Below are 72,089 nucleotides of genomic sequence, written 5' to 3'. Positions count from 1 at the left end.
TTCTATTGTTCCACAAACATCCCTGTTGCCTGGGAATGAGTGGACGCATTTATTTGTGAACCTTATTTGGGTATTTTCCCAGTGCTTTACAAAATTTAATATATAAATCTTCTTGTCTGGATTATTCTATGCCAAAAGGAGGCTGGGTGCTCTTAGGAGCCTACAACTGACATAACAGAGAAGGTGGGCCTCAAGTTGAAGCCTCATACTTTCCATGACAACATCCTCCCTCTTACCAGCTGAAAAAATGGCTTGCAGTTTGATAGTTACGAACGTCGACAATAAATTCAGAGTGTAATTACAGTCTCGGTATGTGGAAAAAACAAAGAACATAAAAGAACATATATATATATATATATATATATATATATATATATATATATATATATATAAAAAACAAGATCATAACATTTCAACTAAAGGGGCTTTTGAAAATTATTATTAGAATTGATTATGATGTGTTATGGCAGTTTGTTATTAAAGAAATATAAAAAATCACTCATTTTTTATTTGATATTTACTACTAAGACATAGGGATATTTTTTAAACAGCTGTTTTTAACAGAAACTCCAGATAATATTTAATGTATAACTATAAACTTCACTGATCACCTCAACCAACCAGGTTATGTGTAGAGTAGTCATTTTATCACTGGTAGATGACCTCAAAAGCTAACAGATATTTAAAAATGCAATTTAAACCCCTTTTATTTAAAATACTGTAGCATAGAGTATCTGCCACCCAAAGCCTTTATGGAGAATGAAGACATAACCTGATCTACTCCATACAACATATAATGCTTAATAAAAGATTGTTAAGAATTACTGTCTGAAGCAGCTCGGAAATCATGATCCAAAAGGTATTTAATGAAGGACAGGGTCAATTGTCTACAAGTATTAACCCCTGTGAAGGATAGTAATGCTATTATTTACTAAACAAATGATTTTGTGGTTTTAGGCTATTCTTCATTCTTATTTGTGTTGTTGTTTGTAATAGGTATCCCTCCTTGCCTTTGGTTTATGTTTTCTAAAAAAAAAAAAAAAATCGATATTAAAAAGTTACCCCACACTGTCTGTCTTGCATTATAAAGTATGATGTTTCCTGCGGCTTTAAGCATATCTGGTTTTGTCCGAGCAGGTCATTAGTCAACTGTCATATTGAGAAGGATGTTACAATCTCTGTCTATAGTTATCCTACAATCCATTTCTGTTAATATGATCCAGATACCAGCAGGCTTGTGACCCTTGGATGTAACCCTTTCCAGAACTTTGCTTTACTGATATGCCACAGTCTGATTCTTTTTAAAGTATTTTTGTAAGTATTTTTTTTCTTATTAATTAAAATGTCTTGCTGATATGTTCTTTAAAGCCTGTCGTCTTTTGTGACTGATTTACAACTGATTAAAAGAAAAAAAGCTATTAAAAAAATATGTAAGCAAGCGTACAACAACCACACACGAAATACACAATTTGAAATAACTGGGGTACCACTCACAGATTACGACACCAATTCACACAATCCACTCACTTGTGGTCTTTTTTTTGTAACCTTTTTTTTATGTTAGATTTTAAATTGTGGTTACATAGGTATCCGGGCTTGTCTTAAAGTCAGCAAACCAAATGAAACCGAGCTCAGCTTTTTTGCACAGTGGTTAAGATGCTTGCTTGCAGTGTGTGGTCGCTGGTTCACACCCAGCTCCACCCTGTTCCACCAACAACACATGAATTCATTGCTAACAGCCCTTTATATATTAGCATCAATTATTTCATTATTTTTATTGTAGAATGTATGGTTTTACTGTGGAATATTGTGTTGTTTTTATTATCTATTTCAACCCTTTCCAAATTATGAAGAGCAGAGAAAAAGATTCCAACAGTGATTTGCATATAGTTTTGCCACAAGAACAGAATGCATATACATTTATTTAAAACTATATAAAGAAACTATATATATATATCTATATATATATATATATATATATATATATATATATATATATATATATATATTATATTATCATAGACCATGGTTTCAGATATGCACATTCACACAACTTGTCTCCTATTAAATGTTTGCCAGGTGGACTTGATGTTTTCAACATTGTTAGTATTGTTAAGTCCTTTGCCCTTGATCATGTGGAAAATGGGCTGAAGTAGTGTTTATGGTTACCAACTTCACAAAGCCTCCCAGAACCTAACTCCGCAGCAGTTCACACCAGTTCTTAGATTTCAGGTTGCGATTGTATTGCTGCATTATGGATTCACATGATTCATTGGTTCTTCAGCAGCTTACCATTTTTATCTCAATTTGTATTAAATCATTTCCCTTTTTGTGTTCCCCATATATTCCAAATACCGAATGGGACAGCCCTTAATTATTCATACTCTGGATATTATAACTAAGTGTTACAAGGTCACCCCTCCCTGTTATTCATTATTAAGAAGATTATATGATGTACGCATGCCCTACTTTCGGCAGGTTTTACCCATGTCAGTAAATGTGTGCTGCCTCCAAACAGCTGCTGCATCATGATATTTTTTACTTCTCTGTATTCTGGAGGAATTAGAAAACTAAATATTGCCCTAGGTCTCTGTACTATGTATACAAAATGCTAGGTAATATAGATATCAATGTCCTCTTATCTTGAATGTACTTTGTTGTTGGCTGGTGTTGGGTATTCATTTTAGGATGTTTGCACAAAGAAAATGGTTAATCAGCACATTCCAGGATAGTCAGGTAAGCGTTATCTCTTGAGCAAGTTCCACTCCAGTTGAGTGAATAAACACATTTACAAGCAATGCAGAAAACAAGCAGACCAAGTTCATGATCAAAGATTAACAGCATTAATCAGATAGTATAAAGTTTCTGTGAATGACTAATTTTCCTGTAGGTTGTACACTTTCCCGTCAATACTAACAGCTTTCATACATCAGGCAGGAGGCTTTGACTGAAAGGTTAACTAAACTTTTGTGTAATAATGAAAGGTGACTTGGAGACATCATCCTGCAACTTTGGCTCACTCGCTCACAGGCATTGTATCTGTCAGCCAAATTAGTTCTTCTTAAAAATAAATTGACTTGCACTTAACAACCAATTATTTTTATTGCTCACATTCTGCAACAGTGTGCCCTTTTCTGTCAAGCCACAGGCAGGACACATTATAGCTTAGCTATACTGGATTACTTGTCATTGTTTACTTTGAACTACAGTACAGTACACACACATTGTGAAAGTGGATTGACCATCTGATGATTCTGGGTTCCATTACCTTATCCCTGTCTCAGCCCCATCTAATTGCTCCTCAATACCTTTAAACACTCAACTGTAAGATCTTCAGCAATAGTAAAGCAATGGTTGCATGCTGAGCCAACTTGAAGCCAGTTAGTACACATCAGTTTGGCAATCCATGGGTAAATAATAGGATAAAAAGGCTGCACACCTCATACAGTATTATGATACATTATAAACTCATTAAGTACCTTGATATTAGTGCATACATCCTGTCGTTAAAAAATGCATGCCCGCTTTCCTTATTGTGCCCAATTTGACAACATGTAAAAGTGCATGGCAGTGTAATCTGTAGCTCCCTGAGGATTTCCGGGCAGGTTCCCTGCAGGGATGGTCTTTCTCTCTTATCTCTGTCACTGAGCTTGTTTATTTTAACCCTTTCTGCATGTTATCACGTGGCTCACTGATATACTTTCCAGAGAGAGGGATGATAAGTGAAACTGTTTGAAGTGATGTCTTTTTTTTTTTTTTAATTGTAAGCATCTGAACTGGCAGATGCTCCTGGTGGCATCAACTGAAGTGGCAGACCCTCTGACAAACCAAACAGAGAAGAAAACACTGCCAGGTGAGGGAATGCATTAACATATCAGGATTTCTTTCAATTCCTTTACCATTGTCCAATAAGAAATGTGAACTAGACATGGAATCAGTGTTACAAAATACCTACAGTAAATAATACTTCAGTATGTATTTGAATACAGATTATGTTAGTCAATTTGCCTTCTTATTGGCTGGTTTTACAGACTACCTTGGATTACCTTACCCATGTAATTTGGTGATGATAATCTGCGATTCTTACACTTAAATGTATTCAATTATAAATACCACTACCTATAAAACTACTGTACATAGTTTAATACTCAATGCTATCCAACCCCCATTTACATTTTTTCAGGATGACTGGAGTTATCAGGAATAAATGGTTTTGGCCAACAAGTGTTTTTTTTTTTTTTTTTTTTTTTTTAAATATAAATATAAATAAACTTGTTAAGTAAAATAGACTCTGAAAAAATAAGAATCATACCAATCAAAATGGTCTTTTGGTAAAACATATGCTGTTGATATAGGCTGTATGGATTGGGGTCAACTGTAAAAAGAAACACACTGTCTGTGTTGTCAACTGGAAGAAGTGATTTATGTAACAAAGACATTAAAAAAAAAAAAACAGCCAATGCATAGTGCTAAATTGTATTGCGTGTTTTGTTGCTTCATAGAAAAAAGTAATTTTACATTAAGTATTGATACAATAGCATACTGGTAAGTACTGCAATGGTCTCCAGACACAGTGATTATGCCCATCCATTTATATCTGCTGCTTTGTTTAACAATTGCATAGTCAAGTGTGTGAAGTCATGGTGCAAGATAGATTAGCCTTTTCTGTGGATGTGGATGTAATAGAAAATCCCAAGACAGTAGCCAAAGAAGGGCAAGGCTATTGACCCAGACACCCAAGAAGATTCACTTTCCTTCCCCAAGATGTGGTTCAGTGTAAATTAAATCACATTTGCGAAAATAACAAAAAACCTGAACATAATGTTGGCACTACAGTGATTCTCTATTATGGAGTAATTATAGAACAAGAAGAGCTACAATTGAGCTACTGGTAAAATGGTAGCGCTTTCATGTTTTAACATAGCATTTTACTAGTGTTTTTAACCAACTATTGTGTTATATTTTTTTCCCAAACCCATTGTATGGTTGCCATTACTGGTATTGATGTGATTTAGATATCAGTCTAAAAAGTTTTAAAAGGGGTAAATGGGGAAAGAGTCTAATACCGCTATTCTACTGTATAACCGAGCCACCCCGGGGCCTTACTGAGCCCTCACGGTGCGGTCAAGCAGAGTCTAGGTTGTTTTTCCACTGCAGAGCCGAGCCGTGCTACTGACGTCACATGCAAAGAAAGACAGTTGTTATTAATTATTGTTATTAATTAACTCAGTTTGCCAAAATATGAGCAAACAATTGGTGCTCAAAAATAAATAGACCAATGGTACAGCTGTATCTTTATCGTTATATTTTGTAAATATATTTCTTTAAAATCCACAAATGTTACTGATAATATTGACTTAATAAAACTCAATTATTTCTGTTGCAGGGGGAAAAAGAAGGTTTTAAAAATATGATTTGCCAAAGATATCCCATTTTTTAGGATAGCTGACTGTTTTTTCTAGTTGTTTCTAGTTTGGGTGCTTAAAAAAAGAAGCTGCGCGAACGCAACGAGAGCTGTAGTTGTACGTATGGTACAGCTGTGTTTTGTTTTACTATATTTTTGTAAATAAGCTTGTCATTTTTTTTATTTTACAATTTTTTTGCAATTATCTTCTTGAACACTTCTATCTGCCCACAGAGAAACTAGAGTTTATGCTTCCTCAGCGTCCCAAGGCTGTACTTTTCTCTCATTATACTCGCTGCCCGGCATTTTGTTTGTTGTTTGTCTTTGTGGAGTGCACTGACTGATGCAACGTAATGATGAAAATCCTTAACCCCACCCCTGGCTTGGCGCGGTTTGCAGCCAGATTCACAAATGTCTTGTGAGGCTGGAGAACCACCCATACCCTTACCATACCAAGCCCTCACAGGTTGGATGTGCCAGTGAAGAAAGAGTATTAGGTTTCCTAGATTTGTAGTGCCAATATTTCATTAAGCACAGGGCCTATGAAATGACCTGTTCCTGACTTGACTGCAAGTTTTTTTGTTGCTCTGATGGAAATAGCAGGTGATAAAAGACAGCGGTAACATGATCTTAAAAATGTAAACCTGCTGTTGGATCATTACTCCGAGACCACTGCAAAAACAGGAACAAAATAAAAGGTTTAAACAAAAAAAGAACCATGTGTAGGATGGGCATCAGACTTTACAACCACATTTCTAAACCATACAAAAAATCACAGCACACACACACTCCCCCCCCCCCCCCCCCCCCCCTTCTAGTTTGCATTCCAACTGAGCTCTCAATCACTTAACTGAACCCTTAATTGAACTAATAATTTGCTTAATTAGCCCTTTTTAATTGTTATCAGTTCTTAAAATGTTGCAGAGTTCTTTACTTATAAAATGTTATAGATAATTTGAAATCTGCAACTGTTTAAGAGATGAAAACAAGTAAAAAGGTCTAATTAAGAAAAATATCAGTTGAATTAAGGGTCTAGTTAAGTAATTGAGACCTCAGTTGGAATGGAAACCAGCAGACACAGGGGGTTCCCAGGATTGAGTTTGAGAAGTCCTGCTTTATATAACAATGTGAAGGTATGCAGAAAACTGCCATTTTACTTTGCAAACAATGGGATAGCCACCATGGTCCATTGATATTTCAATACCTCATGCATACTTTCAGGTCATTTCAAAGTCACAGCTGGTAGCCTAGCATTAAAATAATCACATTTACTATACTCTTCATCTGCAATAGTTTTTCTGTATTTGCAACCTCTTTGGTATTTTAAAATAAGAGAAAGGTCATTTTTAAACAGAGTTTAAGCATACATTTAAAGTCACGAAAGATCCCAACTCTGGCACATTTGTCTCTTAAAATAAAAAATCTAAATTATATCCGTAATGCGTCTGGGTCATGGTACAACAGACAGGTAACCAGTTTTTCGTATGATTGAGTCAAAAGCTTATTAGGGTTAAAGAGCTATATTAGAAGGATAAGGTTTTTATCAGACCTTCAAACTCAAACTTCAGACACACAGTATATATTTCATGCTGCTAGTACAACAATAGAAATAATGTTTACATAATGCCATGCAAAATCCTCTGGTATAAAGACGAATCTACACAGTTTTGTTAGATATTATAATTGTATATTCCATGTTACAGTTTTGTCACAGCTTAGCTGTTTGAAATATACTTTATATTTCAATTTGAATAAAAATAAGACATAAGGTGGCTGATTTTATACCACATTTTACAAATACTGCATTTCCATTTCTATGTCAAGATTTTCTGCAATACTTCATACTGGTAAGTGAGATGTATGCTAATATATTCAGATCTTTTGGTGTCTGTACAGAAGTAGCATAGAAAATGTATTTTACTATATTGCAAATTCACATATCCTGATTAGTACTAATCTTTGACTACTTTACCTGTAAAATAACATTAGGTAATCCAAGATTATGGCTATTAGGATAAATAAAAGATCATCAGGGTGTTGACTATGAGATTTTCTGACCCCCAAAGATAAATATGGTTTCCTAGATAAATAATATATATGACCCTACTTTTATCAATTATATTAATATATTATCTTTTTATTTAAAGTTTAGTTATTTGTCAAGTTAAAACATACATGCAAAGTGTACCTCCAGGGTTTTACCGTCACACACAATAAATCTTCAGACAAGTTTTAAAAATACGTGTTAAAGGAAACACCCATGCATTATGGTTCCCTGTTGCTTCCTGCTGAATTTTGATATTATAAACATTCTCATTGGATTCGTCTTGCCCTGAGTCTTTAGAACATGTTTTCAATAGGAAATCACTGATGTCTTAATGTAATTTAAAGGTTAATAGGTCTTTTACTTTGCCTTGAGGGGTATTGAATTCATTCCCACCACACAGGGTTATTATACTACTGTAGTCTAAACAGGGATTGATGCAGTGGAATTTGTACTTTATTAAGTTTGAAAAATCTGAAATATCCTCAAAGTCCTTCTACCATTTTCTTGTATGGCAGCTACATACTTGAAGGTTTAAAGATAAACTACTGTGATTATCAAACATGTAAAGCCACTTAAATACATTCCGTATTTATTTACAACTCCCATTCCTTGGCAATTAAAATCTGCCCTGGTTTTAATGTATTTACAATGACCCAATCCAATTTATTTGCTTTGTATATTGGTTTTACGATTTAGCACAGAAATTAAGTATATTTTTGGATGGGGTAAAGAAATTCCAAGTTTTCTTGACTATTCATTCTGCAAAGAAAATTGAATAAGTTTTATTATTAAAAGCAATAGGAAATGGTATTGTTATTGTGTGCAAGTTCTTATACCACCCAAAACCAAAACAAAGTTTAAACAAATTAGATTAAGATGAAAATCAGTAACCTACCAGAAAAAAAAATAAAAATAAAGAAACAGTATGTTTGTGGCACATTTTAAAAAGAATAAACAGCTAGCAAGTGAAACCCATATAAATGAGTAGCATAATATACTTGCCTTAGGTTAATTACTGGAACGACTATGATAGTATTTAATTGTATTACCAATTCCCATGACCTTTTATATATTGAAGAAACCTACAGTAATTGTTTTATCTTTCTTGTGGCAAATATCTATGTATTTCTTTAGTGCTCCATCATTAGTCATCCTAGCCCAAGAAACCCCATCTGTTTTATTAGCAGATATCAATATTTATTTAAGTGACCAAGTTACCCTTACAAGTGATCCAATACCTGCATATGTTCCCCTGTTGTTTAATGACCAATTTGAGGACAGAAATGTATCAAATTAACTTTCTGGTGTTTTATTCTTGTCAAAATGATGTCTGCATCTTAACAGTTAACCTAGGAAATACCGGAAAATATCTATCTTGCAGCCTACAGCTGTAAGTAATTGCTGAAAATATTTACAAATGAATCTTGGGTGTGCATAGTACTCATGTGTACTCATGCCCCAGGTTTTCCAATTACAGACTTGTGTAACATATGGAAAGAGGAGATCCTGGTTAAAAATTATGTCAGACACTTGGCAAAATGACTAAACAAGCGTGAATCCATTATGACATTTACAAGATATGTAGTTACTATAGCAAATTTACATGTTTGTTAATTTCTTTACAGCAAAACCACCTTAACATTTTCTGCAACATGTTTGGCTGGTGTGCCAGCAATGTAATTGGTAACCAAACTCCAGTCTGGTGTGTGGCCTGTTTAACTTTGTAGCCCATTATAATTTACATGGTTTCTTGTTTGTGTTTTACATTTTAAAAATTCCACATTATTATTTGTTGAATAGCCTAAATAAACTAAATATTTCAGTTACATGAACATGCCACCCAAAAGGTCAGTTTTTCACTATAATCACTATATATCCGATTGTGAAGTGCTCTATGTTTTGAGACAGTTCCAGTACAAGCATAGTTGATACCATATGTTGTGTTTTGAAACACAGTCTTTGACACCCTCTGGGGATGTTTCAGCAGGCTCATGAATGAAATAGTCATGACCCTTGACCTTTCAGAACTTCCTGTGTTGGTAATGTCAGTGGCTGCAGGATGTGGGATAGTGCCATTGAAATGTCTGGGTCACAATTTGACCTGGTGTTTAAAACACATCCAATACTAAACTAAAGACTAAATTCAGTGGTAAAATAATGAGAATGAGAATATTGATCATTTCAATTATTGCTTTCCGGCACAGACACATATATAAGACCTTTTTCGAGTGAATGTTAGGGGAATATAAACAACATACTCTCTAATATTAGCATAGACTTCACACTCAATATTAATAATTTAAACAGCAAAAAACAATATAAAATCATAATAATCAGTAACCGGCATAGAAATGATGGCAAACAGGGTAGCAAGGGTATCAGACAAGAGCAACAATGCCATGATTAAAGCAAAATTAATTCACAGTACCACAAATATTTAACAGCGAAAGTTAGTAGGATATGACCAAATATTTTGAGGGGGTGTAACAAACACAGATGTAAATTTAAATGGGAAAAATAATCTTCTTTAAAGCTTGTGGCTGCAGTTACTGCCTTGCTACAGTCTCTTGTGGATTAGGGGATAAAGAAAGTATTTGGAATTGAGCTTACTAGGATATACCACGATAGCAAAAGACAGTTTGAAAAATGAGAAAAGCAAGAACGTACATTACACTGATAAATCTACCTCACTCTTTTTAGTTGTCCAAATAACAAGTTTGTGTTTTTTCTTAAAATTACAGTTTTTAACCTCAATAAATATGATTTGAATGCCTTAATATTCAACGGCAAGGCATTTCCTGTGATTACAAAGCATTAGGGATATTTAAGGCAGTCTGTAGCCTTAATGATGTCTTCAAGCGGGCAAACTGCAAATAGAAACCTTATGATAATGTTTGTGGAGCATGGAAGGGCTGCCAATTCCCATGGCCTAGTCATCTAATGTGCCCCGGCAGTTTGCTTTGACATTCATTCACTTCCCACTGTCGTCACTGTCTTAATTATTACCAAGTTCCCAGACTGCACTAATGCAGAACTTCACACCACCAATAAAATTCACACATATAAGACCCCCCTTCAAGAAAGAAAATCCTTCTGATGACAAATCTTTCATCTTCAAAGACAGTTCCATTTGGGTGTCTGATGCTTATGCTCATTTACACTAACCAGTCATATTATCAACATTATTTTCACCTTTTTAATGGACGCTCCACATGACTGATGTTGAGATGACAACAGAGGTGTTAACGTTTTGAAAAAAAAGGTAAAAAATATGTCAGTATTGAGGAGGAAACTAAAGGAAGGTGCAAAAACCTCAACAAAAATCTTAATTTAGATGCTTGTCTTTCTTCACTTTACTTTCAAAGCAAGGTGCTATGGTTCCCACAGTCATCTCAACACAGATTACTATCATCTCAAACCTATGAAGGAGTGAAATATAGTTTGAGGTGGTAATTGACAAATGACCAAATATAGCTCTATAAAATGTAAGGTGGTAAAATAGTCTACCACTCATTTATTAACTAGCAGTATTACTACAGCAGGAACAAACAGCATATATATGTATATTCATCCTGATCAGCATACCAAATGAAGCCGAGCTCAGTTTTTTTGCACAGTGGATAAGATGTTTACTTGCAGTGTGTGGTCGCTGGTTCATACCCTGTTGCAGTGTGTGGTTGCTGGTTCACACCCTGTTCCACTAACAACACATGAATTCCTTGCCAACAGCCCGTTATATATTAGCATCAATTATTTCATTATTTTCATGGTGGAATGTATGGTTTTACTGTGGAATATTGTGTTGTTTTTATTATCTATTTCAACCCTTTCCAAATTATGAAAAGCAGAGAAAAAGATTCCAACAGTGATTTGCATATAGTTTTGCCACAAGAACAGAATGCATATACACTTATTTAAAACTATATAAAGAAACTATATATATATGTGTGTGTGTGTGTGTGTGTGTGTGTGTGTGTGTGTATTTATATATATATATATTAATATATATATATATGATATATATATAATATACTAATATCTATATAATATATATATGTATTCAAGTGTACACCAAAATCCAGGTCAGTTTTGTTTGTAATATAAATAAAAATGCATTTGTTCATTTGATTCTTTTTTTTTTTTTTTTTTTAATTCTGTTGTTCAGGAATGCAACCTGTCTGGTACTGTAAAATTCAATTGATGTGAAAACACTAAATTATGTTGAAAACCTGCTGAATTTCTACTGGTGCCAAAACTATATAGCTTTGTGAACTGTATTCCTTTAGATTAAATAGAAAACAAGAAAAAAAAAACAGCATGTAGAAAAATAATAGGTTTGGGCACTTCTGGACCAAAGAGATTTCAAGGCTATGCTGCAACTGTATCAAATCTTAACACCATGGAAGGGCTCAAAATAAAGGGGCACTCTATTTTATATTATTATATTGTTCTCATACAAACACTGCCACCTATAAAAACAGGACAACCAGATAAGCCAACAACATTAACACTGGCTACAGCCTTGAAAAAAGAGAACAGCAAGTATAGTACCCAACTGAGGTATTTTACGTGGTTTTAAAAACACATCTCTTAATTTGTTGTTTAGTTTATTTAAGTAATTATTTTCACACAACCAGCCCTACAATTCTAGCAATATTACGTGTCGTCAACATATCTTTAAAAAATACATTTTGTATTGGTTTGCAGTAGACTGTCTCACTGAGCTCGAAGTAAAAGTGTGTAGTTTTTAATTATTATTATTATTATTATTTATATTTTTTAATAGGACTGGTGACCAGTAAAGTAAAAATGAAAACAAAGTGTATTTCAACACGATATAGCCATTTTATACAGTTTTAAATATTTAACAAAGAGAAGGTGGGGTGATACCTTTTATTGGACTAACTAAACAATAATTAATCACAAGCTTTCATAAATATTTTTTTAACAATTGTAGATGAAAGGCAAAAAATACAGTATCCGGATAGGGTCAGGTGCAAGATATAATGACTGGGAATCCCTATGGAAATAAGTGAGACTGGTAATTCTAGTGAGAATGTGCTCTCTACCACTTTATATCAGTGGCATCTTTGTTAGCAATTTTCCAAAGTAAAAAATGTGCCTGCTTATATTTTTGTATTGTCTAGTGTACAGTACAGTGTAATTGGCTGCCATTTTAGTTTTAGGTTAAAGGGAGTGTAGCTAATAAAATAACTCTATACAACATACTGTACCTGCGGTGCACATCCTTTTGCTATATAAGCCTAGGTCTCATAGAGATTTTAAAGAAGCATAATGTTAAACCAAGCACGTATTTTCACTTTTCATAAAGATCTATATTAGTTAGGAATGAAATTACATCAGACCACAGGCTGCCAAGCCAAACAAACCTAATGACATCATACTTTTCCCATACTTAGCTAAATATTAGCTGTGCAACTATTTAGTGCTTGAAAAACTCCCTGTTAAAGATATTAATAGGATAACTCATAAAAAATATTTAACTCCCTTAAATACAGTGTACACAACCTTCCAAAAAGTAATGGGACAAATTGGGACACCAGGTCTGTAGTGCATACACTAACTGTACTGTTGCAGAGCAGCAGATTTAAGAAACTTCCCTGTGTATGTTATCAGATATACAGTAATCCAAACAGACTATACAAACAGTAACTAAAAATGAACACACACACACACACACACACACACACATACACACACACTACTCCGGGAGTGAAGAGATGAGGGAATCATCAACAATAAACATGTAAAAGAACTTACACCATCAAAAGAAGTTAAATGAATCATAAATAGCATTGTTAACTACAGTCAGACCAGATGAAGCATCTTCCAAATGTCTCTGCACAGTTTAATAAGGAGTGGTTTTCTCTTTCATTGCTTGCAAGGTGTGAAAAGCACTCTTTTTTACTAATTAACATGTATGCTGTGTACTAAAAGTACATCTGTAAATCAAAACTAGGAAACTGTGTGTTAGGGATGTGAAGGTAAGATAAAACTTCTTAATGTTTGTTCACCCATGGCGGTGCAGATGTCACAATAAAAATATACATATATATTTTTTTGCTTTAGCACACAAACTGACTTTGTACTAATTTTGTATAAAGCAATAATACCTGACACTGAGATACCAGAGATTACACACCAGTTTTCTAGTTAATATACTTCCCAAAAAAATTGTTATTTTATATATATATATATATATATATATATATATATATATATATATATATATATATATATATATATAGATAGATAGATAGATAGATAGATAGATAGATAGATAGATAGATAGAAATATATGGTATAATAACAACTGTCTAGCTGTGATCTCATGGAGGTTTCTTGAGATTATGGATATTATTTTTTTTAACTAGTCAGCCTGCATGTTTTTATGCAACTGATATATAATTGTCATTCAAGAGAAATATGGTCATTTGAAATTTTGTAAACTAAAAGGAGCATTGCTTCGCTTCCCTGTCGAAGTGAGCTTCCTACACTCACATCTCAGGTTCAATTAAAGCACAAAACAAATCTGGAATTGTATTGGATAGAATACATTGTTTCAATAAACCCACAATACTCCACTGTAACAGTAGTATGCTCCACTATTGCAGATATAATAGTAATTGTGTCCTATATATTTACCTCTGCCATCATTCTTGCCCTATCAGAACCACTATAGTGTTTACCAGCAGGTAATATATTGGCAAACAGCCTTTGTCTGAAAAGAAAGGAACTGCAATTTGTTTTGGGGTTTTTTTTATAACTCAAAAACTGCAAGACAAATAAAGCAGGTCTCTACTCTAGCTTTGCTCAAGACTTACAGGGTCAAAAGACAAGTCATGCATGTCCACTACTGATTTCCCTGGCTCTGAACATTACACTTTGATTAATTGCTTTTCTAACGGTTTCCTGAACTGTATGCTAGCTGGATGACTAACAGCTAACCACATTCTTCAACTGAAATACTAGCAACCTCCTTTTGTGGTAATTTTAAGGAAATAAATATATGACTATGGCCCCTGTTAAACGGAAGCTTTAGATCACTATTTAAGACACAGCGATGCATTGTGGGGCTTCTAAAAAGAGACTCAGTTTGCTACTTTATTCTGACAGCCAAGTGACCAGATTCTGCACTTTTTTTTTTGCTATGATTTCAGTTTGAGTTGCTGTGTGCTGATTAAAGCTAAATGTGTCTCAGAAAAAAAACAAAACGAAAACTGCATGGAATGAAAGTCTAAACCTATTTAAAAGAAACACTAAACACTTAACACAGGAGCAAGTACAGCTGGCTTGCTTTCTCCAAAGCCAGTTAAATATCAGCTGCTACATGCCTCTATCGCTCTTTTATAAAAAAGCAGCAGTTCTGAAACATGATCAAATCTCCAACTAGGCACCGCCCCAGAGGCACAAATCACAGATAAAGCAGGAATTGTTTGGCAAAGAGGAAGCGGGACTCCTGCATGTAAATTACAGAGCAGCTTTTATTGAAGTGAGACAGTCATCTTTGGGGTTGTCCTACTCCGTTTTTGTTTTGGTGCAAAGTATTCTTTCTTTTGCATCTGGTTTTAACTGTAATATTTTAATTTTTGTTAAAGGCTCAAGTTTAATGTAGAACGCATCTAATCTGCATTGCTGCTTTCCTACTGTGAGAAGAAAGAGTACAATGTTAACTGTCACCAGCCTCCAGCTGTTAAATCACGTTTTTCTTTTTTTGGTACACTACAGTGATCTTTTTTGTGATTCTTACCAGAAACATTACCAGTCTCCTCTTTCCTCTCCCCTCACAAGTGGCCTTTTTTTCACCTCTAGATTTCAGCAAACGATACCTGCACTGAACTGAAAAAATAATTACAGTTGTCTTCAGTACTGCGTGGGAAGTGTTATCTTTTTTTATTTATTTTTTTTATTTTATTTAGTCGTTGACAATGATTTTTACATTTTTCTCCCCAATTTGGAATTGTCAGTTGTGTTATTAATCCACCTCTGCAACCCCCTGGCGACTCAGGAAACGGTGGCTGACACACGCATCCTCCGGAACATGTCCCTGTCAAGCCATCTTTTTTCTCACTGCGGATCCACAGCGAAGCCATCAGACCTATGGTGCCAGAGGACAAATCTGAATGGCTCCACAGCAGACCCGCAGGCGCACTATCAACCACAGGGGTCGCTGGTGAGAGGTGAACCGCGGATTGCCCTGCCGACCTAAGCGTACCTGGGCAGTGCTCGGCCAATTGTGCGCCGCCTCCTGGGAACTCCCAGGGAAGTGTTATCTTTATAGTAAATGTGAAGGTTGTCAGACAGTACAGATTACTATACTATCAGTCATATATGTTAGGCTTGAAAAACCTCACATCTGTATTACCATAGCACACACTTGATTTAGATATAAGTGTAATAGCCCTTATATAGCATACACACCAGGTATGGGATGGTGATGAATTCCCACTTGGCTATTTTTCCACCAGAGTTATTTTCCAGTTATTGCCTCTCCTTCTCCTCAGTAAGTGCCAGCTTTTTGTATGAGCATCTTTCTCTGCATTTATCAATTTCTACAGTTTGTACAGTCATTTTACATAAACATGCATTCAGTAAATCTGTAGCAATCTAGCAGGTACAGCATGGTGGCTGTATTAGACTAACAATCTAATTCAGGAAATGACACAAAACTGTCTTCATCCAAACTTAATCTAGGTCATAGCAGGACACATGAAGGTCATTGCTAAATGTGGGACGAATTGGCAACCCTAGACATGGGAAAGTTTTTACATGTATAATTTAGGTATTGAAATGTATATGATTTTGCATACCAGGTGATCTGACCTCTGCATGTTAGTAGTGTTTTATAGTTTGCTATATTTTCCATTTAGTCTGTGTTAATAAAATAATAAACATTGATTGAGTTAAATTCCTTAGAGATTAAGGGAAGGTTAATAAAACAGAATCATTCAAACCTTCTAACAGCAGGTGTTTTATACAGACTTTGAATTGAGGGTATGGAATGGGTTACCTAGCAATGTTTTTTATGGTGGATCATTGGGATACTTTGAGACCTGACAAAGTTTTGAGAACAACTATCCCCTTATAAAAGTTCACAGTAAATTTGCACAGTAAATTTTCTTATGGTTAAACTATGCATTTAGTTGACAATGGTTTTCCATGCTTTTTTAAAATTTGCTTTACTATACCTGCCTGGGCTTTATAAAACTTACCTATGCTTTACCATGCTTGTATTGTGCTTTATTATACCTTGTCATGATTTTACTATGGTAAACTTTCATAAGGGGCTACTAGGAACTGGAAGATGGGACAATTGGTCTCCTGTTCTTTGTAAAGTTTCTTATATTCATAAATAGCTATCAGAAACAGAAGAATAGTATTATCAGATATAGGCATTTTAATAGAAATACATGTGAAAAAAAAAAAAAAAACTGCTGCATTACCGTACATGCTATAACGAGCTCCAGCTAATTAATATTATCTTGAAATAAGGCTTGCAGAAGTTCATTATTTCTTTAGCGGATGATTTGAAGGTTGTGTGGGTTCAGCCCTGAAGCGGCAATTACTGCAGCTGGGGTTTATCAAACATATATGAGCCAGGGGTGGCTGGCAGTCTGCCCAGAAGGCAGAGGAAATCATACTGTCTTTGGTCAGGACAAGAAATGCCATAGAGAGTAGCCTTACTGCCGGAGAGGAGATACACTTTTGAGAAAGTTAAAGTTTTTTATTACTTTGTTGCAATGCAGTTCAGACCATGAGATGCTCCTGAGTCAGTAGAATGATTTGTTTTTATTTTATTGCATGGATATATTGGCTTTACTGAAAGAACTAAAGAGTTGTAAATGATTGTTTGTTCATACAAATGCACATAGAAAACATAATTTTACTGGCAGCTCCTGAAGCTCTATTAGTTTGAATTCAAACTGGACACTCAGCATGCAACTCACTCAGAAGTGCTGATTATCAGTTGTATATCATTATTGGAATATCATTTTCAGCCATCTGTCCCAAAGGTTAGCCGGTCAAAAGATTTAGTGGAGTATTCAAACCTAATGTAAGATGATACACAGAGCATTTTTGATTATGGTTTAATCCGTAATACATTTAAAATGCCACAAAACCAACAAGACAGTATTATCTTATATATGCACTGAATATATATGTTTCTTAAGACAACCAGTCTGCAATAAGAACTAATGCACTTGAGAACTGATGGGATAGGCAAGTGCCTGGGGGCGTCAATGTCATTATCAGGGACCATAGCCAGTGAAGGCAGTAACTTAATTAGTTGTGATACAGCAATTCAACAAAACCGCCACTGGTTGTGACCTCTGCCAAGAGCGGTAGAAATCCAGACAAATGAACTGGCAGACTTTTTTTTTTTTTCCAGGGCCTTCTGTTGCAAAATTTCAGATAAAATATGACAAGACTTTGCTGCATGACTTTGGCATCAATCCTCCAGATGGCACACTGAAATGGCTACAAGCAAGGCTAATAAGGATGCTGCCACATTTTCTCTGTCAAAATGCTAGTTTGCCACTTACAGAAGATGATAATGTGAAGAGAGGCAAACATAGACTCTTGGACAAAAGGTTATAAGTTGTGTCAGAGGATGTACACAGCGATAGGGGTTAGTGGGAAGAAGATGAGTAAACTGCGCACTCTGCCCTTATGAGTTTGAAGATATTTCATACAGCTTTGAAATGAAACAGATAATCCAATTTCTGCAGTTCCATAAAAAAAAGGGGAGGTCAAATTTCAATGAAATGTACTCCGTTCTTCTAGGAATTCTACATTTGTGGGAAAGTATTCCTGTCATTTGGGAACTGTCTCTTAAGACACAAGGCAGATGAAGATGAAGGTCATGCAAATTAAGTTCTCATCATATATTTTCTCTTTGCATTAGGAAAGGCTGCTACTCCTATCCCCACATAGAATCTGAAGCTGTGTTCGATAATAATGATAGCGATGATCAATCAAAGTTTCTGAAGCGGCAGATCAATATATGCAGCTACTAATTAGGGGTTTATCAAATGATAACGAAATGCATTTTTAGAAGTGTGTTATAAAGTGGCACTACATTTTTAGATTGAATCCACCTCTTTATATGTCTTCATGTGAGGCATAACAGTGCAATTTTTAATAAAGCCAGCAAACGATACTTACAGTAGAAACCTTATGGAATGATCAATGAACTCAATGTAGCTTCACAACCCATATCTCTCAAAAGTTAACTGTAAGGGGTGGTTAGGTCGAAGCTCAAATGTAAATACACATCGGTGACTCTATTTATTTCTGACTCTAATAATCTGCTGTTTATTCTTCATTTCCGGAACTAGTAGCTCAGATCATGTTACTGTGCCTGTGACTTGTAAAACATAACTTCATATTAACCCTTTGGGATATCCCAAAGAAAGAATCTGTTTGCATTTCCCACAATGATAATTTATACATCATAATCAACACTCCCAAATGCATATCTACATAAACTGTCTAGTGGCTGTACAAATAAATATACAGAAGTTTAAGTACTCAGATGTGATGAAAATGTAAACTTCTATTCAATGTTGGGATGACTGCTTGTATGGGTATTGTGAGAGGTGATTATGGACTACTTGGCCGCTGGACCTGCTTGTTAAGGGGAGAAGAAGAAGCCACTGATGATGCCAGGATCAGCAGGGTGGACCATGAGTCCACCCCCCATCCCACCCCCCATCAAAGGAATGGCCCGGGTGAGTTTACCTGAGATTTATATACTGTAGGAATGATCTAATAGGTAATTATTCCATAATCCTAGAGAGAGTGCAATCTTTCAATAATCCCACCCCAGAATCAACCTAAGCTTCCAAAAGTAATTTAAACCCTTACAAAATGAAGGTTTTACTTAACGGTTTACTAGAATATCACCCCTTTGTTTGCATGAACCTCAAGGTTTTTTCATAGAAAAAAAGGTGCAATATATGAATTAAAAAGCTGGATCTTTGAGTACAGTAGCTTTGCCCTGAAGACTTTAGTGTTGTTACAATGGGTTATAGGGATATTTTTTTTAAGTCATGAAGATGCTGTAATGCTGTATGCAACAGCTGTTGTGATGCTCTGTGACTATTTTATGTCAGTGTTTGACTGCTAAACTGCAATCACAATGATATCCCAGAGGATACATTTAACAGGCCATGTGCAAAGCCACCCAGTCGCAGCTAGGACTGTCTAAGTACGCCTTTATTGCCATCTCATGTAAGCAAGCAAGTACTACTTTGCATCTATGGTGACTTCAAACAATACATTACTGAAATACATTCATAAACTGATTTTGAAGTGCTTTTCACAAAACCTTAAATTCAGATCTCAGATTTGTTTTTCTCTCTGCATGGAAACAGACACACGTTGTGTATGAAATCAGTGTTTGCAATGCATTACACCCGCATACTCCCGAAAGCCTGGTTTTACCATTCTAGTTTAGTTGGTTGGTTTATCATCACAACTGCTTTCAACAATGACCACAGCTTCCTCTGAATGGCCAAGAGAAACAGTACCTAACAAGTGCCATTTGTCTCTAATCTTTTCTCCTTTTGCTTCAAATGTCTCAGTTTACAAATACTGAAAAGGAACTTATTGAGGAAATTAAAAACTGGGGGTCAGTACAGATAATAGTTAAGGATGTAAGAAACAAATTCTCTTCATCTGAACCTGTGACTTGGGTTAGCCACTTGTAACAACACTAACATCATTGAGGAAAACTGAGAATGCCTACAGTTGAAAATAAAACAGACCTACTCCCTTATTGTCACAATGCCAAAATAAAGCCTATCCCTGAAAAAAACACTAGGGATTCATTAACAGAAATAATGTGCTGTGGGGTTTCATTGCTTTCAAGCAGACATAAAAATGTTTGTACAACATACTGCAGAATGTTATGTTAAACAGCTCTGTAAAGCTTAAAGAAAATTAGATTGTTTAGTTTTTGCAACTGGTATTTGGACAACATTAAGATAGTTATTCAGACACAAGTTCTGAAGAACATAATTGTGAAGAAAATTAAAAATACAAAAAAATTATTTCAAAATATTACTTAGTTGGTGCTTTTATCCAAAGCAACTTACAGAGACTTGGGGGTGAGATATGCAATACAATAGGACCTAGGTTTTACGTCTCATCCAAAGGATGGAGCGTAAGGAGGTTAAACGATTTGCTCAAGGTCACACACAGTAGCAGGGATTGAATCTGGAACCTCCTGGTAACAAGGCCCTTGCTTTAACCACTGGACCACTAAGCCACCTACAGTTGTTTACTGTGATAACTCCCAACCCCCCCAAAATAACATATGTTATTGGAAATCCATGTTCTCATTTCAGTAAAACAGATGTATCTCAGAAGGATGCTTTAAAATATAGAAAACAACATTTGGATACAGTGAAAAGCTGGTGCCTGAGTGACTTCTGACATCTTCAATACACTTGCATTTCTCAAAAAAGACCTACAGTATTTATTATCCTGTGCATTGCTCATCTGTCCATTTAAAATTCTCCAGCCACCCCAGGAGGAAAATCTCAACACTAATTGATTTAACAATCATACTTGTCAAAAGAGGGACACATTCTCCTGACACTGCATGGTTAATGGCAGTTGAACAAAAACAAGTATTTGTTTACACAGCGTTAACACAAACCCTTTCTTTCAAAGGACACACTGTGCACTGGACTGACTGGCAGTGTGAGTTCTCACACATTTAAGACAGATGATGCATACAAGAGTACTTTAACACTGATGAAAACAGTGCACTAGTAATTTCTTAATTAATCAGACATTTGCAGTATCGTTGCAGGTTCTGTGTATATGGCTTTGGATGCTTTCATTTTCACTTTTCATATTTTAAATGGCATGCCAGAAGTTCTTTGGATGTAACATTTGAAAAAAATAAACCACGGAACAATTATCTTATTTCACAATTGGTTCAATTTTACTTCACCTTTATTTGAAAATACTGGAGGTAAAACCATTGTTTAAAATAACGTGTACACAAGATATAAAAACAGCTTTTGTTTTGATACCATTAGTATAGAACCACTGCGTTGCAACTAATATAGTGAAAAATGGAAATTAACCAACTATAGCATTCCAGATGACTTTACGCAAAGGGACCATTAAATGAAAAGAAACAAAAAAACAAAAAACAAAAAGAAAACAGTAAGCTCTGGAGGAACACTGTTAATGGTTGAAATATAGTGATATAGACTGGGAGAAAGACACTATAATGCGGTCTAATTTTTCAGCTTGACAGGTAATCCAGTATTTATTCTGTCAGCATTAATCACAGGTCCGGTATTAGCTCCTAGGAAGAAAATTCTCCATACGAGGGCAGCAGTTTATTTCCAAAGGAGCAGTCTTGTGTCTCCACAGAATTGAGCTCAGTCGGACAATGAAACCGAGATCATTATTCACTGAGTTCTTTGGGATTTGCAACACACAGGCCCCTTCCTCATACATGCTTATTAACAGCTGTACTCTGCTGTGTGGCATCAGCAAAACATTCTCACTGTCCTTTCCTGCAGTGCCGTGCTGCAGGCCTGCCTTGACACAGTTTGTGTTGTGCTTGTTCTGAGGAGGAGTAAATGTAATTGTCCACACCACACACAATTCTGACATACTGTCGCACTTTTTTCCCTGACTGGATTTTTTTTTTTTCCCTGTTATTTCAGCCCTTGAAAAAAACTAATAATAATAATAATAATAATAATAATAATAATAATAATAATAATAATAATATAATAATACACAGAATACACTTAAAACAGCCTAATAGCTACTAAGGAGACTGTTTGAAAACATTTATTTGAAAGAGAAAATATATAGTTATAAGAATTCTGAAGAGGGTAGTACCATCTGGTAATTCCCTTCTTGGTATGTTAAGTGCCCTCGGTTCAGCCTCAGGGTGTTTATTTACCTAAAGAGGGCATTACCAGATGGTAGAGACCACTTCATTGGCTCTGATTGCTTACATAGATACTTATAAGCATTGGATGGTATAATGGGTAATATTTTTGTATTGGAGGCACAAAAGAGATTTGGTAGTTACAAATATACATTTCCTAATTTTAAAAAGGTTGTTTTTCCAATATGTTTTCGTGGTTATTTTGACTGTGTTGAAAGCACTAACTGTCGACGTACTTCAATATTCTCATAACAACTCTGGAAAGATGGCCTACTTTCAATGAGCCTTTCACCCAGTGAGAATTTGAACAACACCTGGTATAAGACAACAACTGCATAGCTATTTCTCACACAGTGCTGTTTCACTTGATTTGGTTCCCCTTCCCCTTGAAAATGTGATATATATATATATATATATATATATATATATATATATATATATATAAGCACGTTACTAGTGTGTAACCACTGCTTATACCAATATATTGCATATGTAAATGCGCCCAAAAATACCACTGTGAAACATTATTTGTACTTGTGGTGGCTCTGCTCTGTTACTACAAATGGTCCCTAACAGTATGTGAACATGGTTATAAGGTCACAATTATAGGCTGTTTATGAATTAAATGGTTTATGTACCAGTGCATGATCATATCTGTTTGTAAGTGTGTGTTTCAACAAAAGCAAAAGGCTCATTAGGTCCCCAGAGATTTCCATTGCCTTTACAAAACTGTTTTGCCACCATAGTACAAATCACTGCCAGAGGCATATCTTTTCCAAACAAAATACACACACAAACACCCTGCCCATGACTGCCTTTCAGGTAGGACTGATGGCTTCAGTTCCCAACAGTTCTAATTGTGGCACTGGGATTTTAAATGATTATCTTTTTGTTGCGGGTGGGTATTGCCCCGGAGGTAATTCTCAAGGGAGAACCCCATCACACAACCCTCTCTCTAGATACAGCTGCTTTACTCAGAACACTTTTTTTTTATTTGACCTTCTGTCCTTTCATTTCCTGCATAATGCACATTTAGATATACCGCATATACAAAGTGATAATCCAGTTTGGCGTCAGTGTGTGTGATTCTTTTTTTTTTTTTGTAATCATTTAAGAAAACGTCCAGCACAATGTATGATTCTCTTTTTTGCAGTTTTTGTAATTCTTCCTCATTATACTAGTTAAGGAATCTTTTTGCATTATAAATGACTTTGTTTCAAGCTATTTCAGTCGCTTTGGTATAACAATTTTCTTTTTTTAAGGAAGGGCATGCTTTGTAAACAAAAAAATCCAGTTTTCAATGTGTACAATTTTACTTTGCCGCTTAGGAATAATAATAATAATAATAATAATAATAATAATAATAATAATAATAATAATAATAATTCAAGAGAAACAACTGGCAGGCCAGGCATTTACAACAAAGTCAATGAATTATTTAAAACCAGCATTTCATTATTATGACAAAAGAAGCACTTGACAGGAAGCCTTTACTCTAAAGAAGCCCACAGGCATGAGAACTGCAAGATTGGTGCTTGCCCCTGTAGAAGATTGCTGACTTATTGACTGTGAAAAAATCTAAGGCTTGTACCTTCCAATATTGTACAATAAAAAATAATTGACCTCTAATATTCCAACACTTATACTGCTAAGAATCCACTGTTTACTTGAGTCAGAACAGAAATATCCAATAAAATAAATCTGGATGTAAAAGAAACATTTGTATTGACACATACCCGTAAAAATAGATGCATAAAGGAAAAGTATGTTACACCCTGTCAAATAGCATGTTAATCTTACAGATCAATTAAAAACAAATACAAGATACTAAGTGTTTTGTGCATGCATCTCGAGAATATAAACATAGTAAACTGTCTCAGCTATACACCTTTTAACTGACAATTATATAAAGACACATGGAGATGAAAAATGTACTGCAAGAGAGACATCTAGTGGGGAGTTAACAATATTTATAAAACAACCTCCACAAATTGCAGTGGAACTAAAATGGACATGTCCTGTTTAAGATAATTAACAGAACCTTGAAAAATGTGTGATGGGTTATGATTATTATTGTTAAATATAATAATAATAATAATAATAATAATAATAATAATAATAATAATAATAATAATAATAATAATAATAATGCAATACTCAGAATTTAAATTAATGAAAGATGTATACTCATTCTTTTAAGATCGTGTTCAACAAACAGTACACTGTACAATTTGTGTAAACTTCCAAATAGCCAATACATTTGTTAACATACCAGTATTGTGGAATGTATCAGATTTGTTTTAGGAAAGACATGGCAAGAACAAATCTGAACACATGCTAGCATTTCACACTTCATAATCATTGATATAGGCATTCATTCTTACTCTTCCATCGGTGACTACAGAGTTTTTCAAACTCTGTAGTCACTGAAAATGCCATCGTCTTTAATTCTTGCACTGCTGTGCGACATGAATTTGGAACAGGACAGTCTCCCAGAAGTTCAAACACATAAACAGGATTTGTTTTCAAAAGGGAAGACTTGAATTTTCTCCAGATTATTCATGGTAAAGACAAACAAGTGGCACAAATCACTTACTAGCTATCATCTGTTCTAGCATTATTTATACCTTATGACTTCAGTTGTGGCCCTAAACAAAATGCTTCTGATCCTGGGCATTTTAAATTTAATGCCAAATGAATTAGACAGCTGCATCTTTACCTCAATAAACTGCACACTCTTATCAAGTTACAACATTCTTCAACTGATCAAACTAATTCTACAATAATATATGTTCTGTTCTGAATAATAATAAAACTGATTTTCACAGATATGGATAAAGAAAAATGTTTCATGAAATTGCTGTATTACCTCCCATGTTAGCTAATAGCGACCCCTCACTTCTAAATATAGCACTACACCACTGATCACGGAAACCAACATAACTGTTTATTTTAAAATTTTAAAAAATGTTAGTGGATTGAAAAAGAAAATGCATATATATAGAGATCATATTTCTTTAAGATACAGAAAATGATATTTTCCATTAGAATGGCTGATACATAAAGAAAGCAATTGACGAGAAAACAGGTACATAACAACCTGGTTTTCAAGGTGGCAAATTCTGCAGTGATTAAATAACTACACAATATCTTTGTAGGATTTGCTGTCATGGTAATTAAAATACAGCAGAAATAAGGAATCGGTGTGCAGTTGATATACTGTCCTATTCTAGTACAAGGAAACAGCAGTTTACCTGTGAAAGACAAAACGGGAGGAAATATAACTGTATCCAAGAACCACACAAATAAACTGTAATTAATAAAACAAAAGAAAAAAATAAACATTCGCTTAAGACTTTCATTTAAATCTAAATAACAGACAAAAAAAAAGAAAAAAAAGACGACCATTAAAAAAAATAAAAATCCTGTGTTCAAAAATGATCATGGTATAAATTGTAATATACTTAATTTTCAAAAAATATTAAGTAACAAGGTATTGTGTAACTGAAGTACTCAAACAGAAACCATTGTTTTGAAGGTAGTTGTATTGTACTTCCACCGGAGCTATGAATATTGTTTACCTCAAGAGTATTTATAATCAAGTCCAATGCTCTTGACAATTACACAGCACTTTATGACCCAGTCTTCTTGTCAACCCACTTCTCTTGTAGTTTACAATAGAAAGGACGATGACTACTAAATAATTGATTATGATTTTCCTTATGGAACTTTACAGAAAAGCTAACTTAAGGAGTTTTTACAGTCAGTAAGCACAGCCTCAAAGTACTCCCTGACCACAAAACCAATGTCACCTTGACTACTGGTAACCTTGTTTTTCTTACCCAGTAGGAGTGTTCCTCAAAACCTTTGTACTGTATGGTATGTTTTTTGTATTTCTTAAATAACGCATCTATGTATATTTAAACTAAATGTATAACTGACAAATTTTTAAGGAGGAAAGGTGAAGGGCTTAAAGGGAAACATGAAATATACACTGAGTATACAAAACATTAGGAACACCCTGCTCTTTCCGTGAAATAGACTGATGAGGTGAATCCAGGTGAAAGCTATGATCCCTTACTGATGTAACCTGTTAAATCCACTTCAAATTGTGTAGATGAAGGGGGGACAGGTTAAAAAAGGATTTTTAAGCCTTGACACTATTGAGACATGGATTGTGTATGTGTGCCATTCAGAGGGTAAATGGGCAAGACAAAAGACTTTGAATGGGGTATGGTAGTAGGTGCCAGGCACGCCGGTTTGAGTGTCAAGAACTGCAACGCTGCTGGGTTTTTCACGCTCAACAGTTTCCCATGTGTATCAAGGATGGTCCACCACCAAAAGGACATGCAGCCAACGGCAGGCCAGTGGTCGAAAACGGCTCATTGATGAGAGGCGCCAAAGGAGGCTGACACGAATTGTGCAGAGCAACAGAGTGGCTACAGTTAGTCAATTGACAGTCCAGTACATCACTGATGCCGAAAGACCCATAAAAGAATGCACAACTCGTTGTACCTTGACAAGAGTGGGGTATGGCAGCCGATGACCTAACAGAGTTCCACTTCTTTCAGCAAAACACAAGTAACTGTGGTTGCAGTGAAAAAAGGAACAAAAACAATGGACACTGGAGGATTGGAAAAACATTGCCTGGTCTGATGAATTCCAGTTCCTGCTGTTTCATGCTGATGGGAGGACTAGGGTATGGAGAAAACCACATGAGTACATGCATCAATTGTCAACATTGCAGGCTGGTGGTGGTGGTATGGGGTGTTTTTATGGCACACATTGGGCCCCTTCATAAAAGTGAAACAATGTTTGAATGCCACAGGATATCTGAACATCATTGGCGATCAGGTGCATACCTTCATGGCAGCAGTGTATCCATCTGCTAATGGATTTTTTCAGCAGGAAAATGCCCCATGCCATAAGGCTATGATTGTTCATTAATGATTCCACGAACATGACAGTGAATTCAGCTTACTGCAGTGTCCTGCCCAGTCACCAGATCTCAATCCAATTGAGCATCTGTGGGATGAGATGGAACGAGCTATTCAGAGTAGAGATCCACTACCAGCCAACTTGACAACTGTGGGAAGCATTGGAGTCAACTTGAGCCAGCATCCCTGTGGAACGCTTTCGACACCTTGTAGAGGTCATGCCCCGACGAATTCAGGCTGTTCTAAGGGCAAAAGGGGGTGCAACTCACTATTAGGAAGGTGTTCCTAATGTTTTGTACACTCAGTGTATTTTTTAATACTGGAAATAGGTTATATAGTATGTGCATGCAAGCCTTTTGTTAACTATTCCATCTGAAGTGCTGAAATTAAATTAAATTAACTTTGCCATCATGTGACAGAGTAACTTCCGCCCATGGGTGTATTTGGGTTATTTTGTATAGTTTGGGTTAGGAAGCACAGGTGAGTTAAAATGTTTGCAGGTATGTGGCACAGGGAAGTTGCAATTAGTTCACGTACAGATAGTGCAGGGACCAGACTGAATGATTAGCAATTGAGTACTGGCACAACTGTATATAGAGTCACAGATCTCGCACTCAGGGTTGGGTGTTTAGTGAGGAGAGAAAGAGAAAGGTTGGGAGGAATAAGAATAAAAAAATAACAATTGTTACTCGTGCTGAAACAGTTCAGCACGATACTTGTTCTAGGTCAGTGTTTGTTTTCTGTTTTGTTTGGCCATCGTGCCATTTGTTTTGGGTAATAAGTATTGTTTGATCAACCTTTTTATTTATTACTAAAATGTGCAGCAGCACATTAAACCCCAGTACTTTCAGACCATTTCCTGGTCTGACGTCACCCATCAGCCATCCTTTCCACATATCATTAATCAATTTGAATGATGTTCAAATGTATTCAAAAGAAGGGATCTGGAATGTCAAGCGGGCGCAAACATAATGATTTGCAGTTGGGCAATTGCTGACCTTCCAAAAACTTTGCACCTCTTACAAGTGGAAACCATTGTAGAAGCCAGTAATTAAGAGCTGTGTAAAACCACCTTCAGAGACCTGTCATTGGCCTCAGGGTGGCTGCTATGGTACACTTCTTGATTCGGTGACGCTTGACTCTTGTTGAGGACAGGTAGGAAAACCTACGGTGAAGAGCAAGACGGAGAAGGCTGCATATTCAAACCCAGGGTTACTTTGTTTGGGATGCCAGAGGATGCGTTGGTAAGGTGTTATCGTCTCACACCTATAATACATCCTAGACCTAATAGCTGAATTTCACTTTTTCATCACCTGGTTGACTGTCCTCCTGGTAACACAGAGAGCATTGACTTTCTCCACTATAGAAAACCATATGGCCTCTTTGGTAACATAACTGATGTTGGCTGAGGATTTTCCAAATAACTAAATTTCACGTTGAGTGACCTCAGCCGTACGACTCTCAGCTCCTCAGAAAACGTGTCTTTTCTTTTCCCTGTGCAAAGAGGACTTTGCTGCTCTTTCTCAGACATAATTTTTTATTTGGTTTCATTTTCACGCTCCACAAATCTCATACAGTGCCTACTGCTCTCTGTACTCTTAACCCACCTCACCTCTGGGCTGTAACTGCGGCCGCTAAATAGCCTAATGCACAGGCGGCGCTCATTGCAACCCTGCAGTGCAAAATAATTGCCTGGCCGCTGGGCAACTTGGATTTTGCAGCCGCAATTGTTTGTTTTACGCCTATCCTTACACCAGCCCCATAGTGTCTAAATTAGTGAGTTAGTTGGTCGATGACCCAAACCCTTCACTGGATTGCTAGCCCAGTGTAACAAACACCTCACTAGAGCAGGAAAATGTCTGGATCTCAATAGCTTTATAAAGGTAGAACTCTCAAACAGAGACAGTGTTCAGCTAAACGTCATTAGCCTGTACATTTTTCAGTAAATGTACTATTGTTGCTACTAAGTTTACGGTACTACTGTGAAGAGAACCTGAAGCTGCTTGTCAGCCTTATAAAAAAAAGCCATTTAACACAATACAATAAAGGTGTAGAATGGTACTCCATCAGTGTACTAGGATCCAAAGCTTCTAACTAGCAACATTATAAGTAAAAGATGATTAGTTTTCATCAATGTTTGATCCATTCACACAATCCCACGGGTGCCTTTTACGGTAAGTTGTTCTTGCAATGTCTGAAGAATTGCACAAGAGACATCATCTCTCTGACTAACAACACAATGAAAGTTCAGTGCTTCTCCACATTTTTCATTCATTAAGTCCCAACCTTGATCACTCAATAAAAGAAGGATAAGAGTCCTTTCTGTGTTGACTGAATACATGGCCTCTTCCTGCAAAGGCAGTTGAATGGCTATTGTGCTGAGCTGTGTGGCAGATTTTGTGATGTTAGTGACAGTCCACTTGGGACTAGCAGAGACCACCCAGCCTTTTTCATTATTCCAAGCAGAAATATGTCCCTTTTTCAAAACTACACTAGCATTGGTCCACAATAATAAAATAAAGAAACTAAATTTCTTTGCAGTCACAAATTACTATATTTAACAAAATGGATAATTCTTAAGTCAACAAATGCCCTTTACAATAATATAAAAAAATAGATGTTAAAATATCATGAAGTTCATTGTGTATACAAACCAAGTTACTATTTGGATTTAAATAGCACATATTAAAAGCAAGGAAAACACCATAAATCTTTATTATAAGACCTACATTAACAATGACCACACTTAATATTTAAAAGAGAATTCTGTCAATACCCGCCAAACACTTCTGATGTAGAACCATCTTTAGTGTCTGTCATTGTGATTTAAGACTGCCTCCTTAACAAAGCACATTACAATAACCGCACTAGATCAAAAACAGACATAGATGATGTTTGTTAAGCATCCTGAGGACTGGCCAGCTGCAGTGGCTTTTACAGTACGATGCATTTTCCCTCTGTTTTGATGCAATTCATAGAACTTAATTGCAACAACATACCACAAAAGGAAACGATAAATCAGTTTACTGTACATACTTCTGCCAGGTTCAACATAAACATGGAATTCAGACACTCAATATAACATGTATTTTATTGATCTCTCTTTTAAGGGATCCATAACATTTTCTGGGAAAAAAAAACAAAAAAAACAACAAAAAACAGTAATATTTATAGTTAATACATTGTCCTTAGCCAGTAGTACGAGACACTGCAGATATCAACAGAAAACTGCAGCTCGAAGAGAAAGATTTAATTGTGGCCCTGTTCTCCCTGCTTCAGAGACCTTTCTCCTTAACACAGTGGGAAGTAACCTTTCTGCCCTGAGTGATCAGGATGCAGAAATTGACTGTTTTATTAGAGTAATGTTATAATCTCAGCCTGGCCTTGCAAACATGATCTTTTATTACAGGGGCTTAACATGCATTTGAACAATCTGCTAAAAGAGTCATGTGTAAGGCTGCCATGTCTACATTATTTTGTAAACTACCGGCAATAAACTAAAACAGCAGTTTAAAACGAAGTGTAGGGCATGGTACAGTCCATTTTTATTTTGAAACATGAGATTATATATATATATAAACTATAGGTTAAAGAAATCTGTTTGGCAAGCCATGCTTTCAGTTAGTGTTGAACCAGGAGGGTGAACTTGTTTCCACCCATTCAATGACTTTTTTCCTGTTATTAACCAACCAGCTACTTCCCCTATTGACTGACATTCTTTCAGCCAGTAACATGCTTTAACCCAAAAGACACTGGTGAAATGACCCAGGAAGTCCAAGTGCAAATAGATAATCCAAGAATAAGGCATAGAAACAGAGATTCCTTTAACCTAATCATGTTTTAAAAAAAATATACATATATATATATATATATATATATATATATATATATATATATATATATATATATATATATATATATATATATATATATATGCTCTATAACACATGTCTTTTTCAAAACTGCACATTTGAGACTATTAATTAATGTAAGGGCCAAACAGGAAATTATTGTTAGCTACAATTACTTTAACAGATGCCATCCTGCTTTACAAACCCTGCGAGACAGGTGAACGACACAGAGATAAATATTTCCTCTGAAGAGGACAACATTACAGCACACCACAGATATAAAAAAGGGCTGCACTGTATTCCTGTACCTTCAGAGTTTAAACAGAGGTTTCACTATCAAGTTAATTCCAAGAATTACACAGAAAATAACTGGTTAGTTGTCATTGCTTAACTAAGTGAAAACACTCCAGTTATAAGCGATTCAAGGGAATAAAAATGTATATTTATGTTGGTCTTTTACATAAATAAAATCCAGGAGAATTAACTAGGTTATAACTTGCCAGAAAATACAGACATTTTAAAAACACGTATTTCCTATTTTGGCCTAAGGGGTGCAAGTAATAGCACAGGGGTGGTCAAAGAAGTATTGGAAATTAAGTGGCACTTTACAACCACAAGCCATACATGTTTCAGTTAAACAGCTACTTTAAATGATTCATTTCCTGCAACAGTTAAATATCATGCATCATTTTAATAAGATACACAATTCAACCCTAATAGTTGCGGTATTATCAAAGGCAATTTTTCAAATTATCATTATGTTCACTTAATGTTTAAATGTCAATATCTACTGTATATCTTGGGTATAGTAACACCACATGACCCTGCGGAATAAGTTTATTATGTTTCCGGATGTTACAGTGGTTGCTCATAATTTTTTGAGCTACAAAAGGTTAAATGAAATCTATTACAAATTGAAAAAGGTAAAACATAGTTCACAACAGCATGTACCACACAACTGGAAATGGATCTGGGTTTAATATAAATGACATTATTCTTAATAATCTACAGCTATTTGTTTTATTTAACTTCAAACAAATAATGGATTAGGCTAAAATGCACCATAATATTTGGTTGAATTTAGGAATAGTTTCCTTATTACATCACAAAATACATTTTGATATCCCAAAGAAGCAAGACTTGCAAGTAGGCATTTAAACATAACTAAAATCTACAGCTACAAAATTCTACTCCGACAGCATTTACCTTTTCAGGATCTCCTCCCAGTCTCCATAGGATAAAAGCAGAGAGTAGAACCAGTATAACATATACACAGAAGTCCGTATTGTAAAGGCTATCAAGATTTGCTGCATGTTGTAAAGTTGCCTCCTGATTCTTCACACTGCACAAGAGGTCCTGTTATTTATGTAGCATATCTCTTGGTCCACTGCCGGGCTATCCTGTCATGCTCTGCTCTGTTAGTCAAATACTGAGTGGCTATACTTCCAACCAGAGGATCAGCTGAGAAAAAAACGAAAAACAAAAAGCAAAAAAAGACAAGATATTAGTTTCCAATTTAACAAAATTGTGAAAGTCACATTTGTAGAAGCTTTTACTGTCCTTCACGCGTTAAAAAAAAAAAAAAAAGTATCATTTTGTTCTCTAGATTCTCAAAATTTCATGACAACTGCATAATCTGATGCACAGTGTAGAAGTAAACATTTATCCAGTATATGTATTTTTATGTCCAGTTCTACATATTAAACCACTTTTTAAATTCCCATGACATATGCCTCCAACAACATGGTTTGGTAACCCATTCCACGCTGCTCTCTATAGGAATAAAATAAAAGTTAAAAATGAGGAGGCGGCCATTTGGCCCATAGTCTTCTGACTGATCCCGTAATACATACAAATACATGCTTTCACTGTTTACTACATCCAGGACAATCCCCACAGGAGCGAGTCAATGGATTTCCTTTCAATTTACAGTAATTATTAGAGGTCAGCATGGGTAGAAAATCTTGAACCGGGTACCTGTCGTGAAAAATACCCGGGTACACAGATCTTTATATTAATGTTAATGTTTTAAAACATATATTAATGTTTTAAGTGCATGATACATATTTAAATACTATACAATACACATACATTTAGTCCCTTCAGATCTGTAACCTATTTCAATACTGGAAACATTGAAATAATAATAATAATAATAATAATAATAATAATAATAATAATAATAATAATAATAATAATAATATCATCTTCACTGCCAATTTCTTTTAAAGATGCCAACATTTCTGAATTTTATTCATTGCGGATTTCTTTTGAAACTTCTCCAAATCACATGCAAATTATTTGTTATTTTCCTCATCTTGGTTTGACTAAGTTTTCAAACTGTCTTAACGAGTAGCTATTGCACTGACAAATCAGTGAAACTGGCGGGGTATGGGATTTGTAGTTTTTAATGTGTTACTAACAGTGGGCAGTGGATACCAATAGACTACATTCCTAGAGTATAGTACGACTGAGCGATGAGAGTTTAGATCTTTGAGTTTTTTTTGTTTTTGTTTTTTATGTTTTATACTGTCAGCTAAAAAAAATAAATAAATGTACTTTTTTTTTTTTATAGTTAACCTTTAGGAACTCCTACTGGCACAAATTTACGTTCGCAAAGAGACACAGCACTTCATTCTGGTCTGATATTAAAATACATCCAACGTAAATATGTGCACAACTTGAGTTAGCCACAGGAAAATAAACACATATGATCTTCAGTCAGTCGGTTATACAAACACACAATACTTATAGTCTCATTAAAAAGCAATGCACTTGTCATAGATGATATCCACTGGGACAAAACAAGACAACCAACAGATTATTTATCTATTTTTTGTCACCAGTAGAGGGAACCAAATCATATACGGAGAAACCCTTCACTGTACTGCAATTCACAGATACAATAATTTAGATGTCAAAGAGAAAATGCCTTAGTAAGTATACACTTACCCTAGGATTACATTTAAATTATGATGTGACTATCCTTATAAAAGACTTTTAAAATTAACTCACTATGATAACTGGGTGCAACTGTTTAATGATAACAGCTTTAGTTATTTGATACTTTAAAAAACTTCTGTTAAGGACAGCAGAATCGTAATTGAATTGAAAGTCTTTTGTTTCAACTGCCATTTAAATTCTGTACGTTTTAAAACAACTAAGAGGATTTGTATACTTGACACATGGTACCTGTTTCATGTTAATGACGACACCAGTAAGCCCCAGACTGAAACTGCTTGATGCAGCAATATATGAAAGTGCTGCCAGATAAACATTTCACACAGTTAAGCTTTACACAGTAGAATATGATTTGCTCACCGGGATTGCAATCCGTCAGGAGGGAACAGATAGACAAGAGAACCTTTGAGATAGTCAGAGCAGGGCTCCAGTTGTCTTTCAGAATATCCAGGCAGATGACTCCCTGACTGTTGATATTGCAGTGATAAATCCGAGTGCGGAAAGTGACCTGAAGAAAAACACAGACCAGTTTGTGTAGAACGGAACTTTGGGGGAATCCTAGAACAGTCTTTATACTGAGGAAAAAAACAATAAGTAATTGACAAAGTTCACAGTTTACACTGCTGAAGAAATCATGTTCCCTTCCAATTAACGAACTTTATTATACATGCTCTAAGTTGTATTATACAGTACTGTAGCTGGCCCAAATTATTCATCTGTAACTTCAAAACATTTACCTAGAAATTCTGAGGTAAAACTATTACAAATCAGATGAATGAGACAAAACACTTGTCTACATGTATAGTTGTATGACTTATATTTATCATATTTCTCTTTTTATTAAGTCAGGTTTGGACTCATTTTAATTATGTTTGTTTTGGTTTCATGACACATTAAAAAAAAAAAAAAAAAAAACTTAAAACTGACCAACACAATTTGATGACATCAAGCAAGACAGACAAGTTGGGGTAGAGGTTGTGAGCCAGAAAATCCTGGGCTTGAATCCCAGTTCACCTCTGACTTGCTGTAAACACAGACTCATCTATTAAACTCCAAGTGCCTCCTTCCCACCCAGCTCTAATCTTGCTTAGACCATGTTTTAACAGCAAATGAGATGTTAAACTGTGGCCAAGGAAATCAAGTTTTTAATGCTGTAAGTTTAGTCACTGGGTCATGCTTTTACAGCTTTGGAGGATAACGGAGAGTGCTGTTTGTGGTCTTCATTTCTGTCTCAATCTTACTGCTTACTGGTATATATAGCTGCAAACAAGACAACTGAACTCACGTGGTTTAGAAATCAGCAGTCATTATACAGCAGTCTGTAACAGTTATACACAATGGTGTGATTACTAAGATTAATGCTTTAAAAAAAATACAAATCACTGTGAACAGAGGCAGACTGAACAGTATGACTAAAAGAAGAGTTTTCTTACTTTAGTAATTCAGAGAAGGCTGCAATTTAGAAACAAACGATGTTTAAGCAGAATTTAGAAAGTGCTACTACACATTTAATAAGTTATTTCTGCTGAAACACTTCCTTCATATGAGGGACCATCAGAGTTTTATCCCCTGTTTTTATTACATTAAAGGGGAACTGTAATGCAAATGAATCTTTAACCATTTCAATAGAAAACATGTTAACTAAAGCTTCTGATGCCTCTCCTTGAGCAGTATATCGTATAAAAACCATTAAAACAAATTAACATTAAATGCATTGGAGCTCTCTTCCGTCATGCTTTGTGTGACTTCCTGTCGTGGACTCACTCTAAAATCACATGCAGTTTTTGTTCCTGTTTTTCCTTTTGTTATTTTTGCACCCGAACGCTTTGCACTCTGACATAATTCACCCTGCTGTTGTTCACTGGTGTGAGTGGCTGTCAACGATATGACATAACAGTGGCGTCAGAAAGGTTCCAATATGACGAAGGCCTGCATTTCCAGCTGGCCCAGAAAGCGGACAAAAAAAACCTGAAATACTAGCCAAGCACTCGACTTAACAAAATTGGCGCCGCAAGACGCATTTGTTATTTATACTAAGCATTTAGAGAGCCTTATTATTTTGAGTACAGTTCCCCTTTAAGGGAAAAGCCAATGGTGCTATAGCAGGAACCATTTCTTAAAAAGTGCAAAGAATACATTTCATTTGTGCACAATGTTTCAGTTTTTTTGTTATGCTTTTCTGTTGTCAATCTATACAACGGTAGTTTATTATTATTTTTAATGATCCATGACATATGTAGTTAAACTAGAAAGCAGAATACACTACAAGTGAATGCATATTACAGTTAATACATAAATAAAACATGAATGCCTCCTTAACAATGCACTTTATAGAGTATTACATTCCTGGAAGTCTATAAACTCACTCACGGTATTAGGATTTTGCTATTACAGTTTAATTTGATATGGCACCTCCTAATCGGGTTTGTTAAACAATTTAAATTTAAATCACTATTAATATATTCATTGAACAACTGCAAAGCTCAGGGATAAAGTATTCCCCAAAACTGTATGTCAAAATCAGCTTCTAATTAAACTGGAACGGTGTGGGGGACTCCTGAAACTGTCAAGGTGATAAATATATCCTAGCAACACAAGGATTATCGTCATCTGTGTTTTCAATTTGTTATTCATTGCAAAAAAACACAGTTACACTTCTAATTTAGTTAAACCATATATTTTAAAATACGTTTGGAAAATATAAATTCTGATTTGAAATGTACGATTAGAAAGTAATTTTTTTTTTTTCAAATATCTCTATTGTATCTTAATAGTATTGTTTGCAAATATCATGATGACTATGTTAATATTTAATTTCGAACAACTGAATCACTAATGAACTAACTGAGGTCATGTGTGGCTTGCAAACAAAATTACAGCATAAAATAGTGTGTGTCAACTAAGCTCTTGACAGTGTGAAAACAAGAACCCAAGTTCAAAGTTGCACACTATACAACTATGTGGCTTATTAAAATACAGTACAGTGGGGAGTCAGTTCCATACTTACCTTTGGTGGTTTAAAGGGGTAGTCAGAGGAAAAAGTAATATCCAGAAAGAAAACTCCTCCTTCATACACTGAACCTGGGGGCCCTAGGATGGTAGACCGCCATTCATATATATTGTCTCCTTTTGGACCAGCACTAAAAAAAATAGAAAAAAAAAAATTAAAAAAATAAATAGATACTTCACATCACCTTTGATAAAAACATCCAGTGCACGTATACAGTATGTGTACTTGTACAGTAAAAAGATAAAGAAATGGGACTGGACTTAGAATTCTTACTGTATATACTTTCATATAAACAACTAACTTACAGATAGGGTTTCAAATGTTTTAAAAAATGTATTCAGGTATTTCTTTCATTCATACTGTACATGGTAAATCCAGAAAGTCAACATCCATGATATTTGACCAACGCCTAACAAAATTAAATGTTTGTATGTTAAACTCCTAATTCATAATTCACTGTTTTTGAAGTGATGGTGGTAAATTGATTTCAAACAAACAGGGGGTAATGGAAGTGAAGTGTTCATATTGCAGTGGTCCTCATCAGATTCTCATGAGCCCTTGATGAGAACTGAGAATAAAACACTATTTTCTTATTTTTGTATTTTTTTTTTTTATTAGTGTATACTCACACATGATTTATCAGCTTTTGAAGGAGGGGAAAATTATTGACTAGTTTGCCAATATGTAGTGCTCTTTTTAGTAACAACGATCAGGTACTGTACATCACACTCCAATGATTCTTATCACATTTGGATTAGCTTTGTTAGGCTCAAGGAGGCTTACCAAAGCAGCATTCATGTCATTCCTGTTTCAACCTCTTGCTAAGGACGGTATCTCTCTAAATACATCAACACGACAATAGTTCACTACACTGTGCTATTGAAGTGCAGGTACAGTAAAGTCAGAAAGCATGACTGATTTCAACAATCCAATACAACTAGCATACCCAAGGCGGCTGTAAATAAGTGATAAGACACTAAATAAAGTAGGCAACTGTGCTCTATTTGGTACTCTGATCACCCACCGGCCTAACAGGCAGTGCTAGGCAATTATCTTTTATAAATAGTGGACTTGTCTGAAAAGAACAGCAGGGCGACACATCCTGAAGCCAGTTAGGTTGTCACTCCATGTTGCTATGGACAGGAGTTGTTTCACTTCCAAAACTATGGTAATAAATTTAATCCAATATGCATCACCTAAAAGGTGGTACAGTATACTTAACTTGAGAGAAAAGGGAAGTCTACAGTAATTAAACACTGTTCAAAAGATTAAAAAACTTCCATTGTTTTAGTTTAACACTGCTGCCGTAAGGTGTTAACACTGCTCTGTGACGTTATTAATGTCACACTCTGGGGTTCTAACCGTGATTCGGGGATTGCTATTCAAATTACATAACTGTGATGTTAATAGTGTCATCTCACATTTACTCCTGCTTAATGCAAGGGCTGAAAATAACCCCATGAAATGTTAATTTCGATTTACCTGCTAATAAAACGTAATTATGTAAGCAGTACAGTGTGCACGCAGAAGGATGTGATTTTGGTGGCAAGACATACATAAACAATAAAAACTTTATTTAAGTCCATGAGCACCATGCATAGCATTGACCCCACTTAGCTGCTACTGGTATTTCCCATCAATAATTTCAGTTTCTAAATGTAAACATAATTTAATAAACTCATAAGGTTGAAGAAATATTTAAAGAAAATAATAAAATAAAAAAAGCAGTTACCACATTATTTCTACTACTGAACCATAACATGCTGCATACAGTAAAAGTGGAAGTTATTATTCCTAAATTTAAATTGGATATTTCATGGCAGTGTGGAAAGAGTTGAAGATAAACAAACAAAAGGCAAATTCACAAATACAGTATTACAGTTGGATCAGTCCTGTTCAACATAAAGCAGCTTTCTCTCGTCTCTCGACACCGCTTCAACATTTTTAGTACTGTTATTTTATATTGCTTATTTGTTCAACTTTTTAAATATTTATTAGCTTCAAGAAAATACAAATCTCTCAACATACAATAAAAGCAGTTTTAATAGTTATATACATTACTCCAGGAAATAAGCCTGATGCAGATTTGAACAGTCACTTCATTGCAAGAAAGTCTTGATTTCTGTCATACCACGATTTTGTAAGTATGTTATTTGCAGCACCATGAGACAAGGAAGACAATACAAATCATGTCTGCCTGATATTCAAGACCTGCCATGCTTAAGTAGATTTCACAGCATTCTACTTGCATTCTGGCAGCAGATAAGGGTCCATAAACTACTCATACCCAAAGAACATTATAGCTTACTTTATTAATAAACAACCTTAAAAACATTTTTTACAGTACATTACATTACGATGCAGTCTTGACTGGGTCATAAAAGTGATGCATTAAAATTGAATCGTTTAGGATTGAGGTTCGATCTGATGTTTACACTAAACAGCAATGGAACAGATCCAGTGTGCAAAGGCCTTAACGTTGCATAAAATGAAAGCCCTCAAGTTTATCTTTAGCACTGTTGTTGTTTGTTAGCTGCTATAATTATAGCAGTGCCGTACAGCAATTAAAAAACTAATGAATCACAAAATGTGTGAGAAAATAGCAACTGATGGAGACTTGTGAGGTTGTGTGTTGCTGGGAAAACATCCAATATCCATCTGTGGTAGGGCTGATACTCCAGTCCTGCAGCAGTTACTGTCCACTCTCAACTGCATTTTTAATGCTCACCTTTAGTGGAATGGATACTGCTGAAAAGTGAGACTGTTTTAAGGTAAGAAACTACTGCAGGTAAGAACTTATTCATTCACTAAAACAGTCAAAAGAAAACAATTGTAAGATTTTGTTAGCAGTAAATATGTTATCCTGAATTGTAAATCCAGCTATTTATATACATGATTACCTCTAAACCTGCATGGCATCAAAGATATTTACTGGGTGATTTCCCTCTTACTGGCAAATAAGTCCATAATCAAAATACAGGATATGGCTTGGCCTCTTCATTTGACAATTTGAGGGAAGTCGAGAGTCTACTCTGTAATTACACTGACATTAGATAAATGGCTATACTATAATCTTTCTCTAAATGTCACATTTGGCTGTTTTGATTTGACAGCATGAAATGATAAATGCACTGGACTTCTAGAATGCAGGTTCTAACATTTGCTCAAAATACACCTCCATCAAGCAGCTCCATTACCCCGGAGCAGAATTACTGCATCACAGGATCAATGGTTGAGACAATATTCTAATAGTTGCTTCAAGGTCTATATTAGTATAATACTAGCAGTCTAAAATGAAGATATTATTTCCAGTTTGTATTAAAACCCTTTAAGAAATAAAAGATGTATTGTATAGACAGCACTCAGACAAAATTTTATTTTAACACATACAACGTAAATATTTAAAATAAATAAAACCGCCAACCTAAGAAATATGAAAGAAAAATTGTCTTATCATATTGTAGAACATTACACAAATACCATAGTACTTGGAATTAAAAAATAAAAATAAAAAACGTAAAAAAAGATGGTGTGGCTGCATGAACACACAATAAGAACGTGACTGACTGCCTGAGAAATGACGAACAAACACGTTACTGCCTGCTCTTGAATCATCCATTACATACAGGCACCCATTTTCAAAGAAGCGTCCTTAGTCTAGCTTCCTGAGGAATTCGAATAGAAGCTTTTACAATTTCAGTGTTTCGTTATGCTGAAATAAGTCCATATTTTTTTACCATTTGTACTTACAGCATACATTAACTTAACGTACTGTATACAGTACAAGGTTTGTGGATTACAAAAAGACAAGGAGCTTTTTTTATTGTAACAATTCAATTTCTCTTTACTGGTCAATGACTGCAGGTAATATAACTACTGATTTACTGTACTGTTAGAATAAGTGTCTTAGATAGTGTAAACATTAACACTACAGTTCCCATGAATCAGTGTTATCAGCATCAGTTACTGTACAGTAACATTAAACATTATAAAAACCAGTGACCCTAAATTATTGTCTCCTGTTGGTGAAACTCCACATGACTAGTAAGTACAAGTAACTTGTAACAAGTTTCCATGCAAAAATTGAAATTGGTTATAATAAGGTATTGATTAATGTTACACTATTCATTATTCCATAACAACACTAGAGAAATTACAGAGCTCGCCCGGTTCCTAGTGCAGTACATGTATTTTGAAACCAGGACCAGAGGACACAGTTGCAAATGAAGTGAAGATATACTTAGAACAAAAGGGCAGAACACATCTTTACTCAGAGTGGCAAGGGCATGGGTTACCTACTGTAGCCATGTTGTTGATGCAGAATTGTTAGGATCCTTTATAGCCTAGCTCCAGTAGTAAGAACCGGGAAAGCTCTAATTTCTCTAGTGTTCTTATGGTTGTTATGGAATAATTCATGCTAGTGTAGCAAAAAACAAATCAGATAATGAACAGCTCCTTTCTATTTATTTATTTAATTTATATAGCGCCTTTCATATTGGAGTATCACAAGGCACTGTACATAAAAATACAAAATATACAAATCTACAACTGCAATTACAGTAAGTTGGTAGTTTTAAGGGTGTCACAATTGTATTTGTCCAATCAGAAAATGAGCTTTTACACTAAATTATAATCCATCAGAAAATGCCATCACACTTGCCTAAAACTTTTGCACAGTACTGTGTGTGTGTGTGTGTATGTATATATATATATATATATATATATATATATATATATATATATATATATATATATATATATAGCTTAACACAAATGCTGTACAGTAGATATCTAAATAAAAGCTGCTTCACAATAGGAAGTGGTTTCTCTGTGTATACTTAGTGTTTCCTTTCACTAAAGCAATTATGCATAAGAAAATAGCATATTACAGTGCTTTTGCTGTCCATGCCAAAACCACTACCAATATCTATGCATGCCTAATATTGCCTAACACGTTTTCACAGGAACATTCAAACTGCACCACAGAAAACACATGTTTTGACAAAATTTACTGAATAAAGGCGGCTCACGTCTAATAAAATTAATAGGTGGTTCAACTTCTTTGCCATTTTAGTAGTGTGTAAATGTACAAAAGTAAAGACCAGCGCAAACAACACCTCCCTGGCTACCTTTATAAACTGTGACAACCTAAAATCTGACTATTACATGGTTTGCTGTTACTGGATTCCGAAAATGAAGCAGCTCTTCTCCACCATGAGGGAGATACTGAATTCAATACATATCACATGCACTACTGCCTTTTCAGTAAGCAGCCTATTCTACTGCATTGTCTATGGATTCTGAGTTTTAGCAATTACTGTGGCTTGCAGTCCTTGTTGAATTAGCTCAAACTATTTCAGTTTCCATCTCCTCTGACAGTATAGGTACTGTAACTGAGTTTGAGGTGGCTAGGATACAATAGTAGTAGCGTCCTTCTGATAAAGGAATTTTTCAACAAGGGACACAGGGTTGAAACTCATGAACAAGCAGAGAGAAAATAAATCAAGGATCATAATGCAGGGACAAGAGAGACAAACAAGAAGAAACAAAAAACAACAAACAACAGGCAGCAGCACTTTCTCCCTTGATAAAAGTTCTGTAAATTGAATTAAAGTTTTGCCTAACTAAAACGCACTTAATCTGGGTGTTTGCTACAGAGAGGGTGGGAAAGAAAAAGGTTATGGTGTGGCTTTTTTCCCACCAAAATACATCTGTTACTAAGTAAGATTTTAACATGTAGTTCTGTGAAAAATCCTAAATTAAATGTCACTATAATTGTAGTATACAGCTTCCTTACGACAAGCTCAATAAAATAATTTAAAAAAAAACAGCTCTGTTGAAACGGTACAGTATGTTAAAAAAACAAATATTTCAGTACTATTTTTTTTTTTGTATTGCTTTCATATTCTGTATGGCCAAATCTCATCATACTCAGTAACCTTTTCCCATGTAATTAATGCCTCTAGAATATGTATTAATGGAAAAGCAAGTTACAGCAAGATATTGGTGAGACGAGATTGCAGATTTACAAAAGATCACTTGCATATCTAATAGAGATGGTGAGCAATATAGCGAGAGATCCATAGAAAAACAAATAGGTTAATAACAAATACAGTACAACCACTCCATCTTTTTATTGTAGGCGTCAGGGTCGAGTATAAATCCTCTACGCAACCTGCTTTTTCTCATTTTTCGTATAAAAAACAGCACACCATTTTAATATGTACTACAGAGGGTAATTGCTTCTCATCAACTTAAGTCTCCAATTAACTGCATGAATGTTCCTCTCCTTTCTCAACTGCCCAAAACCCACTCCATTGAAAGCATCCATTCCCAGCATATGAGACTTGTTGCTAGGGAGCTGACTTCGCAGCCCTGTGGCTTTTGCTAGTGCACTGCTTAAAAAACAGCTTCAGTAAGTACATATTTAATTTGCTTTGTGTTACTGTGCAATGCGTGTGTATATGATAATAGTACGATATTAATGCTTTGTTTTTAATTGTTTTGTATATTTTTGTTTGTGATGTGCAGTACGAAATAAAATGAACAGAAATTCTAAGTGAAATTGTCTATGTATAGTGCGCAGTTAGACTGTAAAAAATGGGGCGACAACTCCAGGACCGTGATATATCTGAATCCACAGTATAGCGATGGACCTTTTTACAAGTAGGTTAACATTTTAATACAGTTTCAATACAAGCAAAAATCCTGAAAACATTATGATCTACTATACTTTTAAAAAACAAGTCTCTAATGCAATATGTTGCAAGGTCTATATTCTCATCTAAAATGGCTGGCTTGTCTTGAGCTACAGTAACAGAAAGTACCTTCCCAGTAATATGGAGAAGGTCCCTTGAGAAGCCATTAGGTTTCCCGTAGTATAGAGACTGCTGTTCAGAGTCAGAGTTATGGAATCGGAACCTTAAAATCACGGTGTGGGTTAAAAGTCAATTTCCTTCTTCAGTAAAGAAAATAATGAGAAACAACATCCCTACAGTATACCCACACAAAGGCATTATACATAACAATATTATCAACAGACTGTACTACATTTCAAGCAAACTGCCTCTGTTGGGGGTTTATGTAAGTCTCGATCTCTACAGCAAAGCATTTCACCGCATGAATTCCATTAAACAGGATGGGGGAAATCAGACCAGTCCTGATAAGTTTAAATTAGCTGTTTGTGTTTGCATCCAAAACCATTGAGAAAATAACACTCCATTCAACCCTGTGCCTACCATTGTAATTTCTGTTTATTTGATTGACGAGTAACAGTCTAAAAGTCCAAAAGTGTTAGAATACCTACACAAAGAGGGGCATGGGAAGCAAGAAGGTCTACTGTGTTACAGATAAAAATGATTTCCATTACATGAGAGTAGATGTTGAACATGCTGATCTGCACTCTGCTCTCGCCAAGATAAGCACCAGCTAAGACGTAATTTTGCAGTAAACTAACGTGATCCATCTGCATCTTCATCCATTTGCGTTGTTTTCCATCTGATGATGTAGATATCCTTCTGTCTGGTGTTGATTGCTGAAGTGTAATGCTGCTCCAGGGATCAGCTCATTTTGCCTACCCAGCGCATCAGCACATACAACGGCTGCGATGCTGGCTCCAGGGATCAACCCAGTGCGGTCTCCCTAGCGCATCAGCATGACAACCGTCTGGATTGAGCTAAGTAGGGTATATCTCTGGGGTCTTCAAGTGGGCACCTTCCATCCTTAGTGTTTTGTTGACTAGCCCACAACACCTCAAGAGGGGTCAACAGTGATTCTGGCATCCCAGAATCACCCCCCTCCATCCCCCACTCAGCTCAGCCCAGCTTACTTACCTGTACATCAGCGTTGCTTTCTTTCTATTGTGCTTGAGATCCCCATCCAGAATCTTTCCGTCTCAACCACAGCCAGTTGCTGCTCCTTTCTGCTGTTTTAGATAAGTTCTTCACTGTGCGACACAACTCTTGGCCACTGAACCCGACATCTCTGAGAAACCGGGTTGTAGAGTGTGCCACAAATCCTTGACAACCCACCTCCTCTGGGTAAACTCGGACTCTCCATACTCGCTGTTCCACTTCAGCAGCTAATTGAGCATACAGAAGTTTCTTCCTCTCATACGCCTCATCCACAGCATCTTCCCATGGCACTGTTAACTCTACCAGATGAACAAGGCGTGCTGATCCAGACCATAAGACAATGTCTGGTCAAAGGTTAGTGGTGGCAATCTCAGGTGAAAAAATAAGCCGTTGACCAACATCTGCCAGCAGCTTCCAGTTGTCCTGAGCGAGGCTTGATTTTAACACCTTTTCTTGGTGGTTGCTCTCCTTGATGGAGGAATATTGTCTTTTGTGTGTAATGCTTTGATGGAACTGGTGGCAACTTATTGGTTAGGTTATGCTTGTCTTCCAATGCTAAGGCCAAACATCGCAGCACCTGGTCATGGCGCCAAGTAAACCGTCCTTGGCTAAGACCCACCTTACATCCTGTCAAAATGTGCCTTAATGTTGTAGGCAATGAACACAAAGGACATGAGGGATCCTCACCCACCCAGAGGTTTAGGTTCTGTGGTGATGGGAGAACATCATATGGTGATCCGATGAGGAAACTAATCCTGCTCTGTTCCATTGTCTATAGGTCTTGACAGCCGATTTTGCGTTGTTTCACACTCTCCCATCTCATCCGTTCTCCCTGCTTGGCCTGGGAAACGGCCTTTACAGATCTGATCCTCTCCTCCTGCTTTTGCACCCCATTGACTACCAGCTTCCTCCGTTGAGCTGGGGTTGCCTTGTGCCATGTAGGAGGAGCTGAACTGAGATCAAAACCTCCTTTTCCATGCTGAACTGCCCCATAATATCTCTGATTCGAAGGGCAGCCTTAGCATCTTCCACAGCTTTCTTTGCCGTCTATTTTCTTCCAGTTTTCAACACAGGTGCTGCCTCCCTTACGCATTTGTCGCGTGAATCTACTAATGTCATTTCCAGTCGGACTTTGGCGCGCTTAAACTCCTGTTAGAACAGAGATTGGTAGCTGCAGTATTCCTTTACCATAAAGTCCCACTCTGGTGAGGCAGCGTGGAACTCCCAACCATTTCCTGACGTATGAACTGATTAAAGCTTCCAGCTTCTCAACTGTTGTCAAAGAAACCTTGTACACAGTCATTGGCCACAGCAGTCTTGGCAGTAGACCAAACTGAAAGCAGCAAAGTTTGTTTGCCTGGTAAAGCTGTCTATGCTCTTCAACCCTTCCACTGCTTGTTGTCCCACACGAACTGTGTCCTTTAGATCCCGTCGTACCATCTCCCTAGACTTTTCACCGGCTTCTCGGACACTGTTGGTATTGCCCACCATTAATGTAGAACATTTTATCTACTACTTTACCATTAATTATAGAGATGCTCCTGGATTTAGTGGGCTTGAATTGCATCCATGCCCATTCAATGTTATTGGTTAATTTGCCCAATAACTGATTAGTGCAGGCTACTGTTGTAGTCATTGTTGTCATGTCATCCATGTATGCTCAAATTGGTAGCAGTCGCATTCCAGAAGCCAAGCGCTCTCCTCCCACTACCCATTTTGATGCCCTTATATTTACTTCCATTGCCATTGTAAAAGCCAGTGGAGAAAAGGTACATCCTGCCAATATTCCAACTTCTAGGCATTGCCATGTAGTGCTGAATTCTGAAGTTGAAAAACTAAATTGCAAATCTCCAAAGTAGGCTTTCACTAAATTTGTTATTGTCATTGGTACGTTGAAAAAAATCAAATGCTGCCCAAAGAACTCCATTAGGCCCTGGAGATGATGATGCCCTTGCTTTTTTCACATCTTGCTCTACTTCTTTCCTGTTAGGTGCAGAGTCCTCCATTTGGTATTCGGGTGGATTGATAGGTGGAATATCTGAAGGAACTGACATAGGCTCCTGCCTTTTTGAATCTGTATGCGTTTCCTCCAAATATCTCTCCAGCTCAAACTTAGATAATTTTAGTATGCCATTTTACTCGCTTGTGAATATCTTCTGTACAAATCTGAATGAATCTTCATAAAACTTAGTTCTCACAAGCTCTTTCTTTTTGTAGCGTTTCCGTAGTCGCTCAGCTCTGCGCAATGTTGTAAGCTTTTATGACTCTTTGTAACAGATTGAGTCCCTCCTTCTGACTGTTCTGCTTTTTTCCATTGCTTCCTCAACTGCCTCCTTTCTCTAAGTGTTCAAACTCCTGCTGCTGTCTAACTTTCCAGGAATAGTTTGTACTTTTTCCTTCCTTTTTTCAATTCCAAACCTCTCGCTTCCATATGTGTAGATGATGTCCCCAAATTTATCTAGCTTCTTTTCAACTGTTCCATTTAACCTTTCCAAAGTAAAACAGAGATCCGTGCTTACTGTGTCCCATGCAGTTTCCTCACAAGCTCTTGGCCATTTAACTCCAGGCTTGTGCCCGTTGAGGTTCTTTTCTCTCTTACGCTGGTTTGTCTGACCGGGTTTGCAAGGATCATTAGGTTCATCACTAGTTGTATCCACGCAAGTCCTCCTCACGCCTATGACAGGGGTGCTGATATCCTGCGAACTGTGGTTTGCTTCCTGTTGCTGGATTTCATTCGACTGACTTGACTGACTTCGTAAGAATTACTGATCAATGTGAGGCCCTTGTCCCTTCTCCCTCGAGCATTTCATTCTCCCTTGATGAATCTTCAAAACCCTGACCGTTGTCACCTTGCTCCAGCCGCAGACACAAACCTGGAGTTCCATGTCATTGCTAACTGCAGATCTTGAACTAGTCTTTTGTGAAGTACTCTCCATTCTCATATCCGTTTCCATTCCTAAGTCATTAACCATGTTATCCAACGTTGAGTCATCTTCCGCCCCCGCCCTCGCAGACTCTAGGGGTATTTTTCTCTTTCATTTCTTAGAAGCCTTGGGCGGGTGTCTCCAGCATCATGTTTACCTTTGATATAAACTATACTAAGAAATTACAAATTAAGACAACTCAAAAGATCTTACTACAGTAGCAATTCGGTGTCCTTGTTGTACAGTACACCAGCATAGTCAACGAGAAACTGAATCCTTACCTGCCTGTGTTGTAAAACACAGTACACAGTAAATACACCTATGAATACATACAATAGGCAGTTCTGATTATTTTGAAAGTCATCGTATTCCTGGATGTATTCTACACTACCTGTACAAGTAGATTACTGCACAAATGACTAAATAATTATCTGTAACTGTGGATTTCGCTTCTTCACACATTTGCAGCTAGAATTCAATTCTTTATTAAGTTCACAGTAAGAGCACCAAGGTAAGAAACAGTAAGGAGGTAGCAAGTCAAGCAAATAAGGATACGACGATATAACAGGAAATGTAAAAATGTAAATGACAATTATATATGATATGAATGCCACCTACCATTTTCCCTAACAGTGCCAAGTACACATACTGTAACAGACTTATTTCGACCCTGTGACAGCACAAGGACTGCTACAATGACAGATGCCTATCTTAGCCACATACTCAGCAAGGTAATGTAACAACTCTGCTCTATTTAAAGATACATGCGTCAGGAAGTGGTATGTATTGTGGTTTACATTTAAATCACTCAATATAATTTCTCTTGGTGCTGTACTACACTCTTCATGTTGTATGGCATTTTTACCACAATGCCGCATTAATTTTCTGGAAGACTGTTCAATATCTGTTTTTTACTGTTGTTTACTGTAGCACAATCACGGTTTGCCTGCCATTTTTAAACTAACTACAGTAAATAAAATGATAAACCATGCCCACGATTGCCATACCAGCACTGCAGTACAAAGTGTCTATATACTTTTTAAATAGTTTTTTCTGGCTCCCCTTTCTTCATACCCCAAACGTCTTGGCAGGTTCCATTTCTACAGGAAGTCACAAGAGTTTTTGTCTCTGGCACTTTATAGCGGCCTACAGTATAGTATGTGAGAGCTAGACTAAAAGGATAAGACTCATAAATCTTTACACAAGGATGTTATCTCAAAACTATTGAACCTTACGACTAGAGCTGGCAGAATGGAGAAATAACACATTTCTTATCCATATTATACAGAATTTTAACAACCGCGAACACATTCAGAATTAAGCAGTACAAATACAGTAAATGCTACCCATTTCAAATGGCATTTCCTGCCTGTAAGTATAAGAATAAGGATAGCACAGAATTAATACTGGTACAAGCACGTTATAAGCATGAAGTATCTTCATTTAAAATGCCCTTTTAAAGGGAGTCAATCATTCTAAATAGTGGTGGGTCCCCCTACTGTATGGCAATTTCCTAGCAGGGTCAAGAAAGCACATACAGTAGGAAGTCTTAATTAAAATTAAAAGCAAATGCTGCACACATTTTAATGTGCTGTGTTAAATCTGAAGATCAATGAGGGCAACCTGTCAAAAAAATAAACTCTCCTACACCACATTTACAGAATCAACTTTAAAGCCAGATTTGAGGCGGCTTAGCTATTTTTTTGTTGTGTAAATGCAGCCGTCCTTATTCCAGCCGTCTCAAAAGTGGCCTGCTCCAGAGCTTGGCATTAGGACAGTTTTGGTCAGTTTCTCGCTCTACTGTGAACGCATGTGTCCTCGATTCCCCACTGTCAGCGTCACTCAGCCATCTACTTGGGAACAGGACGCATAAACACATGTTGTGGACATGGCAGGCCAGACTGATCAGAGCCGGTGGTCAGAATATTTTTTAAATCTATTCTGGGCAGTTTCACTCATGTACTGGATCCTGGATAGATAGATAAATAGATAAATATATATATATATATATATATATATATATATATATATATATATATATATATATATATACACATACATATATATATACTTACACACACACACACACACACACATCAAAAGTTTGAGTACACCTGCTTGAAACCAGGTTTTTCATGATTATCAATGCTTAACTGTAAACTTGTCTATAAACACTTAATATTTCATTGTATGATATGTGTACTTATATAAGCTGATAACACTATGTAACACAATTTTTGTACCTGGGTAGTAAGTGTTATTTCCTAATTGCTTATGCCTCAAAAGTATAGAAAATGGCTATTATTCCCCACAAACTTTGCTTTTGTGACCAGGACAGCTATATTTCAAAATAGCACTATTTCCAATGGGAAAACGGGCAAGTGTGTGTCTTTTCGTTCACATAAAGTCAGAAAAAAACAACATATGAATCCAAATTAACATGTATTTATACTAAAGTAATACAAAAATGACTACAAAAGATTTAGAAGTGAGTAGTTTTTCGAGATTTACGATTATACTGTAAAGATAGAAGCTCCTTCAGCTGATGAACACCTGTACGTGAACAGGAAAGGCTACCACAGCATAAATGTGCATAAGATTATCAACTGTGTGGCACGCTGGCCTGGCTCAACCCATGATTCTCGCATCCTGAGGCAGTCAATTATACATTAAGCTTTTGATGGTGGCGTAATACCTATAATACTGCTGGGAGACAGTGGATATCAGCTGAAACCTTGGTTACTTTCACCATTCATCAACCCAACAAATGTAGCCCAAGTGTAAAAACATTTAAATGCAAAATCTACAGTTTGTCTTTAGTTAATTATTTTTATAGATACTGAGGTATAAATAACTAATTAAAATAAATATTGTGGAAACAAAACGTTGCTTACTTTTTTCAATGCAAAACAGTACGTTAAATTATTGTTCATGTAATCATAGGAAACTTACACTGCCAGACCCACAGGGACCAAATGGTGTACCTGAGTATGAAGAGACTGAACTGCCTGAGCAAGCAGGAGGACTGGATGAAGATGGCTCAGGAAGATTTATTCGACAAATGATTGTGAAGAACTGCTTCTCCATTTAATGTTTTACATATTAGTATTTTCAAAACCATATGAAATCTCCCACAGAATTTAAAATCACAACCCCTTCTATAAAATCCAAGTGTAAAACAAACCTGTAGCACCTCAGGGACTCTGATTTTTGTCTGTAGCAGGCCTCAAAATATCCTTTAGATCTTCAGCAAATGTTATGATGGTTTGCCTTTGGTAAACAAAACCTTTCAATGTAAGTGAAATAATAATAATAAACTTAGCTTGTTGTGATTTCGTTTGTATTTAACCTCAATAACTTCTTATTAGCATAATACATCTTATTAGGACAAATGTAGACATATTTAAATTAAACTTGTATTTAAGACTTTAGTATCTGTATTTTACCCGTAATAATGAAAATAATTACTCATAAATAACATTACTCACACAATTTTAGAAATTACTAACAATTACTAAACAAATGCATTAATATTTTACTAAAACTTACTAAATATTACTGTGGAATTGGAACTCGGATATATAATTTCAAAGTTGTACTACAAAGAATTGAGTTTGATAATCTGTTGCATTAAACTAATGTTCTGACATTCTTGTTATTTCCATGTGTAATTTTTTTTTTCTTTTCTTGAGTCTAATTTTTCTATTTCTAAATTTAGCTTCCTCTCCTCAAGAGTTAAATTGTGGTTTTGTTTCTCCATTGTCATAGCCATGGTTTCTCGGCTCTCTCACTCTCCCAGTGCTGCACTCTGGTTGCTCCTGTACAGCTCGCTGTATTGGGACCTACTGAGTCTACTGATGTGGAGTGAAAAAAATAGCTTACTTTACTAAAATGCTAGTTCAATAAGTGTTTCAGCTTTTGTATGCTGGTTATAGTAGTGTTAATATATCCAATAATAATACCTACCATCCTTTATTTAATTTTTTTGTATTCAATTAGCATATCTCTAGACCTATATATTTAAATCTAACAAAACATAATAAAATTGTACAATTTCGCTTACACAGTAAACTTAGTATGACTAATAAAATCTAACTTTCGGTTGTTACAAATTGCCTGATTTAATGTAATAGTTTTGTTGTTACCGTGCCAACATACCTTCCCTATTTAAGAGAGTTTCACTTTCACTGAAAGTTTCAGCCACACTGCAGCACTGCTGTCTCAGACAGACTCCACTCCTTCTTCCACTGGCAATCCCCAAAACATTGGCGATTCCTCCCCATAAATTTCAATAACCCATTCCGTGGTCCTCCTGTAGTATGTTGGTGTTTCCTCTTGTACAAAACTAGTCCACATACTGGGTGTTTATAAATTATATAAAATCAACTTTTTGTCAGATTAAACCAAAATTAATCTGAAAGGTCTACTGTGTAGAAGCAAGGCTATGATAAGAGAATATTTGTAAATGGCAGTAAATGTTATCATGATGTAGAGCAAAAAGAAAACAAAGGCTTAATCAGTGCAAGAGGGGGGGGAAACATTTGAATGTGGAAACCGAAAATGCTTGTAGTACGTAGAATTTTTTTTTTTTTTTTTATATTTTTGTTAATTCCTCCTAAGGACATTTTTAATTAATCTTTAAAAACATATTTACTGTATTAATCATTTACAAAGTAGGGCCTATACAACCTTAATTTATACTTGCTATTAACGCAGAACAAAAAAAAACAAAAAAAAATGTTTCTTCTTATTTGTTTATTTAGCAGACACCTTTATCCAAGGTGACTTTCACAGACTAGGGTGTGTTAACTATGCAACACCTGCAGAGTCACTTACAACAACGTCTCACCTGAAAGACGGAGCACAAGGAGGTTAAGTGACTTGCTCAGGGTCACACAATGAGTCAGTGGTTGAGCTGGGACCTCCTGGTTCAAGCCCTTCTCTTTAACCACTGGACCACAAATTACTCAACTGTAATCTACATTCGAAATTAACAATATAACACATAAAACTGTCGGACAAAACTGTACGGACACCAGGTGTAAATTCAGAATCTGTTTCCGTGTTCAGACATCACAATGTGCCATTATTTTTGACGACTGCTGTGCAGAGCAAAAAAATAAATAAATTGAACAAAAATTTGAATAAAAAAAACATACTGAAATTTAGGAAAAGACTGGCTGGTGGTAACCTACCCAAAACCATTAGTCCAAGACATGAAGACAGTTACCAGTTTGAAGCTTTACAGTATTTAAAAAGGGCAGCCCATCTTTAGCACAGGAACTTCTAGATTTCCGAGGTGCTGATTGAATGTTAGATGCTCATCACATCTCCATCACACTGCTGATCAATAATCACCTGGCACCCATTCAATTCACATAGAAATATTTTCAGACACCTCTTCTCAACAGCATAAATGTCTCCTGCATGTTTTGTAACACAACATACCATGAATCTGACAGCTGGCAGAAAGTCAAAACTAAATAAAGACCAGGTTTGTCACTTGTATTATTAGTGTATTTTTTAAGCCAAAACTGAAAGCAAAACAACTGATGAGACATGGAAATGGAAAAAAATAGGTAGCCCATTTTTCACATTATTAAATGTAATGCTCATTTACTGAGCTTGTGACACACTCGGTTTATTCCTCATTTAAGAGTCTGTGCCAAAGAGGCATGTGACTGATTCATAAATGTTACTGTGTTATAATCACCCTTTTCAGACAAAACCCTTTTAAAATGAATCTTCCCCCAGAGTTCTTACACTTACATGTTTGTGACATACAGTACCCCACCATAGCCTTAAGAACAACATTAGAGCTATGGTGAAAAAGGTCTGATTGACCAGGATATCCATTGTATGTAAATGTATGACGGGCAAGCACCATACTGTATATCCTGAGATTCTGAAAGACCTACCCTGTGCAACATGATGTTCTATCCAAGTTTCACCACAACTAATAGATAAAGCTATAAAGTGTGACATACTGTATGTGTAACATGCAGAACAGCAGTTCAAATATATCCCTGTGGGGTCCCCAGCCTGGGGTAGACAAACAGCCAACATTCAGTAAACAGTTTCTATTTTATTGGACTGCTTTTACAGTACTTGTTTTACCAAAATAGATCAACTGTCCTTCACAATGTACTCAAATTTTAAACACTTATTAAATAAAAAATGTACAAAATGTAAAACTGCTAAAAAAAAAAAAAAAAGAACACATGGTGTGCGCACTTCAGCTACTAAAAAAAGTCCTGCCCTATTCCGTTCTAGTGATTTTCTAGTGTGCAAACATGAAAAAATTGATATCGTCTAGATTGCATTTCTAAATCCTCACCACAAGCAATTCATCATGCTACACATCTGCATTTGTTTCCACTACTGCATCCAGTTCACTGCTGTGGTAATAATGTAAAAATGTAACTTCATGTTATGACACAAAGAACTAGGGTTAACGCATAATACTGTAGATTAAAGTACATGTTTGTTTCATATTATTTAGATATATATATATATATATATATATATATATATATATATATATATACACACACACAGTGCCTTGCAAAAGTGTTCAGACCCCTGACCAATTCTCTCATGTTACCGAATTACAAATAGTATATTGAAATTTCATTCTGTTCGATATTTTATTTTAAAACACTTAAACTCAAAATCAATTATTGTAAGGTGACATTGGTTTTATGTTGGGAAATATTTTTAAGAAAAATAAAAAACTGAAATATCTTGCTTGCATAAGTATTCAACCCCCCACACATTAATATTTAATACATTTTCCTTCACATTCACAGCTTTACCAATGATCCTTCAACAGTGGGGTTTTTATCCAGAAAATGTGACAGCAACTTTAATGGTTCACAGGTGGAGGCCAATGGTAAGGTAAGTGTGTCCTCGTTAGAGCAATTTCTTTCATCGGTGCAAACTAGGAGCTTCCACAGCACAGGGGTTGAATACTTATGCAACTAGTTTTAAAAAAATGGCAAATGAAAAACAGCTCTATGTGATATGTAAGATTAATATAAAAACAAAATCAACACAGCAGCTCTTGAGCCTCTATTTAGAAAGTTTTAGACAGCAAAAAGTAAATAAACCAGATTATGCAAACACACACATAGTGGTCTCTATTGAAAGCCATGGAAATGCACCGTGCTGCTTCACAGCAAGCCAGAATCTCATGGGACAGAAAAAAGGCAATCACTTTATTCTGAGATGTCTTGCTTAAAACAGCACCCAACTTCCAGAAAATGTTGTGTAGTGACTTTTATATAGACTGGATATTACATATACTTTGTTGCGACTTTCTGTTAAGTGGAACGTAATAAATGAGAACCAAAATGGCAAGTTTTTTCCCCTTCACTTTACAATGCCATTTCCACATTTGTTTCATTTGAAGTGTTTAAAGTTAAATTTCAGTTTTCATTTGCTTGTTCAGCTACAAAAAGGCACAAGTAAACCTCAGGTTATTAATTTATGAAACAGTGTCGATGGCCACTGTTTACTCTGAAGAAACAGCAATGGCGGGGAATGAAAAAAAAAAAAAATAATCAAGTGCATTGTCAACTTTATGTACTACTTTTTTTGTGGAATAAACAAAACAACATCTAACAAACTTCTATTCGGCATCTTTTGTTTTGTAGTTAATTCACTGGGGTAAAGCAAGTCCCACACAACATATTCTTTATTCCTGGGATATTTTTATTTTTATTTTATTTTAAGGTGTTACATATGGTAAGATCTTGCTGGAAAATAAAGGCAGGTGCCATAGCCACACCCACACCCAAATACAGGCTACACTATCACAAATACTAGGCAGTGTATCAATGCTGAAGACACAATTCCACAACATGTAAATGTGTATGTTAAAAAAAAAAAAATTATAGCAGGATCTCACTATTATTCATCTTTTTATCTTTTTTTTGTTATTAAAGGCTACTACTGTCACCAATGCGAATCTACCATATGCTTATTCATTTACTCACCATTGGTTTTAGATAGAAAAACTGTTCGTACTGAACAGACAGAAAGATAAGGCTTTGCATAATCAAAAATAAAAGCTTCATTCAGTGATAAAGAGTTACTGGACCAGCACACATGTAAACTAATACAGTTTCAGTCATACAAGCACCGAACAGCATTTTTCTACTATAAAACACAATCAAATTCACTTTGCATGCATGTCATAAGGAAAATAAAGCAACATTATCCTATTTAACATATCTAAATTCATATTTCAAATGTTCAGACAAACATACTACTTGAACTTTCATCACAGGACTAAAGTTTCAGACAATCTTTTTCAAATCATGATACTACAATATTATTAACTGTAAGAGCCTATCAAAATATCTTAATTTAACTTGATAACTTCACAAATAAATACATAGCAATGATCCACATGCAGATATTTACAGCACAAAACTGTTTGCAACAGTATCTATTTAACATGGAACACAAACCCAGTTCTCAAACGGGTTTATTATGAACAGCATTTATACAGAAAATAAATTATTAACCATTCAAAAAAGGCACATTTCAGCAGGTAATTTCCCTAAAGGGCAGCCTTTAGAAACCACAAACCATATTTACATACCACACAAAAATAACTGCTAACTTTACCTGCATATCAAAGTATCTAAACAAGATGCAACAGCCAGGTTTCCTATATTTTAATGAAAAAAAAACTGTCAAAGGCAAATTCACACCACCATCCTGCAGCTAATAAAACCCTTTACATACAATACCTGCAGTTTGGAGGAGGATCCAGAGTAATTTCAGCTAGCTCCTTCTGAATTCTATGAGAAAATGAGGAAAAAGACACTGAGCATTGAAAGTAGTTGGGGAATAACACTGCCCCCTACCACCATGCAGTTAAATGCAAGGCAGGCTGTGCCTTCAGTAAAGCTAACATGGCTGCTTCCTCTTTGTTCTCAGAGGCATAACCCAAATCCCTTAACAGGAAAACTTTACAGCATTTAATTCTCCCTTTCCCGTCACCAAATAATGCCACTTTCGCCACCAGCAGATAGCCCTCATTAATAGGCTCCTAGCAGATCTGCAATTTGCAGGTTATAGTCACTTTTGGCACAAAAGATTTTCTTTTAAAGCTTATATGCAAATGAGACAGAAAGGGAGGGGGTTGTGCTGGCATATTTGACAAGGACTTTAAACCAGTGCTACAATGCTGTTACTGAAGCATTATTAACAAGATATAGATAAAAAAAAGTTAGGTTTTTTTTTGCGTCAGTAAATATTTTAAGTGTTTTCTCTTTCTGACAGATTCTACCTTTTAATTTTATAACACACACACATATATATATATATATATATATATATATATATATATATATATATATATATATATATATATATATATATATATATTTTATTTTAAGGTAAACAGTTCTGAACATCCTGTGCGATATTACATATGTTTATTAGTTAAACTTTTTTCACACATAATCAAATTCATTGTAGTAACTATTGCATTTATATTTTATTTAAGTTTTAACTAAAGAGGGCATGGTTCAAGACAATTAGATATTCTTGTGAAATGACCTACACTGACATTTACAAATTCAAGCTATATAGTTAAAGACACCTGTTCATTGCTCCTGTAGTAGCATACGTTGTGTTAATTAGTTTATCTTTTACAATTTCCAGTTTTATCTATCAGACCGATTAAGCGGATTAAAAAATTGTCAAAATTCTAAAACAACAGTAATACTTATTCTTCTTGAAGTACAGCACCAAATGTTTAAAATCTGGCTATTAAAATGTGTCTGTCAGTTCACATATTTCATGTGAACTGAGAGTACATTATAATAAGAAAAAAAAAAATCGAAAAATTGAGGTTTTTGTGAAACCTATTTCATTACTAATATTTAGAATACATATTGAATTTAAAAGAACTGAAAAATAGGAACTGTGTTCTTTCATTGTTGCTGTGTAGTACGAAACAAAAAAAAACATGCTGAGACGTGAACATACAGTTGAGGACAGGCTACTGTATTTCTACCTGTTCTGTTTGCTTTTACACTTTATAAAAGGTGGTCAAGTTGAGAGAGTGGAGTGAAAGTTATGGGTTTACTAAATAGGCTTTACCTTTTAGCACTGGTCGACAATTTAGCTGTAGTTTTACTGGACAATTTGGTACTTTTCTTTTGCTGCTGGGCTGCTGTGGGCTGTTTTCTCTCCTCCTGCTCTTCTGGTTCTGGTGCTGGCGGGTCCCTCTGATCCGCATCCGAGCTGCCACTGCTGGTGCTCGGACTTTCATCGTCTGATCTTTGCCTGTCACTGGACATTATCCCCCCTGAACAACAGGAAAATACCTTCTTAACTTTGGAAGGCACTGATCCCTGCACTCAAAACCCCAGTTGATTTTTTTTCAACAGTCTGCTTTAATGCTTCCTGCCCTGCCTGAAAGTGCTTAACAATAAAAAGCTATTTTATGTTATTATGTATACATTGCATATGGCTATATTTGTTGTATGATGAACTTTATAAAACCAGAGATGCATTGAAAGTGATGGATTATTTGTACTTCAATAGGAGACATTGCTGGTGATGTGTATGGTGATTTGCTAACCACTGAATATATACAAAGGTGTTGTGTGTCACTCAGATTTACTGATTTTGAAACTGGTGTATTTTATTTTGTTAGTACATAAGAGTACAGCGATGTTTAATGTTAAACACAACTGTAACGGTGTGCTGCATTTGAAGGAACTTGCATCTAATTTCAGAAATTTAGACATACTTCTTAATGCAATGACAAACGACGCAAGTACGTTTGCAAAAGATGATCAGTAAATGAAAACAAACATCCAGCCCAATATGTCTAATCATTGTGACTCAAAACTAAACAGTCAATAAACTGCTTGTAAATATTTACACTAGATACAGTGCATTTGCATGGGTGACACTAATGAAGTATACTTTCACATGCTAGCAAACACTGCTAAATCGTTTAGCATTTAGACATTCTTAATTATATTAATGCTAATGGACTTTTCGACCCAAAGCGCTTAGTCTGATATTTAAAAAAAGAGCACGGCTATTTTATTTACAGCGTCAGCAACACACACACACAAAAAAAAAAAAAAAAAAAAAAAACAGTCAGACGAGTAAGGAGCTGCAAGGAAAGCATAATTGCACCTTTTCACACAGCGAGGGGGGCAAAATAAAACATTTTATGTTTCGCTCACTTTGAGGAGAGACCGTAATTTCACCAGCGAATAACAAAATATAACTAAAGTAATTTCCTGTAGACTGGGAGTAAAGTGAAATGTGCAGATCCGAGCTTTAAATCCTTTGTAGAGCGAAGAGGTTTGTTATGGTAGAAGGCACGCCAGTATCAGCATGGTGTACCAACTGATGCGTGAAGTCAGTTTCCAGCTACCTCTCTCTCTCGACAGCTGCTAAAAACACTAAGAAAGAACGATCTTTCTCACCCTACCCCGGACTCTGCCTATACCTGAAAGCTCCTTCTTTACCTTTCGTGCGGTCCTGTCCTGATCTGGGGTTGTTAGTAGTGGTATAAATCCTGTGGAAATGGAGCCGGGAAGACGACAGGCTCCGGCCGAGCTGTGAACATTGGAGAATCGGAAAGAGAGGAGGCACTGTACTACGGGCTTGGATGCTGCAGGTGGCGCTGCACGGCGAATCAGTCTCGGGACTCAGAGCAGAACTGTGTGAGACAGGAGGGATGGCTCTTCTCTATTACTCCCTCCGTAGGACAATGGGCAAAATAGCAGACTCAGCGGTAAACTGCTGCGCGTTCTTAGCACAGGAACTACGCGCGCACCCAGAATATTAAAAACAGGAGGTCACTTGATGGAACCGGCGAAGAAAACTTGGCCATATAGATAAAAGCAGGTAATGGCTAAATCTTAAAAGACAAGTGTTCATAGAGTTCAGAAGTTCGTGGTGTAGTGATTCTAAGCTGTCAGTTAGGTATGATTGTTTGTTTGTTTGTTTTACAATATATATGTCCTGAGAAGTCATTTCCAAACGGCAGCAGTGTGTGACTAACTAAGCCTGTGAAAGTTTTTATAACTGCCAACTTTCCTCCTCGCTAAATTTAAGACCAGTGTAATCATTTAGTATCTTCATTCAGCACTCATTAGAAATATTGTCAAACATTGAAACTGCTTTATTCATAATCTTAATCTATAATGGTTTTTCGTTTAATTAATTTCCTTCCTTTTTTTTTAAACTTATGGCCAGTAACATTTTTAAATAAAACCTACAGAAAACAGTGCATATCATTTATCTGGATACGTGCACATGTTAATTAATGCAAATTGAAGATTGTAGATAAAACAAAGGTCCATAATGGCTTTGGCGGCACCAGACCAGCAAACCGCGCAACTTAACTAATTCCGACTGTGAACTAAACGATAAGTACATTATTTATTTATTTATTTATTTATTTATGGGGGGGCGACCCCGATGGCCTTGTCTTTTTATGACACGAAGATCATGAAATTTAACAAGCTTTTTTTCAGTATTTTATTTGAAAGGTTGGTTTCCCATTTCATTACTGTAAATTGCAATACAGTTGTCCTGGCTATTGTATTTTTAACCTGTACTTTGAAGAGGGGTTTATGAAAAGGAGTGCAGTATAACAAAGCTGCAAAAATAGTATTTTTTTTTTTTTTTTTCCCCAAAGTCCAATTACATTTTCAAGAATGTACTACATTTGAATACTGTAGGTAGTGAACACCCCGTTCACACTTACTGGGTCGGCCTTGGGCCATATCTGGGCTGCCTCAAAATTTCCTTCACAGTAGGGTTGCCACCTGGCCCCATAATTCCGGAACACTGTGAGACTGAACATGATTTTGAAGTCAAATCAACATGTGAATTGAGCCCTAAACCTTTGCTAAATTGATTATGGTGATTAATTATCTTGAGGCAGCATGACAATACAATAATAGCATTTAACAAATGAAATAAATAAATAAGTACATCAATATTTATTTATTTTATTAATAGTTTAAAATATATGTTTTAAAGTTTCTTTATAGTTTCTAATAGTATATCACCTTCTACCTCTGAAATCATTAATACTGAGCAGCTGTTCACTATTCTTGACACCAGACAGGGTGAACACTGGATCAGTGTTGTTATTTAATTGGGAGAGTCAATGTAATTTAGGGCAAAAAGCTGGTCTAAATTTCACCTGGCCCTGGGCTGGCCTAAACTGCAGGTGTAAACGGGGTGCTAGTTCCCTTTCATTTCGAAGATGATTGCCAAAAACAATACTTTTGGAATATGCCTGTTTGTCAGGTATTTGCTGAGCATTGTGTATCAAAGCTGCCGATAGGCCCCTCCGTGGAGTGACTTCCTCGGTCTCACCTCCAGAGGTAATAAATAGTTACTGCACAGAGACCTCTGTCTCTTTTGCCTTTCACGAACAGGTAGGTAGGGTGAGTCAAGTGCCTGGGCATAGATCATGCCTCTTTTAAGAGCTCGCTCTCTCTCGTTTTTCTGTAGTTCCCTTGCAGTTTTATTGCTGGAAGTCTGCTTGCTACTTCCCCGGAATCAGAAACTCAGCTGCTGAAGGCTGAGCTAACGCTATGCAACTGCATTTCGTTAAAAAACACGTCTGTGTTTTTGCTGCTTTTCAGTTTTACAAAATTAAATAAATAACAACTGCGTGCATCCTCCATTAGGCCCTATCTGGCCCTGTTGTTGAGTAGTTAAGCACATTGATCCGGTCATCCATAAAGCGGTAAGTAGATCCATAAAGCTCTGTCTCTTTTTTCTCCCTTCTTCAGGTCTGTAGGCTGTGCCACCCTGCTACAAGCTACACGCTGCACCTGCCCTGTGCTGCACGCGGTCCAGACGCCATCTTAGGTGTGTCACTCCACTGCAAGCTTTGCGCTGCACTGGTTGTGTGACTGCACTGCAACTGCCTGTCGGCTTATGCTCTACACCGTTGCAATCTACATGCTATTCCTGGTTGTGTGACTGCAAGCAGCCCAGACAGACACACAGCTCAGTACCTTGCTTTGCCATCGGTACTCTGTGCTTCGGCACCCAGTGTCTAGGCCTCGACGCCCGCGGTACCCTAGGATCCTCGGTGCCTCAGAGCCTCAGTGCCTCTGCACCCTCGGTGTTAAACTGCTTCTTGATATCGGTGGCTTATGCCTCGGTGCTCCATAGCCTTGGTATCTCGTGCTTGACACCCTTGGTGCCTCGAGGACCCGTCTCCTCGACTCCTAACACCTGCAACGCTCCACAGCTCCCTACAGTGGTGTTCTTCAGTACCCTCAGTCCTAGTACTCTGGAGCCTCTGTGCTTCGACACCCTCAGTGCCCCAGGGTCTCGACGCCTTGGTGCATCGATGCCTTCGGTCCACAATAACTATTGCACCAGCGCACTCGATCCCCTCAAGGATTTTGGTGCCTCTGTTTATATCCTCGTTGTGTGTGTCAAGTGCCTGGGCATAGATCACGCCTCTGTTGACTTGACAGACAAGATGTTCTGCTCTGTTTGCTCCAGATCAAAGGAGAAAACCTTACAAAACAGAATGGCGCAGTTCTCAGGCGCCTCTGTTCTGTTAACCTTCCTGAGTCGCTAGCTACAGAGCTGTGTGCAGTCTCTGTCACTTTACTGCACATCTTAGGGTTCCAAGGGCAAGCCCTGGGCAGAATTCTGGCAGCCTTAGTGGTGGCACGCAGACAGCTGTGGCTGACTCAGATGAGGGTCCCAGATGCGGACAAGTCCACCTTACTGGACGTGCCTATCTCCCCTAGCCATACTTTTGGACCAGCGGTAGAGGAGGTCCTGCAGTGCTCTCACAGAGAGTGTGAGGCGTTCCAACAGGTGGCTGCAATGCTTACCTCCCATGCCCCGGCACAGGGAAGGGGGTGGCAATCGTGTCCGGCAGTCACTACGATAACCCAGACTATTGTGATCCCTTCAGCGCCACGGGCGACCTGAGGCACTGCCTCCAGGCCTCCGCAGCAAGGAGCCGTCAGCATGGACGGGGAAACGCCAGACGTGGGGCACCAGCGCCCAGGGAAACAGTTCTAGTGGAACTGCCCCAGGCAGCCTCAACAGCACCAGCAGGAGTCCTGAAGGCTTGCGGCCTCAGACCCACCCATACTGGCGCAATTGCACCTCAGACTCCTGGGTGCTTGCCACTGTACACTCCAGCTATGCACTGCAATTCTGCTCGGGAACTCCTTCCTTTCGAGGGATCACGGTCACATCCGTGAACGACCCTCTCAAGGTCTTGGCCCTCAAACAAGAGGTTGAAACATTACTTCATAAACAGGCCATCGATAATAATAGATAATAATCCGTAATCTATCGTTTTCTAGTATATGATAACAGTTAGGGGATATTAGGGTGTAAATAGCGTGCCTTTCATATGGTTGGAAAAATCATCTGGCATAATCTGCAAATAATTTGTTAAACCCCTGGGGTAATATATATCCTTGAAACTGTTAAAACGATTCAGTGAACAGACCACCTGCTTATTTGCCATCCAAACCATTCACTACTTTGTTTAAAGGGCTGGAACTTGTTTTTCTACACACATTACTAAATTCTAAATATGTTTATCTATAATTTACGAATTTATTTACAGTCCAAATGTAACAAACCAAACCCATAATTACAAACTATATCATGCCTAACTATAAAACACTCACTGGTGGATTACGTAATACTAAACTAAACTAGAATTACGTCTCAATGTCTTCAACGTTTGTCATGTTTTATTAGTTTATTTTAGTATTACTGCAAGCACTGCACTAATGGTATTTCATGTTACAAGGGTTCTTTATCTTTTTGGCGAGTGATAATAATGTCTTGGCAAAATAGAATATACAATAAAGGAACAGCGTCAAGCTTCTTGCTCCAAGTCAAACTGCTCTACCATGTTTTAACAGTTAATTTAAGTGTCAACCTACCTAAAGGGTTTATAGTAAAAAAATAGCAAATTTTTACCTGAAGTTACTGTACCTCCCATTTGCTATATATCGTAAATGTGCAATTTCATAATAAACGCGTTTCTTTCTTATAAAAGTCTTTGTATTCATAATCCATTGTTTTTGCTGCCTTTGTGAATTTGTTGTTTAAGTAAGCCATAGCTGATTATTAATTTTAAATTATACATATTCATTAAAGTAATCCTGGAAACCTCATGTACTTTTTGGTTTTTGTTTTTATCTTTGCAAAGCCCTGCTCATACATTAATAATAATTTAATTTATTCAGATATGTTAATGGTTCAAAACAGCTGCTTGTCACAGGATGCTTAATCAGCCATGGGTTTTCTATGAATCTCTGACACTACTAGATTGCAATCTGATCTGATTATAGTACCTGTTTGCAATAAAAGTGGCTTTGTAGAAGATAATATGCTGCAATATGTGAAACAGCAGGGTTATTTTTTTTTGCATTGTTTTTCTGCTCCTCTTGGTTTTCAAAGCTTTACAAATTACAATGAAGTCAAGTAGACAAACATTTTACATCCCAATTTACATGTCAATATGTATTATCTTAAAAAAAACAAGCTAGTAGTTATAATTGTATGTACAAAGGGATGCCTCCACACCCCCTGGTTCTGATTGTCTCAATAACATGAAATTATGCTTAAGAGTCTTCATTGCAGTTGGAGAAGCGTCCTCTCTCTCTCTCTCTCTCTCTCTCTCTCTCTCTCTCTCTCTCTCTCTCTCTCTCTCTCAAAATTGTTCATTCCAGTTCAGTTATAGAATTTAAAATTTTAATTCCATTGGCTGAATTAACACTGTCAGCAGGTGTTTGTTATCCTGTAGTCACACACAGACCAAACTGCCCAATGTCAATGAGGAAAAACTGTCAACAGTGCAGAGGGAACCAATTGGGACCAACGAAGTTTGAGAAAATTGGGATATCCAGTTTCTCAGCAAACTGAAGAATGTTCTGAAAAGTTGTTCGCAGGATGCAGCAGGAAGACAGAAAACATGATTGCTGGGGGTGATGCTAAATCAGATTTAAACCATGGCCGTTCTTTCAAAATACATTTTAAGCGAAACCGGCTGCTTTCAGTTAACCAAACTGATAACTTCAGAACTGAAGTTTGTTCACATAAAGGCTTTAAGGACATGTGTTTTGATTTAAAGTGATTTTAAAATGAGTGACAGAAATTAACTTTTCAGTTTTCAAATTCAGTACTTTTGGTTTGGATTTAGTACAATTGCATGTACATTGTGTAGTCTGGACTATTGAAGGCTATATTTTGGGAGCTTTTCCAACATGCTGTGAATGTAGTTCATAAGCTAGTCTTGAAATGACGGCTTAGTTTTTGTTTCCTAATGTGATCCATTACATGATAGCAATAATACCCTCTGCAGCAGGTATGGTCTCCAAAGACACTGGACTTTCATTAAATTCCTTGCCTTGTTCACAGTTTATTTATTTACAGATGCATACAATTTCACTGATATTCAAATCATTTTGCATTATAAAGATATTTTACCTTCAGTCCCCCTTCACATAGTAATATACATGTCATACAATTAAATGCAACTATAAAACATTGAGGTCACAGAGTCTGACAGAAGCCTGTTAGAGCTGGAAGCTGATTGGCAGATGGTACTAAATCATTTTTGAATGCACAGTAGGTGACAACAGAACGTTTGAGATGGAATATCTAGCTTTACGTAATGTAAAGGAAGGAAAGACAAACATTTAAAGGGAGCTAATATATTTTTAAATAACAATGACAGAACTTTTTACCAACGTCTAATAACGATATGGTTTTAAAATCATTAACTAGTTAACCTCTTCCCAAACTACTTACCTTCCTGACACAGTCAACTGCTAGGCAGTAATGTCCTCTAATCAGTATCTTTTGTATAATTAACAGGTATGTATTACAAGTTTCTATAAATAGTAGGTGTGTTTTTCTTATTCTCTGAAAAGATAGATGTTAATCGAGTTTAATGGAGTGTGAGGATTTCCCATTTTGTATTGTTCATTAATCTATAGAGGGGTTCTATATTCTCCAAATTTCATAACTATGCATAATTTAATAGTGTAATTCTATGAAAATTAGACTTCATTGCTTATTTGCATACTGAGTAAAGTAAACTAGTTGCAAATTAGTGATACATGCACGCTACATAAACCAGTGTATTTTCTTTAAAGGATGAAATCTTGTGTATCACTTAAAGGGAAAAATTACAAAACCAATCTACAGGAAACTGATGTGCCTAAAGGTTAAAAAAGCTAATTTTCAATGTGGTATCGCAATTGAAATATTAATGAGGGTCTAATTATTAAAGGGACATACAGCAGCAGATAATCATTAATAATTCATGCCACAGCTGGTTGTATGCTTTTTCAGTTTAGCACAGGCTAAAGAAATATTCACTACCAGAAAAGATCTGTTGTCTATTGCAGAGGTTTCCAGCCTGTGGTCAGAGGATTGCTTTTGTTCTATGAGTAATTTACAGTTTATCTCTCAATCATCCCCCAATTTGGCAACTAGACCTTCTCTTTCCTTTACACCCAAACTGTTAGTGTGCTACATTACACAACAGGTAACACATCATCTCAACAAAGAAGCGCTGTGCCTGCCTGTATCCATCTACGCTGAGGATTGTGGCATATGCCTCATTCAAGAATGAATCAAACATGTATCATTACCTGCTGTTAACTTCTGTTAGTTTATGATCAAAATGCATATGCCATATCGTTCTTGGTCTCTGGATTCCGTTTGTATGTATGTGTGCTTTGTTGTGATAGGTGTTCCTACCCGAACACAAAATGTTTTCCCATGTGAACATTTCATCCTGTAAAAAAAATAAATAAATAAAAGCATTGAGGGAAGCACATTTTTCACAGTTAAATTCTCATATTTCCTCATGTATATGTGTAAGAGAAACACAATCAACAGTTACTGAAGTGAAGAATTGCTTTATGGCAGATTGTTTACTTGAATGTGGTATCATACAGAGGCTTTCAAAGCAAGTTCAGTGATGGCACAGTACAAGCAGCTTATAATTTAATGTAGCATACCACTAGAGTGGTGGCTTTGTAGTTAACATGATGACAAGTTATATGTGTATATGTTGTCTTAAAAAAAGAATACTGATTTCACACATCTCTTAAAGGTAGGTCTATGGAATTATACAGATAATATATTATCATTTTGAATTATTGGTATACAGGTGCTGGGGTGATGCAGTGCAGTAATTAAACAGACAGAGCCTTGTAATACAGTTTGGGAAGTGCGCTTTATTTTTATATCCAGGTCTGGTGACCAATAAACAATAATCCCCTGGCAATACACAGCAATGTGTACTGCACGGGGTAGACAATAATGGGCTTCTAGACCCTAAGCAATAAACAACATATATCTGCCCCACAATAATATCAACAGGGTCACCAGTCCTGGGTGCACGCAGTAGTGCTCGTGGTTGGTGACACAGTTTATTTTGTGACAGTAATACAGTGTTCCGGCTAGTGCTGGCCTTTGCCGTCAGCTCCAGAATTGTATTAGCCGTCTAGTAAAACAAGATGAAATACACAAATGAGTGCAACTGCCTCCAGTCTACGGCTGCCACGTCATTTCCCTTCCGGATCAATGCGTTCTTGCAACGGAATTTCGCCGCCTTCCACACTGGCCGACTTCCCGACCCTGGGAAAAAACTGACATACTAGCCTGTCCAAAGAACTCTTAGCTGCTTAGCATCCTCACAGGTCGGGAGGGAGATTTATGCCAACAATCATTGTATTTCTGTCACACTGAGTCTTTTCAATGCTGGTCCAAGTACTATACTAGCCCATATGGATTCCTGCTATGTTTGAAGTTTTCCAAACCAGACGACAATGTTAATGTATTATGCAGTGCCCTGCTTGTTCTATTTAATTTGGAAACTGGTACCCAAGACACCCAATAATACTGTGAAATGTAAGATGTTTTTAATTTTTGTTATCGGTTACTGTTCTTACAATATATTTTGACTCATATGTAAGGTCCCGGTCAGCAATATGTAAGTAGTCATTAAAGCTGACACAATGCACCACTACATGTTTAACAGCGAACATGTCCATATACGAAAAAAATGTAACAGAAAGAATAGTAATTAGCACTCAGATTTAGATTGTAGACATGCCTGAAGATTTGCTTGCAATACTTGCAATCATTGTGAATTATATTAGGCATTAATTATGTGGTTACCTCTATCTCCTTTAATGGTCTAATACCAAGGTGGATCTTTGATAAATATGTAAGTATTAAAGGAAGAACAACTTTTTTATTTACTTGACAGTATGTAGATTACAGCACAGTTTAATGTATTCCGCAAAATCAGTTCCAATTTGATGACTGGTATGCTGAAATTAAAGTGGAAGCCTGCATCCGGTACATTATTGACTTGTGATGAAAGGATTTATTTCCCTTTGTCAGTCTTACAATAATCACCCTCACTAATATAATTAGCTATACTCAACGATGTGACTGATAGTGTAAACTGTTTGTTCAGCTAAATCTAGAAAGCAAACTGCATGAATTACCTTGTTACGGTCATCATATGTTTATGTTTCAAGGTATTAAATGCTACTCAGCTCAAAGAATGGAGGTATGTGGCATTCACTTGTGCTGAATAAAGCAGCTGTGGTACATTAGTAATCTCAGGAGCAGGTGTCAACTGCACCCACACCTACTTTACAAACAGATTGAAGGTACTTGACATGTAATTCCTGGGGGTCACTTTATTCAAATTCCTTCAAATATCCCTCAGATGGTGCCATTTCAGGGAAGGGTTTGGGGTTTTCCACTCAGGCATTTCATGACTGCAGTCTGTCACCAAATCACTTCTGGCTGAGCTCACTGTGCTTCCTTATTACTGGTGTTGAGCACTGGAAGATATCAGTACGACCACTTTACTGGGTTGGGCTTAGTTTTCAGCGTTTGATTTTTTTTGTCCTTGTGGAAGAATTAGAACTTGAATCCCAATGTGCTTGCTGATTTTGTCATCTCTTTTTGTTTGTTTGTGTATTTTATTTCAAGCTTTCTTTGCATGCATTGTATGTTTTTGCAGTAATAAGTAGGTACAATGTGTTGCCAATTCATCAGTATGTAATTAACCGTGCTATTGGTTTTCCACTGCTAGAAGTCATCTGGCTTTACAGGATCAGAATCGCAGGAGTCACAAAGACCAAAGGACAAAGATTTTGTCAATATTATTTGAGTTTTCAATGTACATTCTTCCATACATCAACTATCTACCAATATTATTTACCATATGTTTATTATGAAGAGTGCATTACTACTAAACAAAATGGGTAAACTCTTAAAGGACCTTTATTAAACAAAGTTCATGCTGTCCTTCTGTTATTGAAGTATAAAGGTGTCTGCCATATACATTATTATTAATAATAATAGTAATAATAATATTTTCACATCTTAAACTTTTTATTAGCAGATGGAAGTTAGAATAGCAAATAAGACATTTGTATTATACATATCTAAAACATTCCTGGTTGATAGATCCCTTGAGACACTCGCCTGGAAAGACATTTCAACTGATTGCTTTTCATAAATGTCAAGAGCTGGCAAGCATGATAAAAGAAAGTAGGTTAAAGAGTCAGACACTGTTCAGATTCAGGCTCTGCACTGAGAACTAATCCACAAAGGGCCAGCATCATGTTTGTATGCAAATATTACAAAAAGAACAAAGCAGACTCATCCAGAACATAAATTACTCTGTCATAGAGGTTGATTTGTTCAACCTCTTTACCACACCAGAATCAGCCACAGCTGTGTTTTATGGAATATTTTAAAACACTGGGGAATTACCCTGGATTTTATTAAGCAGCTATTTTTAGTAATAGGAATCCTGGGATAACCAGAGATAGATGGGTGATGCAATCCAGGTTAATTCCCCAGTGATGTAAAATACTCCAAGAATCCTGCTGTGACAATATCCCATCAGGTTATTGGTTTATCAAATCAACCCTTTAGGCACTTTACAAAGACAATGTGATCTTAAGAAGGTCTTATTCATATTTTTTTACATGCAAATATTTACTAGTAATCTAGACTCCTTGCTAGAATCGTGAGTGAAGCTCTATGTAGGGCATATCCAATCACATACCTGTTATTTCACAATAAAATAGTCCTTACAGGCCATTTACCTATTTTCAACTGTTGTTGGGAAAACCTACACAATTGGAGCAGCATTGTTCTATTAGTCATCATTGTGCTAGGATCTGTATTGCAATAATCCAGTAAGCTATTTTGATGAAATATTAACACACATTCAATGCAAATCTATGCAGGGAGAGATGGCACTCCTAAAAACCCTTTAAAAAGAAAAAGTAAATTACCTACGAAAAGTTCCCCTTTGTTTTGAGGAACATTTACTTGATGCCTCTTGCTCTAGCAATCATTTTGAATCCCAGTCATTATGAGGTCTAAATGATGTTTTAATGCACAATCTACTATTTAATTTAGTTAGTCTTTTAAAGGATCACTGAACATTTGCATAATAAGAACTACTGTACCTGAACCAATATGGAGCTCTTTACAAAAAACCTTGATTATGCTCAGATCACAAATTCCGGGTATGGTTCCTGTTTTAAGCTGAGCATTAAAATCCTGTTGTTTACATGTTTTTATTCTAATTAGAAAAACATTTTTTTAATGCAAATACTAGGAAAGGTTCAGTACCGGCAAAAACATTACGTTTGTAAGATATCTTTACACTTCTCTAGGACTATATTGTAATATACATTATATGTGATATCTATATATTATATATACTATATATATATATATATATATATATATATATATATATATATATATATATATATATATATATATATATACATACATACATAAAATTTACTGAGAACAATTCTTCTCAAGGTGCAAGGTTGCCAGCCCCCCAAAGTAAGAAAGCATACCATGGAAGAGTGTTTTGAAGCTATGCACAACTTTGGAATGCCTTGCCATGGTTAATTCTTGATTCTTAATCGGTTAAAATATCTTTAAAAACATAAATGTTCTCTCTATTTTGTCTAATACATCCCTGTAAGATTTGTTACTTGTGAAATGTGTTGTAAAAAAGCAGCATTTTGTCAGTTGAAAGATGTAGAATTAGTTATACATGTGTAACAGGGTGAAGGAAGATGGAGGTGGGAAAAACCGACCTTCTGACTGACGGGGGCGCTAGGCTGACATGACTAGAACAAGATGGTGCATACAGGAGGTATAGAGTCCAGTTGCGGTGGCCTTCTCCATCTTGGGGTGGTCGGCTATACAGGTGTACTGAGTTTCCTGCTCTGCTAGTTAACACCAAGGTTTCAGCAGTCATTATATCGAGTAGTGATTGGCTGTAGCGGATTTACGGGGTGAGGCTTGGGACATAGACAGGAACTTGGTTTGGTGTGGGAGCAAGGCAGAGCGGTCCACACGTAAACAAACCATGGATATCTTACAGTTCGCTAATTGCTTTCACAGGAGGACTAACGCTGCCAAGTACCAGAGAACCAAGGGGGTTCGGAGCATGGCCCAGGAGCAAAACCAAGACCTGGACAGGCAAGAGAAGACAGCAAGAGACAGGTGTGTGTAGGGTTTGGTTGTAAATACATGTGTTACTACTAAAGACTTGTGTTGCACTGAAACCCAGGACTCAGTCTACGATCATTATACACACCACACCGCACCACAACATGTACTAAATGGTATGGTAATTAGATTTAAAATTTAGAATGAATGGGACTTCATTTAATGGCTAATGTTCTGTTCATCATGATGAAGAGCGCAGAGTTGATATGATAATGGCATAGGTCATGCATGGTACTCACCCAGAAACTGATTATTTCCTGTCCTTGGTTTTTGTTTCATGGTAACAACTCATCACCGCCCATCAGCAGTGGTATAAGGTAAGCCTGGAGTCTTATAATTGTCTTACCCTGCAAGGTTAAGCAATTTAATTGAAGTGAGGATGTATTAATAGCCTGGTCTCTAAAAAGCATACTTATTACAAACCAATTGTACTGTATATTTACAAGGTTAGGTATTTCATGTGTCCTTACTTAAAGTATATTGATGCTGATACATTTTTAATGGCCTAGAAATGCAATCCGAAGCATACTGTACCTCAGAGAAAATACTTCTGT

General features: G+C 36.3%; 1 protein-coding gene across 1 annotated transcript; it reads right to left on the bottom strand.

The window, feature by feature from the left end:
• Positions 1-31,270: 31,270 nt before the first annotated feature.
• Positions 31,271-59,615, bottom strand: LOC121322179 (ubiquitin-conjugating enzyme E2 E3). Its single transcript, XM_041261764.1, has 6 exons — positions 59,448-59,615; positions 58,057-58,264; positions 56,697-56,747; positions 37,158-37,290; positions 34,511-34,658; positions 31,271-32,650 (listed from the first exon to the last, which is right to left on the bottom strand). The coding sequence occupies exons 2-6, from the start codon at positions 58,254-58,256 to the stop codon at positions 32,553-32,555; spliced, it is 630 nt and encodes a 209-aa protein (XP_041117698.1). The 5' UTR covers positions 58,257-58,264; positions 59,448-59,615; the 3' UTR covers positions 31,271-32,552.
• Positions 59,616-72,089: the final 12,474 nt, after the last annotated feature.

This window comes from Polyodon spathula, chromosome 10 (genome assembly GCF_017654505.1).
Source record: "Polyodon spathula isolate WHYD16114869_AA chromosome 10, ASM1765450v1, whole genome shotgun sequence".
Classification (NCBI taxonomy): Eukaryota; Metazoa; Chordata; class Actinopteri; order Acipenseriformes; family Polyodontidae; genus Polyodon; species Polyodon spathula.
Note: the sequence above shows the minus strand (reverse complement) of the source record. Positions and strands in the feature narration are given on the sequence as shown.

What these genes read in the sequence shown, in the direction of transcription:
- LOC121322179 (XM_041261764.1), bottom strand. Translation starts at nt 58,256, where the DNA reads ATGTCCAGTGACAGGCAAAGATCAGACGATGAAAGTCCGAGCACCAGC. An exon ending in GATCCTCCTCCAAACTGCAG is followed by an intron (nt 37,291 to 56,696) that starts GTATTGTATGTA and finishes TATTTTTTTTAG; the next exon opens with TGCTGGTCCAAAAGGAGACA. An exon ending in CCTGACGGATTGCAATCCCG is followed by an intron (nt 32,651 to 34,510) that starts GTGAGCAAATCA and finishes TTTTTTTCTCAG; the next exon opens with CTGATCCTCTGGTTGGAAGT.